Source organism: Carassius auratus, unplaced genomic scaffold (genome assembly GCF_003368295.1).
Source record: "Carassius auratus strain Wakin unplaced genomic scaffold, ASM336829v1 scaf_tig00216011, whole genome shotgun sequence".
Taxonomy (NCBI): domain Eukaryota; kingdom Metazoa; phylum Chordata; class Actinopteri; order Cypriniformes; family Cyprinidae; genus Carassius; species Carassius auratus.
In genome coordinates, this window is record NW_020528361.1 from 1 (window position 1) to 53,254 (window position 53,254).

The 53,254-nt window shown below is 36.4% G+C and overlaps 1 protein-coding gene across 11 annotated transcripts; it reads right to left on the minus strand.

The window, feature by feature from the left end:
* Window positions 1-7,851: 7,851 nt before the first annotated feature.
* Window positions 7,852-48,144, minus strand: LOC113096631 (diacylglycerol kinase iota-like). Of its 11 annotated transcripts, none has more exons than XM_026262014.1 (33): window positions 47,899-48,143; window positions 31,192-31,300; window positions 29,044-29,139; window positions 28,593-28,667; window positions 27,348-27,404; window positions 27,137-27,202; window positions 26,986-27,054; window positions 26,782-26,898; window positions 26,123-26,197; window positions 25,830-25,925; window positions 22,982-23,064; window positions 21,741-21,801; window positions 20,446-20,559; window positions 19,280-19,405; window positions 19,119-19,197; window positions 17,803-17,858; window positions 17,670-17,732; window positions 17,469-17,542; window positions 15,162-15,273; window positions 14,879-15,078; window positions 13,730-13,792; window positions 12,626-12,726; window positions 12,460-12,539; window positions 12,255-12,299; window positions 11,416-11,485; window positions 11,291-11,331; window positions 11,099-11,217; window positions 10,955-10,980; window positions 10,603-10,640; window positions 10,314-10,434; window positions 9,428-9,464; window positions 9,242-9,341; window positions 7,852-9,157 (listed from the first exon to the last, which is right to left on the minus strand). In XM_026262014.1, the coding sequence occupies exons 1-33, from the start codon at window positions 48,087-48,089 to the stop codon at window positions 9,041-9,043; spliced, it is 2,877 nt and encodes a 958-aa protein (XP_026117799.1). In that variant the 5' UTR covers window positions 48,090-48,143; the 3' UTR covers window positions 7,852-9,040. The 11 variants fall into 11 exon arrangements, with proteins under 11 accessions (XP_026117799.1, XP_026117793.1, XP_026117796.1 ...); XM_026262008.1 differs by having other exon boundaries at window positions 27,137-27,259; XM_026262011.1 differs by lacking the exon at window positions 47,899-48,143 and adding an exon at window positions 33,817-34,295 and having other exon boundaries at window positions 28,593-28,664.
* Between the last annotated feature and the right edge of the window lie 5,110 nt (window positions 48,145-53,254).

Below are 53,254 nucleotides of genomic sequence, written 5' to 3' on the forward strand. Positions count from 1 at the left end.
TTTGCGCATGCAGTCACGTTCAGCATGTTTCAGAAACGTAAAAATCTAGATTTATTATCAGTACTTATTTTGCATTAGTAAGACTTAAAATGTTAACAGTAGCAGACTAAAAATAAATCAATTAAAAAATCATAATTTTTGTACGAGAAATGACACCATATCTGTCCTCATTGTTCCATAGACCTGCAATGAATCAAGGATTTTGCGCAACTCAGACCCACCGGATGACTTCCACAGAAGAGTATCTTCCAGTCGCCTGGAGCGCCACATGGCTTTGGGAAGCGGTAGAGGATTCCAGTAAGTCTTCTCAAAGATCTTGGAAAGCCTTTCCCCAGACCATGACCAGAACAACCTCAAGTCGGCTGAAATGTCTTCTCTGCATCATGGCTTCTGACTACTCACCGCTAGTGGTCTCCTGTCATTAAGCCCCCTGCTCCAGTGAGTGTGTGTGTGTGTAGTTCAATGGCCAGCGTGGTTCCCCTGCGACTGGTCAGCTGGTTGAGGGAAGCTCACTGTAAGCCGAGTTTGTGCTGTGACAGGACGGTGTGCCTTCTCTAGACACACTGTCACTGCCATGACACAAACAGACAGATGGTTTGGGGAGCTGACAGGTGTCAACACTCCTGTCAACATTCTCTGCAGCAAGGCGAGAGCATTTTGCATTTACAATGTCCCCGACAGTGGAGAAAATTATCTTACTTGAGTTGCAACAGTGTTTTTTGGAGGACTTTATTACCTGCTCTGCTATCCTGCCTTCAGACAGTGATATTGCTGGGTGATGGGCGCCACAGATTGTGCAGTCATGTTGGAAGTGTTTCCATTTGAGTAGGCTACAACGTGTGAAACAATGCTTGCAGACAGTAATTTTTGTTGTTTAACCGTTTTTCTTCTTTGGCAGTATTACTCAACGGTCAAAACCGAAATGTCTCCAAGACCACAGATTTGAAAGATACCGGTGGCTTCCTCTTACTGTAGCCTCACTTCATCGCTGCTCGCCATGTTAAAGTTGGAATGATGGATCAGCGCCCCCTAACTTTAGAGCATAGTGATTGAATATTTACTCGCGGGAATAGTTTCCTCATCTCAGCTCATAGACAGGGCACATACAAACAGGTCAATTCGAGAGAATGAAACACAATAATTTCAGATTATTTCGATTTACAAAAACACTTTTTGCATCCCACACAATATCAGTTTATCAGGCATATGCTTGCGGTCTTTAGTTCCTTTCAAGGGAACTTCGAACTGCGTCCTCTAGGGGTTGCTATGGGCGAACACCCTCATTTTGACCAGTGTCTGAAGCATACATGAAAAACGCCAACGAGTTGACTGGCGACAGCCCCTGCATGAACTCCGGCGTGATTTTGGATAAATAGGTGCCAGGAGAACACTCCCCTCAACGTGGGAGCGTAGGTATACTGTTCCCATAGCGACCCCAGAGGACGAAGTTCAAAGTTCCCTTGAAAGGGAACGTCTCAGGTTAAGAATGTAACAATGGTGTTTCCTGAGTAGGGACCAAGGACACTGCGTCCTCTAGCACCCTGCCATGGCTTCGGACGCATGTTTCAGACGACGAATGTGAATGACGTGTTCTCTCCGGCACCTATTTATCCATAGTCACGCCAGTAGTGACGTCAGGAGCTGTCGCGGCCCAATCGTTGGTGTTTTTTCAATGTATGCTTCAGACATGGGTCACGACGAGGTGTTCCCTATAGTGACCCTAGAGGACGCAGTGTCTCGTTTCCTACTCAGGGAACCATGGTTACATTCGTAACCTGAGATGTTTTATAGCAACCGGAATATGTCAAACTATGGCAATTAATCATGTGCATGTAAACATGGTCACTGACAAACATTACACAAACCTAAACAAATCTAACAAGCATCAACCAAAGCAAGAAATCTCATTATCTACCTTAACATGGATTAAACAGACAATGCACTCACAGAACACGAGTTAGTGAATGTTACTTTTGTCAGTTGTTCCACTTGAGTTAACACTTGTGAATGGATAACCTCTGTTCAAAGGCAGTTCAAGACAGAGAGCCATAATAAAGAGAATGAATTCAAGGATCCAAGAAGGTGACGATTTAATCAAAAACTAAAAAAGAGGAAATACCCTTGCATACAATTTCACTGCTAGCCATCAGTATAATCATGATTTTATAGGATGACAAAATTTACAATACAAATTTTGGCTGCAGGGCAAAAGCAGATAATGCTTTGCATATGATTTTTAGGAATGTTTTCACTACTGGGAACAATGCAAGGCATTCAGTCCGTAATGAAAACATCAACTGTCACTGCAGTGACCATTTCACCTGGAAAGACCTGGAATTGATCAAATGAATTATGATTACACTTAGCTATTCGATTTGTCATATTTGTGACACATGTGGGTGACCAAGGTGCAACATGAATTTACAAGCCCGAACCAGTCTGTCAGCATGCCTGTAAATGTGTGTGTGGTGTGTGAGGAATCTCAAGAACATGCTAAAAGTTTATGAAATATTATAATGTAATATTTTTTTAGGTACCTACTTTTTAACTACAGGAGCAGCATCAAATGTTTTGATGAACATCACAATATGGTGATGACCTTGTCTAGACTAATAATATAATATAACAATAAAAGTTCTCACCTGTACATGTCAAGCCACCGTGAAAGATATACGAGCAACACACATCGCACCAAGCGTACGTCGCGTCCTCACAAAACGTGTGTCCTTCTCCTTTCTCCTCTTTCACGCGGGGGTCGAATATCGTCCTCACATCCGGGGGTTTGAAGCCCCTCTTTCTAGACCGCTGTGCGGCTGCCCCGTTCTCTGCCACCTTCAGTAGCGCGTCGCTTTGCGCGGGGTTTGGAAAGACTCGAGGCCTCTGGGGAGACGGAGCTCTCCTCACCGCCTTCACCATGGCATTTCGCATTCTGGATTTGGCTTTCGGCGAATTCTTCTCCATCAGCTCAGCTTCTTCTAACCAAAGAGTGGGTAATCGGTTCAGTTGAGGCAGGGCTAGCGGTGGACCCGACGGCGCAGAAGCGCGGTGGCGAGTACTTCCTATTGTGCTGCATCATGACTGCGCTTCCGAGTGCCGGAGGAAACACACAAACATCTGTAGATCCAAGAAGACTGTTCGTAGATATTTGTGATGAGACAGGTCTCAGGCTTCGAGAGAATTTCACCGAGGTGTCTGCGGATGTGTAGCGCTCAAGCAGGTAAGACAGGTGCACAGAGCGCGTCTCGTGTTTCACCTGAGCAGAGCTGTGCGCAAGATGCGGGAGCGCGCACGGTCTCTGGTTATTAGATCAAATCAATTTCCAGAAGCAGGGTTCTTACAGTTAACAAAAACTCTATATATAGATATATATAAACAATAATATAAACTATAATAAATAAACGTTAACTTTATATAAACATTCATATATATATATATATATATAAACTTTATTAAAAAAAAAGTTTCATTTGCCCTAAATTAATAATAAAAAGGACATACAAAAAAAGACAAACGCTAAATTACTCATATATATATATATATATACACACATATATATACACATATACACATATATATATATATATATATATATATATATTACACATATATATTATATATATATATATACATATATATATATATATATATATATATATACACACATATATATATATATATATATACACACATATATATATATATATATACACACATATATATATATATACACATATATATATATATATACACATATATATATACACACATATATATATACACACATATATATATATATATATTATATATATATATACATATATATATATATATATATATATACAAACAAATATAAAAATATTAGTACAAACTATAATAACTGACTAGAAGCCTTTGGTTTAGTGGTTAAACAACGATCAAATCTAAAATTATTCAGTCAAGTATAATCAACGAAATGTTTATTAGAAAAGTGGGTCCAAATACTTACTAGTAAAAAAAAAAAATGAGACAAATTTAAAAAATTTCAGTTTTTTTGAATATTCTAACATTGAGAAAAAAAAATACAAATTTCATTATTAAGAAATTTTATATTCTCTTAATCACTTAATGTTCAAGGATACCAAAATAAATATGTTAATTTCAAAACAAGTACAGTTTTAACATAAGGGCAAATAACAATAAGCATTTGGATGCTACATTAAATTACAAAAATAGTGGCGTTAAACATGTAAACATGCATAACGCTGGTTTTCAAAGCACGTTTTGAGGCATCATCCGTATGGTTAGACCTCTTTTTTATTCTCTTGAATGCTATGAGGATGTAATGTGAACAAAAACACGTCATCCTAGCTGGTTCCCTGAACAAAACCACTTTTTCAGGTTTATAAAGTGCCTGTGCTCTTGAGAAAGCTGTTGTAATGTAAGGAGAGAATCTCATCTGCTCATTCATCTGCACTCTCCTCTTTGGATTCATCATCAACTTCTCCCTGTGAAGGGAAACAAATGTTTCAATGTGTTATTAGGCCAAATGTCATTGTTGTGAATAAGTGTGTTGTCACTGTGACTCTTACATTGCCTACATCCATGTTTCTGTTTATCCACGTGGAGTATTTTTCCTGTAGGTACCGGGCACCTAAGCCAATCACGTAGGTCACTGGATGATAATGGATGCCAACAAGTTGACTGGTGGCTTCACAGACCAGAGCCACATTGATTTTCTTGTCTTTCTGTTCTGGAGGCACGTCTGGAGAGACACTTCCACAGAAAGCTTCTATCACTTTCATGAAGAAGCTGTATGAGAGCGAGGACTGCAGGGTTTGAAGTAAGACCTTGTCTGCCTTAATCTGCCGGAGAGGTTCAGAGACGTTTGTATTATTGTTTGTGAACTAGAAACTAGAAACGGTGTCTGCAGAGACACCTGGTGGTCATCACCAGCGCTCAATTCACTGACCTTTTCATTCAGTTCATCACCTTGATCTCGAAGGAGCTCAGCCAGCTTTCTCGCAAGATCTGCCGAGAGAACAGAAATGAGCCGTTCAGATAGACCCTAAACACATCTTAATGTAGGGACTCAGTGACAGCGAATACATCTGAATCTGAGCGTGAAATCAAATGGGAAGAATGAGCTGTTACCAGACTCCTCGTCTTCTGGACCGTCCGCTTCTAGTCCACAGGGAGTGAAGTGCACCGAATCTGAGATCTCTGTGAGCTCACCGACCATGTTCTCCATCTTCTCTGCTTTCCCTTTGCCTGAAACTGACGGAAGCAAATCAGAAAATCTCACTTCCTCAATAGGGAATGTTTTAAAAAACACTTTAAGATTAAGATTAATATTTCACACTTACTGACAAATGTTGCTGGCTCTTGTATACGTACATCATCCGTCTGTGGTTTAATACACTTTAAGAGAGACAACAGTCTCTTCTTGCTTTTATTTTTCTTTGGTTTGCCGTGTAACTTCTGGCAGCTGTGGTGAAGATGGGACGTCCTGCGGCAGACGGGTGTCTGTGGGTCGTCTCTTGCGGGTGTATGCCATCAGGAGTTTGAACTCCAGACTGTCCGCCGCAGGCGTCTGGACGTCACTGTAACTGTGCTGCTGATCCCTGCTCAGATATGCAAACACTTCATCAAAACATTTGGTTTGTGCAACTTAAACCGTATAAGTGCATTCAGTATGTCTTTCATTTACTAAACTGAATTAATAATTGTAATACACCAATACATGATACATCAAATAGATTTTTTTAGGCTACTTATGACTTCAGGATGTCTTCAGCTTATATGAATCACTGACTGTACATCATTTTACACAGTTTTTAAATTCCTATACATTTATTTGCGTGTAGAACTTTTTAATGAGAAAAATTACAATAAATATATTTTTGTAGTTGAAGAACATTAGAATATTATAAGGATATTCAGTGCATCAATTAAAAAACAAATAACATTTATATTAAATTATATATATATATATATATATAATATATATATTATATATATATTTTTTTTTTTTTACAATAAATATATTTTTGTAGTTTAATTTGTACTTTATTTAATAGTTGAAGAACATTAGAATATTATAAGGATATTCAGTGCATATATATATATATATATATATATATATATATATATATATATATATATATATATATAAATGTTATTTGTTTTTTAAATGATGCACTGAATATATATTTGAGATTATTTGGAAAAATATTCCATTAATTAATGTGGCGCATTTTTCCAAATAATCTCATGTATGTATGTATGTATGTATGTATGTGTATATATATATATATATATATATATATATATTATTAGATGCACAATGTAAACTTAAAAAAAAATTTCAATAAAGTTGAAGTACTAAAATGTATAATATTTGTAATATATAAGACAAAAGCACATTACCAAATTACTAATTCAACTAAAATGAAAATGTAAAATATAAAAATAACAACAAATTCTAAATATTAATAAATACTATAATGGTAAAGAAATAATACTAAGGCCTACCTTCAGTGTGAACTCAGATAAATTGGGACACTTATATTTGATGTACACATATATTTTCAATTATGCTTAATTGTAATCAACCACGAGTTTAATAGAGCTATATAAAGTTAATATATATACACATAATTCAAATTGAAGTGTTGTTTAAAGCAGTATTTCTTTAATTTGCCAAATTAAATGCCCTTACAATCGAAGTCTCGATCTTAAACGTATTATCAACATTTCTTAATTTTAGTTTACCATACGTCTTACGTAATTTTACAGTAAAGTGGTTTAATCCGTAATTCACGAAAGATGCACATTAGTTAATTCTACAGTATGTGCTCGATGTCACTTTGTAACACGAGAGAATGAGTCCGGGCATGTCCACCATCAGCCCTCATTAGTTTCTTTTTTCTCCAGTCTGCGACATTTCCATAAGTTTAAACATAAATAACACGCACGACTCGAGAGGTTTTGAAAGTTCTCTACGTATTTCTACAGAGGAACACGCCTATCCGAAGTCACGGAAGTGTCAAACAAACAGAAAGAAAACGATACGACAGTCCGAGACGGTCCGTATTACATTTATCTCTTGGTTAATAAATATAATGAAAGTTGAAACACTTACATGACTCTGTGTTGTGTCCGATGTGACCCGGACAGAGCAGACAGAAGTTTTAAGACTTGTGGGCGGGGCCAAACTGGCACGTCATTACCATAGACGAGACGCGGAGTTGTTGATTCAACAAAAACTACATTCACCACAATGAGTCATTGACTTTCGACTGATATCAAAAGATAACGCAGTTACGACTGCAGTGTCCTGATTTATATGAGCGGTTTCTGTTTGGTAATGTTAGTAGCACAGGTCATGGCCCGTCTATAACTTTATTTGACCCTCCAACATTAGCACTCACTATTCTAATTCTTATCTTAAAAATAAAAATCTAACTAGCTTTCTAACCTTTTTGTTTTCTTTTCTTTTATTATACAATTAATAAAAGAAGAGAAAAAAGACATCTAACACTAGCTTGCTCTATTCTTTTTATATTCTATATGTTTTCTTTTTATTTATTATATTATTTAAAAGCCCTTGTTATGTGTACTGTGTTAAGCTAACTGAGTCTTGTCGTAGCATTTGTGTATCATTGCCCTTTTGTTGTTTTTGATTGCTTCCATTTCCCTCATTTGGATAAAATGCGTCTGCTAAATGACTAAATATAAACGTTATCTATAAAAACTATACCTGCAAAGAAAATGTCCAAGTAAGGAAACACTGCGTGTTATTTAAAGTATTTTAACTTCTCTAGCTGTAACTTCAGGGTTTTCTATGACTGTCCAGTAAACACACAACACTGGTGCTTTCCATCTGACTGGCTTTAATGAGAAGCATTCCCAGTTTTGAGATCGTGCACATCATATCCGTCACATCTACTCACCCACTGACCTCATACACACCTGAAATAGATATTTAGAAATGTGAAAAAAACTAAAACATTCAAGTTGTCCCATTAAAAAAAAAAAAAAAAAAAAAAATACAACCACTGAACAATTTAATGTTTTTCATATAATTTAAAATGACAAAAAGAAATAATGCCATTTCGTTAACATAATCATCGAGGGGTAGAAACATCCAGAGAGGTAACGAAAATTTCCATGCACAATAATGCTTTAAAATGATCTCTCGTATGTAAATGGATCTCACGAAGGCTCAACCGTGATCCGCTTCTCATGCAGACACATCGCTGGGCATTTCCCCGTCATGAGTGACTGGACACGGACTGAGTATATGTTCAAAATACCAGGATTAACTCTCAGCAGCGTCCATTTTCTTTTTTTCTTTTTGTCATTCTTCTGTCAAATGCTACCTTATGATCAGCAACTTGGCATTTCAGAAACCAGTCAGCTGCCATCAATTGGAAAAACACATCCGGTTCCTTTGCTCGTCTTGAAACATTAATGTAATGTAATATTAAAATAGATAAATGCACAAATGTCATCCATTCATATTGCATTGAATATGGCTCAGACCTTCTCTCGTCGTTTTAAAGTATTTTCACAATCACGCCACTGGTACGGCACACAAACAAAACGTGAAAAGCCTGTAGTTTGGGTTTAAGAGCTCAGAAATGATTGTGTCTCTGAAGAAGATCCCGCTTTAATCGAACTCTTTTCGGTATCTTCTTCTTCTGTGTGTCTTCGGCACACAACGTGATGCATGAAAGCTTCAATCTCTGGCATCTTTCGTTTCTAAAACTAGCTTGTGATGCAACATAAAAACCCAATGCATCTTTGAATAAATAGTTGGAATAAATAAGAGCAATAAATAAATGCTGAAACCCCACAGCGACATTAGTGGAAAAACAACAGCTAGACACGATCCCGAGGACTCTCTTAGCCCGGGGCGCTCTCGATTCTCCTCCCTCTTTGTCATTCTTCTCTTACGCGCTCCCGTTCTGTCTCTGCGAGTGCGAGCGGACGCTCGGAGGAGTGCCGACAGCCACTTTCTGTGGGGAAAAACTTTCCTGACTCTGACTCATGAGCGTGTTCATACAGCCGTCTCCAGATCCTCGTGCGCCGCCGGCTCCTCCACCGGCTGCTTCTCCATGAGTAACGCCAACTCGGGGTTCCCAGCATCTAGGGCACAATCCTTGGGAGTTTTTCCCTGAAAAGGTCAATGTGACATGAATCTGACTACTGAATTACGGTCACCATATTTGAAACAAAGAGGAAACAAGCAGATTCTCACGAGGAAGTTAGTTTTGCTGAGGGAAGCCCCAGCCTCCAGCAAACGTCTGCACACCTCCACATGCTGCCGAGACGCGGCTTTGTGCAATGCAGTGTCGCCTCTGAAAAGGAAATGAAGACAAATGAAATGCCAGCTTACTGTACATGACTGACAGGCAAATAAGTGCATCAAATCGGCGCTACATACGTGTCTCTGTCAGTTAAATCCAACATCAGCTTTGACCCTGAAAGAAACCGAGTTTTGATATCAAAGTCAGTGTCAAGAAATTAAACTTGTACATTGTATATAGTTTTGTAAAATAGTATATTAGTATAATAATATTAGTATCAATATTTAGCAATAGTATTTTATTGAATAATTTATTTTTAGAAATTATATATATATATATATATATATATATATATATATATATATATATATATATATATAGACACATACCATTTTATAAAAATAATATGTAATAATATATAAGACATGTTTAAACGCACTTTATGCGTGTGTATTAGATAGACAGACAGACAGATTTTGGGTTATTTAAGACATTTAAAAATGTCACTTGGCATTTAAACTCTTAAAAATATTTTGTATGTATGCATATAATATAGTAATAAATTATTAAAATACATATTTTTTTAATTTCTGAAGTATTTGGTCATTTAAGGCATTAAAAATGTAATGCAACATTCAGAAGCATTTGAAAATGAAAAAAAAAACTACATATATGCATATAAAACTTATTATTATTAAAATGTATTTTATTTTATGCACCAAAAAGTATATGGAAATCTAAGAAATTTAAACATTTATATTGACATTTTAAAAAGTAAATACTCTATACAAAATATTTTTGCATACTGTATACACACACACACACACACACACACATATATATATATATAGAAACAGTTATTTACTCTAAACTGCTTTTGGTTTTGGTTAGACATGGGATTGTTCTGTAACTCACACACAAAAACTTCCCTTCTACGCCAGCTGAGCAATTGACAAAGAAACGTTGGACCTTTTTTTCGTACACAAATGAGTGTGTATGCCTGAGGGCTCGTCTCTCACTCACCGTGCTCTAGAATAAAACTCACGATCTCTGTGTGTCCGTGTTGGGCGGCCAGGTGCAGAGCGTTGCAGCCCATAGCGTCCCGCACCAACAGACTGACCCCGCTGGTGCAGGAGCCCGACACCTGTAAGACCCGGGACCCGAACCCCTTCATGAGTCAGGATGAGTGACGATGCATGGGTATTTAATCAGAAAACTAGTTATGCAAATGCTTGTGCTCTACCGTGTTGAGTCACCTCTCAAAACCTCTTCCACTTTCAATTCATAAAACAAGGAAATGTCAAAATCTTACCACCTCCACGTCTCCGCTATCAGCAGCTGACAGGAGAGCTGGAAAAAGGTTGAGAAATTTTTCAAAACGATGAGTAAAGGTCATGCATAGTATAGCAAGCATCCTAGGAAATGCATGACATGCATGTGGGATTTTTCTGGTTTCTGGTGATGACTTTTCATTGTGAGAAGTGATCACATGACTTCTGGCAGGATACATCAACTTTTAAAGAAAACCTGCTCCATTTCTTAACAGTTTCCTATTTGTGTTTGTACATACTGATCAAAAAAAAAAAAAGTAGTAGTCTGAATGCACTGTAAGACGCTTTGGATAAAATTGTCTGCTAAATGCATAAATGTAAGTATTAATGTACCTTGTTCGTCTGTTGTCAGGGATGCCCTGTAATTAAAAAACAAGAGCAAAAATAAAAAGTTTTATTATGCAATTACACAGCGCAAAGAGGTATAAAACTATCAGGAATGAACAAAAAAAAACACAAGGTATTGATGAATCTCACCCAGAACTGGGCTCCACCACCACATCTGGCATCCCAGGGACCTGGCTCACCGCTGGAGCCTCGTGGTCCAGGATGAAAACCTCCTCCTGGCATATTTCGGTCACGAAGTGCAGGTGCTCCTGTTTGTACACACATATTATACAGCTTCCTGATAACTTTTTCATTTTTAAGCAAATTGTTTAACAATCATACCTGAGCCTTGTCTATGCGATACAAGCGGTCAGCTGATGTAGCTGGAAACAGAATAAACATGCCACTGGTTAAACTATCCAGAAGCAGAGCAGGTCTCATCTTACAGTACACATGAAGAGGCTCACAGTCTAAGAAGCTCCAGTTTGGTGAAAGTCTGTGTGCTGAACTGGGCCGCGGCAGACCTGCGCTCTCATCCTGACAAAACACAGCAAAAACAAGTCAAGTTTTCATTGTGCATATGCATTTTATTTTCAGTTTGAATCACCTGGAGACACACAATACATGGGGTATAATTTATTTATATATCGCTATATTTAATAAATTATCTTGTATTTTGTTGGCCACAGCAGAAGACTACTTCATTAAACACTATGCTCTAATTTATTAAAAGTATTACATATTTACTACATTCTAATTTTAATGTGGTTAAATTTTAGTTGGTACTAAATTACCATATATAAATTCTGATTTGAATTTGAATTTTTTTATAATTACAAAATTTATATTTAAAATTCTGATTATTAATCTCTTTATTAACTTATTATTACACAATTAATAGACGAAAACTCTGGCATGAATATTTAAGATTTATTAGATCTATGATGTTATCATTACATTATTGATTTTAAATTCTGATATTAATATTTTAATGTATTTTTTTAAATTAAATTATCATTACAAAATTAAAATATCAAAATTCTGGTGTGAATATTTTAATAAAATATTTTTTTTTATTAAGTTATCATTACAGAATTAATAGACTTAAATTCTGGCATGAATAGTTTTGATTTTCATATTTATGATGTTATCATTACAGTATTAATTGATTTAAATTCGTATTTATTTTTATTATTTATTTATTTTATATTTTATTTTATTTAATATTTTTTTTTTTTTTTTTTTTTTTTTTTTATTTATTGAGACATAATTTTTTTTTTAATAATAAATATAATTAATCTCTTACCTGGTAGTGTACTCTGTGACCACTGGAGGGCGCCTGATGCAAATCCTGCCAACAAGAGACAAATGTGTGAGAAGTACACGAACTTATACCATGATTTAAAAACACGTTACATTTGAGGTTAAATGTTGATGTTTAAATGAAGTAACTGTATTGATTCAGTGCTCAATGAAATCAGTCTGACAGGAGCATCATGGGAAGTGCTCACCTCCTGCAGTCTGTCAATGAACAGGCGACAGGTTTCCAGGTCACAGTCTCCTCTCACCACCACGATGCCAACAGGAGTAGCTGACCAAGCACACACACACAGTCATATATTCTCCCCTCTGTATTATGCTATGTGAACTGAACTGTGGGAAACGTCAGGAACTTACAGATGTCACGCAGACGCTCCTTGTCCAGCTGCATGCTCTCGTACTCCTGCAGGACGATGCGGTTCACGCGCAGACGCAGACGCTCAGGCACGGCATGAGGGCTGCGATACACAGACGACAACAAATGAGAACTGACGCCACATCCATGAAATATCCAGTCAACAAAGGTGAGGTGGAACAGACATCTTCTCAGTTTAATCTTCTGCTTGCTGACAATGCTCACAGGAACTACATGGAAACGATTTATGATCACGCTGATTCATAATCAAAAACTAATGAAAACAGAATGGTAATCTCAGACGATGAGGAGCGCGTGAGGAAGAGTGAAAATGAGCTTCACAAAAAGACAGGTGAAGATCAGAAAGGAATATTAATGCAGAAAATGCTTTTTGTGGCCGTTTGGTCGGTTTAGACCAAATCTGTCATCTTTATTCTAGTCAACATGATTGTCCCTTAAACGAATCATGACATATTTAAATGAATCTAATATTCAGTAGCAATATTCAGTAATTCTGTACTGTAATTGCAATCATTTTATAAAGCATTTAAAACATTTAAGTAGCTTTAAGGTTAATGATTAGCATTATTTTTCCGCTTATGTGGTCCATATAGTCAACAATGCTGGCATAGACAATAAATAAATAAAAAGATAATTAATTAAGTAATACAAATAATTATTTTTGTTTTAATTAAAATAATATTTTTTTTTAATCATTATTTTAATTCAAAATATTTACAAATATATCTAAAAATATACAAATAAAAGTGTTAGTCAAAATAAAGATTATATATATATATATAAATATATAATTTTACAATTAAATGATTCCGTTTATTTAATTAAAATATATAAATATAAATTATATTGTATTTATCTTATATAAAATCTGATTATGAATACTTTATTGGTCTGATTTGTGTATCAGAAACGTGTATCAAGCCTATAAACGGGGGCAGATTTGATTTCATGTTGACTGAGCTGAGTGAAAAACACAAAACACTCACAAGTGAGAGGCCTGGACTCACACAGATACACACACGCTCTGTCACACACCTGTGTGTGTGTGTGTGTGCTGGAGGGATGCTGAGAGATACCGTACTTACACAGAGAAGGAGTCGGGGGGAGCAGAGAGGCGGCGCAGGTCGGCTGCGCACACTTTCTGAATGCTGCGTCAGCGCAGCCACACAGGAACACAGCCAAGCCATCAGCACAGAGACAGAGAGAGAGAGAGAGAGAGAGACGGAGGCCGAGATGACAGACAAACGCATGAAGGGCAACCGGTAATTTAGGAGGAGAAAGAGAGATGGAGAAAAAGAAAGAAAAAAGAAAAAAACCCACTGAGAGCAGCACAGAGAGCAGAACCAGCACGTGTGGATTAGTGCTGTTACTAGAAGCACACGAGCCACACACACACGGTTAGATGGTTAGTTACACACTCTCATCTGTGTGTGTGTGTGTGTGTTTGAGAGGGAAATACCCTCATTCTGAGATCAACTGTAAGTTATGTGCATTTTGTGTGTCTGGGTCTATTAACTCATTCAAAAAGCATTCAAAACATAATTTATACAAATGAAAACTTCACACTTCATGATAAAAATGTGTTTCATTTTCTAATTAAACTGTATTTAGCTACTTTTATGGGGCATAAAATGTAATATGTGTGGTATATGCATGTATGTATATATACAGTATATATATATATATATATATATATATATATATACACACACACACATGCATACATACATATTGTACAGTACAAGATTACATTAGTATTGGTATTTTTGATAATGTTAAAGATTTCCATTGCAAATAAATGCTGTAGAATTTTTTATTCTACTTTTACAAAAATATTAAACTGCACAACTGTTAAAATAATCTTACCAACTTCAAACTTTATATCTATTATTTCTTATTTAAACATATTGCATATTATTATTGATTTTTATATATATATATATATATTAGTGTTTTGTAGCCATTGGTGGAGTTGTATTTTTTTTTGTGACAAGAAAACAATAGAAAAATAAATATGACTGACGTATGACCCCTGTAGACCCTCACGGCTGTCAAGGTCAGCAAGTCTTTTTAATATCAGACAAATTGACCTTGTAATGACAGGAGGAAAGTTGGTTCAAGCTGTCAGATATCATAAAAATGATTTCTTTTTTTCAATGAAACCTTGTCTTAGAAGGCATGTCAACCCTCATCTTGGCTCGTGTATTTTGCAGCGGTGTATTTGAGGCACTCACTCGTTGAGCAGCGGCACAGACGTGCGTCTCTTGCTCTTCTGCACCATGTTGGCCTGGTTCCTCAGAGATATTCGGAGGGTGGAGGGTGCGAGGCGGCAGGGCTCTCCGTCCACCTGCACCGGCAGAGTCTTGAAGGTGGTGAGGACCACCTCTCTGCACTGATGCAGGCGCTCGCCGTGACCGCCCACCTGCAGCGCCGCCTTCAGGTGAAGACGGGAAATGCATGCAAGTCATGAGCCCTACATTTTTTTCTCAGTCTCCCAGAAAGAGCTCAAACACTCACCAGTGAGGCCATGGTGAAGCCGATCACCTCGATGCAGCCGTCATCATGTCTCTGAGGCTCGAAAGCTCGGTGGTCGCCCGTGTTGCCCCACGGCATGGTCCCTGCACAGTACCTGCAGACACCGGGGCAATGAGGAGAACAAGACGACATGTTTCATTAAAGCTTGACTACAGAAAACACAAAACCCGCAGACAGTCAGGAAATACGCCATTTGTGTCCTCATAACTTACTACTGAACTTTTTGACATTATTTGAAAGATTCAACTGTGATTAACGTACAGTGCAAATCAGCATTGACTAAAAGCTTACATTGATTTTTAGTTTGCATGACCCTATTCATCACTATAATATTTTAAAGGGTTATATAATCTGAGAAAAACATCTCTGACTTTAAAAATGACTTCAACTTCTTTTTTAACAAATTGCTAAATAAATATATATATTATATATAATTTTGTCTTATTATTATTATATTTTTGTATATTAGTGTTTTTAATATTAATACATTAATATTAATAATTTAGACATTATACATTTAATATTAATACATTAATAGGCTTTTTTAAATATGAATATATATATTTGTAAAAAACATTTAATATTAATAAATTTTTAAATTATACAAATATGTAAAAAAAAAACATGAAATTAAAAAATAAATATTTTCAAGATATTTGGATGTGTCTTCTAAAAATATTTCGTATCTTACAAAAAATATATTATTACAAATATATTTTAACATATTTAGACATTTTTAAAAATTATGTATTTTTAAAAATACTTAAATACATTCTCTGTAATAAAAAAAAAAAAGATATATATATATATATTTAGTTTTTATAGTTTGCATGGTACCATTATATTTCAATGTTTCAGTAAAGTAAAAATAACAACTAATAAATAAATTTATGTTTTTTTTTTCCAGTTAGCATGACCTTATTGATAACGATTATATTTGAAAGGGTAAAAAAAAAAAAGTAATTCTGTAAAAAAAAAAAAGTTATTTCGTATAGTTGTACAGGATGACCCGGTTCTTCACTATTATTAAGAGGTATATATATATATATATATATATATATATATATATATACATACATATACATACATATACATACATATATATATATATATAATTATTTTATCTTTATTATTTTGCAAAAATGCTCTATAAACTCTATAAACTCTATTATTCTATGACATTTCCCCTCATGGATAGTTTAAAACATAATTTGATCTTTCTGAAATCATATTTGAGGAAGTGACATCATGTAGGTCAGAAGTTTCTCTTACAGTCTTCATCAGTGCTTCATTATAGTCGCACTTATTATAATTGACCTTTTCAAGCTTAGCATTTCAACACTGTTATGACAAAAACATTACAGTAAGCATTTGTACAGAACTGTTTTTTCTTGGCACGGAGTACAACACTAATGTGTTTGTTAAAGTCCATTATTAGCTGTTTTGTGCTGACCTTTAACCCAGACACTTTTCCAATGTACCAAGCTTGACAGAAAAACATGTTTTGAAAGACAACTGACATATTTTTGTCACAGAATGTCTATGCAATTGCAAGTTGAAATGTATTGTCTGCGTAATGCATTTAAAGCTAAACTATATCTAAAATGATCATTTTGCTATCCTCATTAACATATTTAACATCCATCCACTTCAAGCAATATAATTACATTTTTAAATAGCAAATAATCAAACATTTAAATTAGTGTTAAATTGAGTTTTAAAACTAGACACATTCACATTTAAATTAAATTGCAATATTAGTTTACTAAATGACTAATCCAGGTTACATTATTAAATTCAATTTGCAGCAAATGTTACATATTGAAATTCAGAAAGTGTAAGTATTTTACTTTAAAATGATTAACTTCTTTTTTAACAAATTGCTTAATAAATAAATATAATAATAAGACAAAATGACATACATATATATATATATATATATATATATATATATATATATATATATATATATATATATATATATATATATTTGTATAGTAGTGTTTTTAATATTAATACATTAATATTAATAATTTATACATTATACATTTAATATTAATACATTAATAGGCTTTTTCAAATATTAATATATATTTGTAAAAAAACATTTAATATTAATAAAAAAAATAATAAAAATTTATTAAATTATACAAATATGTAAAAAAAAAAAAAAAAATATATATATATATATATAAATATATATATATATATATATATATATATATATATATAATTTATGATTAAAAAAGGATGCATGTTCCTGAGTTTTCCCCTTATTTTTGCACAAACCTGGGAATATTCAAGAAGACGATGCACTGAAACTTCAGTTCCTGAATCTTGGGAGTGAGATCTGTACCGTCACACTGTCAATATAAAGAAGGAAATTAATTTTAGTTTAATTGAAAAAGAACATCAGGTGAACGATGGCTAAGTTAGCATAAGAGTAAAGGAACAGCTGGAGTGGGCACTTCATGAGAGCTTCATACTCACCACCACCCTGACGTGCTTGGACAGATCCCTGGAGCTCCGCTGGAGGAAGTCAGAGAACGCCGCCTGAGGGGACACACACACACACTCAAACACACACTTACTCAGTCTGTCAGATAGATGGGACTCTGCTTACCCCTGCATAGAACATCTTGTTACGGAAGCGACTGTTGAATTTCTCGGGATTGGCTTCTGTGAAGGAGCACAACCACAAATGATTAAGACTCGGAGAAAGAACAGATACTTAAAGAGCTCAGCCAACAGGACCATTTCATTTAAGTCAAGAATTCATTTTGAAAAGACTTTTCTTGCTCTTTTAAACTAAGAGCTTTCAGTGTTCCACATATACTCTAAGTTTCATGGTTATGTCATCATATTAACATAACCCCGCCCACATTTAGACATCAACAGCTATTCAGTATTCAGCAGCTTGCCTTGGATGAACAATAATATGAACTACACCACAAATTACAAGACAATTTACATACAAAAGGTTTGGTAATATGTTCATGCATTCCCTTGGAAAACAAAATATCTATTTAAAAAAATGCCATTTCAAACATATTGAAATGGCTGCATTTAAATAATAATCTGAAATCATAATTAACATATTAAATGCATCTATTCATTTAAATAGTAGTATTATATTTAAATGAAAAAAATGAAAATATATTTAACATAATCAAATGATTATAACATTAAAATTGAAATTAAATCTTAATATTATTTTAATAAAAGGCAAATCCATGTTACATTTGTTAATTCGTTAGAATTTATCTAATGAAGTTTTGCAGCAAATGTTTTTTAATTTCAATTTAAGTTTTAATTTCAAATACAGATTCTTTCATTCAAAGGGTGGAAAAAGGTCAACAAAATTAAAATATTAAGCTAATTTTTAAAACACACACACACACACATATTTTTTCTTACAGAAAATAAATGAAGACAAAAAAATCTTAAGATATATTTAAAATATTGATATATATATATATATATATATATATATATCAAGATGCATCTTATAAAAAATATTAACATTTTTAAAATATTAAGAATTTTGGGAAATATTAAGAAATAAAAAAGATTTATATGTGTTTTATAAAACATATATAGATATTCAAAAATACTTTTTTTAAACATTAAGACATTAAGAAATGTTAAATAATATTAAGATGTATTTTATATAAATTTAAACAAATTTTATAAATAAAAAAAATATTTTTTAAACCTTTAGACGTTTTATAAAATATATTAAGATATATCTATATTAAAATATATATATTAAGACATTTTTAAAAAATATGAAGTGTTTTACTTTTTTTTGTACTTCTATGTAAAACCGTTTTACTTTGTATTTTTTAAGAATTTATTTAAACCTTGACTAACAGGTAATAAAATACATTTATTCAAATAAAATGAAATGCCTCGTAGATAGGACAGAGCGTCACAAACCTCTGGACTCGTGGAACTCCAGTGTGACGTGGGCATCGAAGCCGAGGCTGAAGTAGTTATTGAACACGTTTAGAGGAAGCTGAGAACATACACACAGATCTATGAGCAGCGTATAAACACAACCCAATCACTGTGTCTGTCTGCATGAACACAGACATCACCTTCTGCGTTCCCTCCTCCGGCTGAACGGCCGATCGCTCCACCGTCAGATTCCAGCGGTCCAGCTGCACCACCGTCCCGTCCTCCACGTGACACAAGACCTTCGACACCGGCTCGTCTGTGTAGCCCTGAAACAGCAAGAGATCATGTTGAGTTGAGAGGTCTTTGCCAACACCACGGCTATTTACTCCTGGCATAAACACAGATCTGTCAATATGAATCATTAAAACACGCTTCATTGCTGATAACAGACTTTAGATTGAAGCACAGAAAAACCTGAGAGACACTCCAGACCCCAAGGCCAGGGTTTCTCAGACACACAGTCAGAGTATAAGTCCAAAATAACGAGCGCCGTTCATCAGAGAAGCTCCATCATATCGGACTAATGTAAAACAACCGATTTACAGCTTTTAAATGAATTTTAATTCGATTGCATTTTTAAATATAACTTATTGCAGCAAATACAGCCTGTTTATTTTCACGGGTGGAAAATTGTTAATAAAACATAAAATTGTATTTTTCCACTTTAAAAAAATATTAAGATATATATTTTTTAAATATTAAACCTTTAAATTAAATTAAATTTAATCACTTAAAAAATATATATATATATATTTTATATAATTTTTCAAACATACTTAAATGTATATTTAGACACTTAATACAACATTTAAGACATTTAAAAAAAAAAAAATTAAAAAAATTAAAAGACATTTTCATTGATGTTAAGACATTCAAAACAAATTATTTATTTTTTAAAATAGATGTATCTTTTTTTTTCGGACGTACTTTACAAATATATAAATGCATTTGTAGATATTAGGACTTAAAACAATATTTAGACGTTTAAAAAATATATATATATAAAAATGATACATGGACAGCTTTAAAACAAATTAGGCATACATTTAAAAAATATATTTAAAAAACATAAATGACATAAAAATATAGACATTTCTAAACATATTTAGATATATATATTTTTAAATTATTTAGACATATTTTTAGTATTTTAAGAATACTAAAACATTAACATGTAAGTGTCTCACTTACAGCAGCTTCTCAGCCAATCAGAGCAGAGCAGCCTGATCATATCAAACTAATGCTGACATCTGGGGTATAAAAATAGTAAATTGAATTAAAGATGATTAAAGATGAGTTGACTCACCCCTCCCCAGTTCAGTGTCCTGGCAAGGTCATTTCCTGTACCAAGAGGAAGCACAGCTACAGGAGGTTGTGGGTTCATTTGTAGTTCATCTAAAGCGGAGAGGATCCAGCCCACCTACACAACAGAGGACAAACCACTCAAACTCAGGGTCAGAAACGCCAGAGCGCTCAGGAAATCAAGTCACAGATCAAGAAATTAGACACAGCAAACCACCATTAGCTAATAACAGTGTTTGTTCACTGCTTGTTCGCCAGAGGGGGTACCTCCAAAATGTCTAATCTCCATGTGGGATGGACATACTGTACAGTGGGTATAGAAAAGAACCACCCCCTTTAAAATAATCAGTTTTTGTTTCATCCAGCTGTATTTACTCAGTGCAACTTAAACATCCAGGTGAAAGATAAAACACCAACATTTCAGACAAAAATTAAAAACAGAATCACTGAGTTAGGAAAAGGATCACCCTCTTGTGTCAGTGTTTTGTTGAAGCACATTTTGCTTTAATTACAGCCTTTAGTCTGTTGGGATTTGTCTCTGCACATCTAGACTTTGTTAAATTTCCACCCTCTTCTTTGCAGAGCCGCTTGAGTTCAGTTCAGTTTGATGGCAAGCATTTGTGTCTGAACTCTGACTAGGTCATGCAAGGACACGCAGCTTTTCCTCCTTCAACCACTGTGTGCTCAGTTTTGCTGTGTGCTTTGGGTCATTGTCATGTTGGAAGATGAAGCTTCTTCCCATTGACAGCTTTCTGGCAGAGGATGGCCAGATTTGACCACTCTTTGTCACAAATTCCTGCAGCTTGCTGTAGACCTCTTGGTCACCTCTCTGACCGGTTTCCTCCAGCTCTTTCATCCAGTTAAGATTGACGTCCTGATACAGGGAGGCTCTGTGTCATACCAATACCTTCCACTTCTTAATAATAGACTTCACTGTGCTTCTAGGCTTTTATAAAGCCTTTGCATTTTGTATTTTCCATCTCCTGACTTTTGTAAGTGTTTTGCCACCCATGGCTGATTGTTTGCTTCAGTTGCACTACCAAGGACTGAAAAACCATCAAAATGAACACAGCTGGCAGTCAAATGGCTTTCTGTGCCATTGAGAAGGTGATAACTGTTGGTGTTATATCTTTCACTTGGATGTTATGAAGCTGAGTAAAGTGATTACAGCTGGATAAAACAAAAACTGTGGCCGTTTGCATTTCAGACTGCAAAGCAACAAACTGTGATTATTCTAAAGAAAGTGATTCTTTTCTACATCCTCTGAATCTGATCATCCCAGCATACACTGCATCTTACCGTTCCATCTCCTCCACAGGCAAGGATGCGAAGATTTGGCACTTTCCTGTATAATTCCAGCCTGACGGACGGAGGGAAACAATAGTCATGTGTGTTACTGATTATTATTAGCATGCTAATTAACAGAATACTCCATTTTGCATAACAAATCCAGACATGAGAGCAGTTCAAAGACAATGAACAGTGTTTGGACACATCAGGCACATTTAAAAGTATGAATTTCACTGCATTAGACAAAAATATCAAAACAAGTATCATGAACTAACTAACAATGTTTCACGTTAAGCCATTTTGTAATGACAAAGAAAATCATTATCATTAAATTAATGCATTAGGCATCATGAACTAACGATAGACAATAACTTTACAGCATTTATTAATTCATTAATGTTAATTTTAATTTATACGGCAGTACATTTAACGCTTCAAGTTGTGTAAACAAATATCAGTTCACGTATTATAAAAGAAGAGGAATTAACAACACTATATTTAATAATTAACCTAGATTGATAAATGCAATACATTTATAATTAGTAAATTCGTTAAATTAGTACCTAATGCATTAATTAACACTAACAAACTGAACTTAAATGTACAGTAAACCTTAGTAGTGCTCATTGTAACTTAGTGTTAGTTAATGCATTAAATATATTTAACAAATTGAACCCTACTGTAAAGTGTCGCCCATTTTGACTTCATTTTGAATGTGCATTCATCATGTAAACCCAATTACAAATATTGATTTGTGAAATGTTTCTTTGAAATAAATGGCACTTAGTTTGATATTTTCATTTTCCCTTCTAATGCAATGAGATTTTAAAGTGTGGATTAAATGTTTTGGGGGCCACTGGATGTGTGTTGGTTTTCTGATTTAATAGAGTGAGTTTAATCACAGCTCTGTCAGACAGCTCAGAAGAAAAGCCCTCCAGCCGCCCAGCTGTGTCTGCCCTCCCTTCTTCACTCTCTCTCTCTCTCTCTCTCTCTCTCTGTCAGCAGCAGAGCCCTTCAGAGCCCATGGCCTGTGCTTTGCTGCCTCACGGCTCAATTACTGAGACGAACTGAGGCGGTGGGCAGCTGGGAGAGATGCTACCAGAACACTGAACTCCCTCACTGCTGAGATCTGACGGCTACATAATTAATGTGGTCAGGACAAAGAAATGGTGGGTTAAAGTGCATAAAGGGAGGAAGAGAGAGATGATCTGAGATGTAATGAAAGAGAGCGCGGAAATCGAGAGACTCACGCTTCTCTGGGCCCTCCCTGAGACAAATCAAACACCTGCCGAGGGTTCAGGATCCACATGAACATCTGCAGCAGCTTCGTCCCCTAAGGAGAACAGACAGATAGATCTCTCTTCCCATGCAATAAAGTAAAAGGACATGAAATACTGATTTGTTTATATAATGCATCCATTCATATGACGACGCTTTAGTGGCACGTTAAAAAAATAAATAAATAGAAGATTACAAGATTAAAGTCATAATATTAAGAGAATAAAGTCTAAATGTTTCGAGAATAAAGTCGGAATACTACGAGAATAAAGTTGAAATATTTCGAGAATAAAGTCAAAATTTTACGAGATTAAAGTCTAAATATTTTGAGAATAAAGTCGAAATTTTACGAGATTAAAGTCGAAATATTTTGAGAGTAAAGGCAAAATATTACGAGATTAAAGTTGAAATATAACGAATACATTTTCACATATTTGGAATTTTCACAAAGAAAACTGTTTAATTTAATGAATTTTTTCACATAAATACAGCGATCTGATCATTAAAGAGCTTGAAAAATACATTATTGTAAGACACATAATTTGTTTTTGTTTTTTTCACAAAGCTTATTGCTATTGGGTGGTTGGCGCACTAAAAATAATGAATGCAATGGAAGATATTAAATATTATTTCCAAACATTTTCCCCTCGAGTATGACACATGGTATGATTCCTGCTTATAATCCCACATTTATTTGTAGCATATTAAAAAAGCGTTAAATAAGAGAACTACAGTGCCCCCCCCGAAGGAATGTCGATTGGGTGTGTGAGCTGATGTTAAGATAAAAAGTTGTTCCTGTTTAGTCGGTTAATAAATATCATACTCTTGATAATAAGTTGTTTAAAACGGACTCTTCCTCATCCCGGTAAAATGATGCAACCGCTCGGATCCAACAATATTCAAATCAATCCTGCAACTTCGTCTCGATCCGGGACATTTACATCTGCAATAAAGGCCTACTCTCAAAATAATATAACTTTAATTTAAACTCTAAACATTTGGACTTTATTCTCGAAACATTCCCACTTTTATTCTCGAAGCATTCCAACTTTTATTCTCGAAACATTCCAACTTTTATTCTCGAAACATTCCGACTTTTATTCTCGAAACATTTTGACTTTTATTCTCGAAGCATTCCGACTTTTATTCTCGAAACATTTCGACTTTTATTCTCGAAACATTCCGACTTTTATTCTCGAAACATTCCAACTTTTTTGCTCGAAACATTCCGACTTTATTCTCTAAGTATTTCGACTTTATTCTCGAAATATAATGACTTTAATCTTGTAATCTTCGGGGTTTTTTGTTTAGCTTTTTTATGTGGAACTAAAACACCGTCGTATATTTATGTTTTAATTAGTGCTGTCAATCGATTAAAAAAAATTAACTAATTAATCGCACAATTTTTTAAAATTAATCGCGATTAATCGCGATTAATCGCAATTAAAAGACTGAAACTTTTTGGATATGTAAATGTAAAATGTAAATAATTAATGTAAACTCAAGACAAAGAAACTATTTAAATTCAAAATATGATTGTTTATTGGAATTTTTGTTTAACTTGTAACACAGATTTTCTCATGTAAACAACATACCTGCAATAAACCATCAATATCCTCCAAATTAACTGTTGGCTTGAAAGCCATATTTATTACAGAAATAAAAACACAGGCATGTAAGTACCATTTGAATTTCAAAACAATCAATGCCAATAAAAAACAAAAATGATTTCCATGTTGAATTCTAAGTGGACTGCAAAAAAATTCCAAAGTATAGTCATTGCCAGTGCTTTAAGTGGGCCAGTAAGCACAGGTACTCAGTACCGCCACTTCCAAATATAGCTCTTGAGCGTACCGCCACCTCTCCGTGCGCCCAGAACGTGCTTGTAGCGTACCGGTACGCTCATTTGGACATCTGTTTTAATAGAGGTTTTAATCTTTTACCTGCACTGCCGATTTTCAGAGCGCCCTTCACAATGCAAGCTTCCTAATTCATCCCACCCAGAGCAGAAACTACATTACCCATTCACCCTTAAGTTATACAAGTGAATAGCGCATGTGTCGCTTTTCCCACTGTTAAGTGTCAACAACTCAACGTGGCCGGAGAAGGTGTGTGAAACTAGTTGTGAGTTATACTAAAGCAAAATCTTGAGTATTTATTGTCTGATAAACATTAAAAACTGTCTGCGGAGGTTGAGTCGTCCTGCAGCCCCCGCTGGCTGCTCATTGGCTGCAGCATCTTTTTTCTAAGTTCTAAAAAAATACTGTAGACGGCAAGGCACAAATTTAGATATTCATTTATCTAATTAATCTATAGCATATGCACAAAGACAATATGATCTTTTTGTCCCCTTTTTGTTTTAAAGCTTGATGAAGAGAGAGAGCGCAAGTTGCTGCAGCTGCGAGGAGGACAGTGATGCACGCGCACAGGAGTGATTGACAGTTCGCGGCACTGTGTACAAAAAATACTCCGCTACTTCTTGTGGCAGACTGAAGAGTAATCCGGCAGAGTTTTATACTGAAACTTTGCGTCTAAATGTCATTCCTTGGTCTTATCCATATTTCTTTGCACGATGAACACACATAGGCCACAACTGGAAAGAAAAAAACTGCAACCGCGTTAATTGCGTTATTTTTTTTTAACGCGTTAAATATTTCAAATTAATCGAATGCGTTAACGCGCTAATTTTGACAGCACTAGTTTTAATCATGCTAATTAGTTTAATGTAGAGCTGTTTGGTCATTATGTTCCTTTCAGAGGTTCTTGTACTATAATGACTGTACATTATTCCTCCATTAGTCTCTTTATTCAGAGGATCACCTGGTTTCCTCCACTCTTGGGGTTGACGAACACCAGCACTGGCTTCATCAGCGGAGAGGGCATCGGCTTCAGCATGAACGGTCGCCATTTTGATTCCTGCAAAAATCACTTCATTATACTTTGGTAAGTGCACATTTGCAGACACACACACACACACACACACACACCACTGCAGTAAGCTGTAGGGACAGATGATCACAAGATCGCGAGCTGGAGTTAATGGAAAAAGGACCTCAGAAAATACTATGGCATCATTTAAAAGTAGGAACAGGACAGGAATCAGATCTACTCACATCTGTCCCCTTTTTGCTGGCTCTTCTTTTGAACGACGTCCGTTTTTTCCTTCGAGTGGAGTTTTTAAATGAGCTCTGGGACACAGGAGAGATACGCCGACTAAGCCAAAACATAGCCAAACTATCAACACTATCAAAGTAAAGAAAATTTTAGCTTTTAAAAATAAATTTGCTTATGTGGTAAGAAAAATACATTTGTTTACCATTTGAATTCAAAGTCCCCCCAGCATTAGCTTACTTAATTGTAATTTATATATATATATATGTATATATATATATATATACACATACATACACACACACACACACACACAAGTCTTTATATCTTAAGTCATTCTGGTTCTGATGCAAACGGTTCAATTTCAGTTAATGTTTAGATATTTGTACTGGATAAGGCAAAAACAGTGTAAGAAATCATTTTTGCAATGTATGAAACAATGACAGAAGCTCCATATAAAATATGTAGACAAGTTTTATGAAACACACTGTTACTAATATCAAATCTTGCAGCTTAAAAGAGTATTTAAAATGAATCTGATCAGCGTAACTGAATGCAGAAGACAAGATCATACAGGCCAGCTTTATATTATTATAACATAACTTCTTCTCTTTAGTGCTGATGAAAAATGTCCCCCCCAAACCGTCTGAGGTGTGCATACCTGTGGTTTCCTGACTTTGATGATCCAGGAAGGGGGGATGATGACCCCGGCGTGAGCTCCTAGAGAGCAGGGCTCCTCGATCTGATGTAGCATGAAGCACGTGACCTTGTTATGGAACTGATAGACAGAAATAAAAACAGAGATCGAGATGGAAGAGTTCTGCATTACACAAACCAGCAAGATTGTGTGAGACGTGCCACTCACTGCCTGCTTGCACCAGGAGCAGCTGATGGCCACAATCTCCTTGCTGTGGAAGAACTTCTGCGGGAAACTCTGCAATTAAAGTGAAAGTTGGCATGAACGTACAAGACTTTTGCATATGACTCCTACAATAAACTCTGAAGGCGTGACGTACTTTTCCGCACTGACGACACTTCCCTTCCTGTCGCCTGCGATGGACCCAGTGATGTCTCAAAACGTTCTGCTGTCGCAAACAGACACAACGGGTCACATGTAAACGTGCCAACAAGGGTTCATTCTGCCATAGCACATGGAGTACAATAAGTACATCACAAACTTCAGTGTGAAATATGATTGAAAGTCGTGTGGGGATGAGGTGGACTCACATCTCTAAGGCATCGCGAGCCACCCTCTCTGAAAGTGGGTTTGCAGCGGAAGTTGATCTGTGAGGAGACAGTTCAAGTAGAAATATAACAAAATGAGAAGCTATTATTGTTGTAGCTCATATTATACAATTAATGTAATACAATTTAAATGTGAAATGCACATCAACACAATATTATTATTATTATTACTTCGAATTAGTTAATTGTTTTAAAAATGAAAAAAGGAAAACCAGACTTTTAAATAATTCTAAATAATTTAGAATATATTGAGTTCATGAATCTATCCAAAAACAGACATAACTACATTATTATTAAAATATAAAGCATTTTGATGTATACTGTTAGCTTGATATTTCATGTTGTCTCTTCATGCAGTTTCACTGATAAACAAATAAACAGAACTATTACATGATATTGTATTATAGCACATATTGCAACGTGACACATTTACACTATATTGTTTTTTTTAATAATATAATATTATTATATTAGATTTAAAATAGAATTAAAAAAAGTAATCTCTGAACTATTAAAAAAATAAAATAATTTATAATATCTTTACATCAAACAATTACGTAAAAACTGATATTACCATATAGTTAATAAAATATGAACCATTTTTTATAAAAAATTTCAGCATGACAATAAATACTGGGATATATAACGCAAACTTTATATTCTTTCATGCAACTGCACTGAGAAAAATATAAAAATTGTATTATATAATATATTATATTAATAGCATGTATTCATGTTAGATAAATGTTATATAATGTGATATAATTATGATATATAAATATATGCATTGTGAAATTATATATATATATATATATATATATATATATATATATATATGCGTGTGTGTGATATAAATTTTTTTTAAACCATAATAAAAAATAATCTCTATTTACCTTATATACATACACTATTAAAACTGTTAAAGACATTACAACAAAGTAAAAACATTCATAAAATGTCCAGCAAGACACTATATATATTGCAATATATACCGTTACCTAGATATTCTTTCACATCTATTCACCCAATTGTGCTGATAACTATATTTGAATACCGCAACAGCAGGAACCCAAAACTCCTGATCCTAAAAACCATAACTGCAATACCTAGATTATACCATCTCCTGCCATTTCATCATCCTCCTGATGTCTGTTTGAAGAGACAAACGTCAATGCTCATCTGTTGATGACGTGCATGAATTAAACCGATATTTCTGCCTCCGCTCACCTTGTCCAGCTCCTCGATACACGCCGTGTGGACCACGATCTTACAGGCGGCACACTTCCTCCGGGGAGCCGACTTCTTAAAGAGAACCCAACAGCACAAAACACAGAGCAAGAGCACACATCTACAATCAGTCTAACTGTAACAGGAATATGCTCTCATCTTCAGCAGTAAAAAAGGAAGGATTTTGCCAACTGCTTGAAGTGGCAATAATAAATTGCCACGGTTTTGAAAACATCAGAGTGTGGCGCAGTGCTTTAACAAAAGCCTGAAAAAATCCTTTTACCTGCTGTAGATTCTCAGACTAATAGCTGGCTCTTCCTTTCAATACACACCAGCCTCACATTATCTCATGAAAGAAAAGCTCTAATGGCACTCTTCTCTGCCTTCAGCTCGCCGTGCAAACACAGCAATCATCTGACTTCCCCGCTCTGTTTAATCACATGATACTCACTGCAATCTTGACCACGCACGTCTCTTCACCCAGGTAGCAGAGATCACCGGAGCAATTTGTCTCCAGCCACAGGTGATCACCGTTCACTGCATTCTCCTGCGCATCAAGATACAAAATCAAAACTTTAATGGCTTTTAATACATGGTTATGTCTCATTTGGACTCTAATGGTTACTTTTCTGAGTGTCAATGACGTATGCAGCAGACAAATGTGAGAACTTGAGGGCAAAATCTACAAATGAGACCATGTCCAAGTCCACTCATAAATGCTCACAAAATTAGTATATATGCTCATTTAAAAGTCAATTTTACTCTGTCAGGAAAACAATTCAAAAGTATTGATCAAATGCTCTCAAGAATTTAAAAAATCCACTTGTGCTAACTGATTAGCATGTAGCAAATCATTATTAAACTAAACTGAATCAACACTAAATTGACTATTTTTTTATAATGACACTATTTTCTAGAAAAATGCTTTATAGTCTGAGCAAATTTTCACTTGGAAATTGCTAGAAAATTTCACAGTTCATTAAAAAGAAACGGAGAGTAAAATTGAATTAAACAAAGTTTTAAAGTAGAAAGAGAAATGTTCTTGTGAAATTTACTCCAACAGTGTTTGTTACTTACAACTTTAAAAAAAAAAAATTTTTTTTAACATTGTAATTCTGAGTTCACTTCATAACTAATTAACTATTTAACATTTACTCTTTACTGAACTAAATTGAACTCCACAGAACTGAATAATAAGTCTAAAGGTTTATATGGTAAAGATCTATTCAAAGCAGCTTGTAAACTAAAATATACATAAACTAGTACTAAACCAAGAAAATAACAGTATTATTAATATTTCAAAATCCTTCAATAATGCAACTGTATTCATTTCCTTCTTGAAAAATGTTGCAATATTAACAATGTTACTTTCTTGTTTTATTACTGTGAAGCTGCTTTGAATCGATCTGTACTTTATAAACTGACTTAACCAATGTATAGGAGCATGTAATGCACATTTAAATAACACAAGCACTTATTTCATATGGCAACAACACTGTTGTGTGAGGCTACAATTAGCACTGACTCACACACACACACACACACACACACACACACACAAACACTTAGCAGCTCTAGGAAGGCACATTAATGTTTGATGGCTGCGCTGGTCACATTGGGAACTAGCGGGGAAGGAAAGGCCAGCTAAGACGCACAGGAAGTGCCCCGCTGGGCTCCGCCCCCTCAGCGGTCTCCATCTGTACACACAGCACCTGGATTAACGAGTCTCTCTTTTGTCATGCCAACTGTCTTTGCGTGACCCACCCACGACTAACCGCGCCAGCAGTCCGAATGTGCTGACATGTGCAAAACTAATGCACAACCTTATCCTCAACACTAACATTAGTGATCAAGTCTGGGAACTTCTCATATTATACACAAAACTCTATATTTCATTAAATAAAAAATCTGAAACATTGTAAACTATTGCCACCTGTGGTAAACTCATTACAAGTATACACTGCATTGCTATACTGTTGCTAAACAAAATAAAATGATATCAAAAATAAATATTACATGAAAAACAGCTAACTGAAATAAATACGCTTATGCTGAAGCACTAAAATTACTGAAAAAAAAACATAAATAATATATTAAAGCCAAATAAAGGCATTTAAAAATAATAATAATGAAATAAAAGCTCAAAAACTGAAATAAAATAACAATAAAAGCTCACTTGAAACTTATTTAAGTTATGCTGAAAAATGCAAGAAAGAACATCTAAATGCAACTAACTGAAATAAAATCAGATTCAAGTGTACACTATACTAAAATCACAAAAATGTAACTCAAATAAAACTAAATTAGATTTTTTTTTATGTCACATACACATTTATATAAATTAAATTAAAGCTAAATAGAAACGTTTAAAGAGAAACAATAAATCTTATAAAAATGATAAGCACAATAAAGCTACATAAAATTAAAACTGCAAGTCAAGTTAAAATATGAATCATATGTAACACTATATAAATAGACTATAATAGTATATAAATAATACTGAAACAACACTGGTTCTGGATGGCTATTAGGTGGTTGTTAGGGTGTTTTAGGGGGTTCAAATAAAAACCGGAGTGAAAGACAGATGAGGAACACTTACGCTCCAGTCCACTGTGCTGCGAAGCTCCTTGGCCGGTCCATTGCTCAGGGCAGGGAAGGGATTGTGGGCCGGACCCAAATGCTGGAGGCCTGACCGGGAGATGGCTTTCCTGCAAAGCAGAATGACCACAAATAGCTTCAGACAAGAGTAAACGCATTCAAGAGAAAATAATGAGACCTTACTGAACTGAAGGTTTGACATCTGGGCTGAAGCTCCTTGCTGTTGCACATAAAAGGACTAGTCATCGTGGAGCTAAAGCGGGGACACACTGAAAACACACACACACACAACAGGAGATGGCCGTCTACCTTGTGCCAGTATCAAAATGATCCAGACCAATCTGTTAACCAGTCTGCTTGGCCAGGAAGTTCCCATAATTCCCTGCATGCAAGAGAGCTTCTGCCTCATATGGTATGAAATAAGCAAAGATTGTTCTTAGACACAATGTGTGTGTGTGTGTGTGTGTGTGTGCTTGTGTCCCAGCAAGGGACTTGCACTTGATCACTTCTTCTGTCTGTCATTCTTCCATAGAATTAGCCATCATCCCACGACAGAATCACAATTAGATCTACTCAAACTTATGTTCACAAGAGTAAAAAAAAAACTGGCTTAAATAGCAAAATATGTTTCAGGAGATGTATAGCATACTATTACCAAAACATTTATCAAGTACATAAAATTTAAATTTAAATTTATGCATTTAGCAGATGCCTTTATCCAAAGCGACTTACAGTGCATTCAGGCTAACAATTTTTACCTATCATGTGTTCCCAGGGAATCAAACCCCCAACATTGCGCTTGATAATGCAATGCTCTACCAATTGAGCTACAGGAACACTAACACTTGCATTTGTTACTGATATATCAAAGTGAATGTGTAGCATGCATGTTTCATATCTCCAGCTGTGTTATTTGCAAGTTGTGCATATTACAGTGTGTAACTAAACTCGCTGAATCTCCAAGCTCCTTCCTCAAAAACTGCTGCCACCTGATCTTCCTCCAAAGAGCTCAGTATTTAACATAGTAAACACACAGCGCCATATGGTCGTCCCTTTTGAAGCAAAGATTGAAAGTGACCCAATGCTGGCTGTATAATTTCACACACTCACGACACAAGCAGTGGAGGAAGGGGGTGAAAAGAAGAACAAATGAGGATATGGTGGGCCGTATACCTGACACCCTGCTGAAAGTTTCAAATCCTCGTCTAAAATTATCGCAAGAGTCCAGTTACGAGCTCTTTTGTGAGGGAGCCAGGGTCACGAGATCACCTTTACCCTCCGAGCTAAAAATAGAGCCGGATGACATGTGCGTTGGAAATATGCCACTGTGATGAAATGAGGGGAAGGCCAAGAACATGACAAATACATAAACCAGGTTCTCTTTAACATATCAAATTGCTTCTAGACACCATTTGCCAAAATGGAGATGAAACAAGACATCTAACATGTCTTCTCTAGGGTTTCAGAACAGATCTCAACAATAACCTTCTCTTTAAACAAAGTTGATACTTAAATAAAACATAAATGTGAGTCTCCTAAGCAATGGAAGAGTGATTTGTGAGCAACAAAAAGTGAAATTTGATTAAATATGCATCGGAAAAAAAGCCATTATTGACAAAATGCTGTGAAGGAAACATGCAACACGAGGAGCTGAGTAAGAAAGCTTTCGTTAGAAAACATCCTGAATCCTAAATCATTAGTGTCACATGTCTACGCTAAAATGATCAAATCCACAGACTGATATAGAGACATCAGAAGAGGTTGAGACCTCCATGTCTTCTTTCCAATTGCAGTCAGGTAAATGAGTAACGCATTTCTGTTTAATATTATTCCAAGGCATTAAGCAAATCAATCAACGGTGTCCACTGTTTAAGGACACCATAAATTAGCGTGTGTAATCAGTCCTGGGTAAACACAGTGTCATTTCACAGAGGGCAGAACATTTCACTAGAAAGTAATCAACTGAGTGCACACCGTGCAGGGAGAATGGAACACAATTTGAGATAAAGGATACGCCACACGCCATCCAGAGCCGGTGGAAACAGACAGGAAGAGCAATCAGCGAGACTGCTATAATGGAATTAGTTCTACTAAATCCAGCTTTGACAGAGGTCTGGCTTCATTGAGAGATTGCAGAAGGATGATGTGCATGTGTGTGACATGTATCATCGGCCAGTATTAATTTGCAGTGCGAGTTCCTGTTTATCCAAGTAGCAGACATGAAAGAATGAACAGAGGGTTTGCGAATGCAGGGGATGTGTGTTCAATCTCCCTCCCACAACACCCTGCGGTAATATCATCCCTCCAGTGTAGTCAAGGCAACAGTTCAACACACGCCACCGTTGGTGTATTTAAGTCTTAAATCTTGTTGTCAGCATCATAACCTCTGTCCCCACTCCCATTGTCTCAGCCAATTACGTTTTGTAGTTGTGTGTGGGATGAAAACTCCGTCCACGCTTTAAGTCAGGTGTCAACCCACATACACCGCTAAGATATCATCTCCCAAACCGCCCACTCTCGATTTTAGTAAGAAAAGTAGTAAAAGAGTGAAGTTCTGCTGCTTAAGAGACGTGCAGCTTCACCTGGTCAAACTATTTTGCAAAGAGACCACAAAACTGTCACTAACCTGTAGCCAAAAAGCCTGTGGTACCAAGTCACCTTCCGCTTCCGCCCTTTCCCGCAAACTCGCTTCTCCTCTACGGTCTTCTGGGCCTTGATCATCCCTCCATTTCTCCTTCTCAGCCTGTATCCTCTTTTCCTAAACTCCGGGGTGCTTCCCACCTCTTCCCAAGCAACATCCAAAGCTAAGCAAGCAGACGGCTCACTTCCACCGCTGCAAGGTAGGCTGACATCACTGTTACACATGGCTGCCTGCTAGAGCCAAAGCATGCCCAACACACCCATGTGGCACTGAGATAATCCGCCGTTTGATAGATGAGACCTGATGGAGGATACCTGAGAACCCGGAGGCATGTATAGGTGTCAGATCCTGTCCTGTCACCAGAGACAAGAATCTCTCACAATCATCATTGCCGTCGTTACCTCCAGAGAACCAAACCACAAGGTCAGCCTCACGTCTAGCACTTCAAGCTATTTTAAGGTCCATTATGTAACTCAAGTTGACCTTCTGCAAGACCATCTATGGGCGACCTGTTACAAAGGGACACTTTATCCAGAGTAGTTGACTGGCTCTCTGCTCTGCCCAGACTGATTGAGTCGCAATATAGTGACTCTACAGGATGTGAGTTAATTCGATGGTGATGCAATGCTTCTTGTGAATAGTCTGATTATGTAAAATCAAATATTCATGGATCTGTGTTCTTCAGTTCGTGCCTGGCAGGTGACATACTCCAGCAAGTTCTTTCTTGATTTGACTAGTGATTATGAAAGAGTGAAAATGAGGCTGAAAGGGAATGCTCCTTCTATGTCTTGACACAAGTGAGGTCAACCAAGTAATGTGAAGACAATGAATGATCTGGGCATGATCTGTTGGAATATGCTGGCAAGAGGAGTTTTTGATCTTGTCACTCTCAGTTTTTACTTTATTTCTTTTTTTCTCTATCTCAGTTCGCTCAATCCCTCCTTGTAGCTCTCTAACTGGGTCAGTGTGCTTGCTGTGATTCTTCCTGCCCGTGGGCCACTGGTGAACATGCATTTGAAGGACAGCTTCTCAGAGCCGTACCATTACCGACTTCCTCAAGGCTACTGGCGCTCCACAGCACAATCCTTCTTCCTCTCCTCTTTCTCATCAGAGTATAAAGTCCTTGACATGGACCTTTTTCTCATGCACCCCCCTCTCACTCCAGAGATTAAGATCTAAGGCTCAGCACTTGGGGGGTGAAAAAACACTAGCGAGAGACAGATGTGCTCAAGGTAAAAAGCAACAAAATCAATGCGTACGCGGAGCACCCGCGAGACCCCGAGCCTAAGAGGAATCTCACGCAGATCGGTGATTAGAACTAATTCAATCTTTGTGCTTTTATCTGAAGCCGGCAGCGAGCTGATAACAATGTGAAGAACAGAACAACACCAGAGTATGTCAAGAATCAATACAGAGCGTTCTAGATAAGAACATCACATCACAAAACACATTAACAGTACTTCATTTTTAGCACACGTCTTGTTATCTGTTATTCGAATTATGGTACGCCGGTGTCTCTCGAGTCTTCTTATGTGACAAATTTAGGAGTCGGACATACATTACATACAGTATCCCCAGAGGGATTCCTAATGTTTTTGTGGCTAACTTGTTTCTTGGTGGGTTCAAGCAACCCTCTGGTTAAAGCACACAGGAGTCCCACCAAGTGGAAAATAGTAACCAGAAGGTTGGAGATTGCTCCCAACAAAAAACAAATTATCGCCATTGTGCTCTTGAGGGTTTTGTGCTTGAAACAGTCTGGTGCTAGTCACTTTGAACAAAAGCATCTATTAATTCAGAGTATCCAAGACTTTTTTGACCCAAGACCCTGCAAGCTACTTTGAATGCTTTGGGTGTTTACCCTGTCCCAAAGCATGGATGCTGTTTCTAAACCATAGCTAATGTTTCCTGTATAAATGTGTATTAGTGAGTATTAGATGAGTATTATGAGTATTAGTCACTCAGTTTATACGTGTCGGGGCTGAATTCCCTCAGGTTCCCTTTTTGTATGTGTGTGTCCGTGAGGTTGTTGTTGTTGTGACTATGTGTTCATGTGTGTGCCGGATGGAGACACATTTCTCTCATTTGCCCCTGAGCTCTGTCACTGCAGCCTGACACACACCCACTGACAATGGCAGGAAAGCTACGCACAAACACACACATACGCAAACTCAGCACATACATCACACTTGTGACCGGATCATGGGGAAGAAATGGAAGTAAAACGTAGGTGGACACATCCGTGGGCAGATCCAGTTATATATGGGGGTTTCTTCAACTATGGATACATTTGGCCTGGTGGACCAAAAGTGAGAAAATAAACTCTTGTCATAAGTGTAATTTTTCAAAATTTTGATTTATACTAGGGCTGCACGATTACTCGTATGCGACTGTCATGCTGGTCTCTTTAGTAAAGATGGTTCTGTGATTAGTACTAAATATCCATCACCTCCTTTCAAATGGAGCGGCACTCAATATACAGTGCTGTAGTTCGCTGACAAGCTACAAAATATCGAGTTCATAATCGCAGATGAATTACATTCAGTTATGAATGCGATATTGTGTAGCTTGTCAACGAACTAAGGCTCTGTTTAGTAAGTGCCGCTCCATTTGAAAACAGGTGATGGATATTTAGTACTAAATCACAGAACCATCTTTACTAAAGAGACACACAGGGAAAATTGCATGTGATTAATCATGCAGCCCTAATTTATACATCATCACTGTAAAAAATGAATCATGGGTCTTGTAATTTTCATCAAAAAAATTAAGGTGATAATTAAAAATAATGTGTGGATTTCATTAAAGAAACTGTGATTCAGTGTTGTATAGAAAATAATGAGGACTTTTTACTAATAAAACCAAGAGATGCGTTTTCCTCATTTTGTTTTAGGAGACTTAAGCAGTTTTGGTGCTTGAATTGGGGAACTGATTAAACTAAAATAATTAAGGAAAGAAGGCTGTCTATTTAATTTAAGTGAATTAGCTCAATTTTGCAGTTTTATTTTAGAGGTGATTGTTAGTTCCCAGCATGCTTTGCATATAAATTTTGAAATTAAATGCTACTTTATGTTTTTGAGTGAAGGGAGGCATCTATTAATGTTTAATGTTCAGTTACATTTGTAAGAGTTTCTGTAACATCGAAGTTTCCATTGCACAGTGCAATCGTTACCACTGTGCAGAAGAGTAGAGCTTGTAGTTATGGATACTACTCTTGTAGTACTTTGGATACTACTCTTGTAGTTCTACTCAAGGTACTGTAACCTTGCTTAATGAGCAGTAGCCTTGCTAATGCTAGTGCAGTACTTTCCAGTAGATCTCAAGTATTTTCCTGTTTGAGCTGATTGGCTGTATACAGTCTTGTAAATGTATAAAATAACAAAATACAAACAGATCTTTAAAAAATCACAGACTTTTGAGAATAAACTTAAAATAAATGAGCACATTTCCCTAATTATATTACATTTATTGTGCCATAAACTAAATAATTTAGGAATTTTTACTTAATTTATTTGGGTAAATTTCACTAAAAAGAACAACCTTAAAATCTACTCAAATATAATACGTGTAATATTGTTACCATAATATTTTTAAGCAGATAGCATGTAATATTTTTTACAGTCTGAAAGCTGAAAAAAATATGCTTTCTGAGGGTGCAAAAAAAATCTAAATACTGAGAAAAATCACCTTTAAAATTGTCCAAATGAAGCAATGCATATTACTTATCACAAATTAAGCTTTGATATATTTACGAAAGTACATTTTAGATAAAGGAAATGTATCTATATGGAACGTGATCTTTTCTTAATATCCTAATGATTTGATAACATTCCATGATGGCTCTTGACTGACACTGCAATCATAATACAGTCGGATGGCACTGGAATCTGCCTACTTAATATGACATTTTCACACATACAGAACAAACTTGCTGCTGTTCTTCTCGGGATGTCACCCTCGCTCTTGAAAACCCAGATAACATCCGTGGTGGAGCTGATGATGGATGAGCTCAGCAAGCCTGATTGACTGACAGATAAATGATCATCGCATCTTTAGCGTTTTGCGATCATTTCAGCTTAATGATGATTCTGATAACAGCGTAAAAAATGCATGATACATATCCAGACTAACTTCACTGGCAGCAGGTGTGCAGCTGTGCCAGTGCCACTCATGGAATGAGTAGCTTTCTAGTATTTTAAATATTTAAATGCTTTCGTTGGGCAATGCATTCATTGTGTAGTACCATATTAATTTATAGCGTTTCAATAATTGCACTGAAAACCAACTTGCATTTAGGATAATGTGGACTTATAAGTGTGCAACAGAACTCCCCTCCTGCTGGTTCAGAGGTCAGACAGGAAGCCTGGGCTTTTCCCCGCTTCAACTCCCCAAACAACAGGGCTCAGATATTAATAGCCATCACCACCCAGCCTCGCTCTGGGACGCACACTTTCCCTCCACAGTCCAGTGATGACTGTCATTCTTCACATGTCGTTCTGTCCGTCCTGTCTCTGCTCTGTCTCTGTTTCTCTCTCACACATGAGTGACAGCAGTGTTGTGTGTCCTTTCCTCATGGCGATGTGACAATCTGTTCCTCAACCCTTCTCTCATTCCCTCTTTCCTTCCTCTACTAAAGGCTATTAATATATAGGACATGTTTTTAAAGAACAATCCTCTTTAGTCTCTCTTTCTCTTTCTCCACATTATCTCAGGTCTTCAGCCTCTCACCTTCCTCTTTAACTCTCACTTCATCTTTCTCTCTTCTTCCATACCCTTCTTACTTTCCTTCTCGCCAGGGTCTAACTTCAGTGTCTCCTGGCAGACCAGCTGTTTTGGGCAACATGCACCTCGTCCTTCACCACATGACGGAGTAAAGACACTCTTCCCCCTGCATCCCTCTATCCTACATTCATCTCCTTTTGTCTGATTATGTTATGCAATTTTGCTTCTCAAGTATTTTTAAGAATGTTTGGATATTTCTACCAGAAAATAACCCTGATTAAGAGAGTGATTTTGTGCAGTGCAGCGGGTGCAGGATCCGTGGGCGGTCTGGCTTTGGCGAGTGCCGTTCACGCGGATCCAAGTGCTCCTGGGTAATCGCGTATTACTCTATTCATTTCAGTCTTTGCGTTCTGACACTTTCTCCTGTTAAAGATCCTCATGCATGGCAACACGACACATTTTACATTCCTCCAGCTCACTGAAAGACTCAAGATGGCAAAAATTTCTTAAAAATAACTGAAAGCAATTCAGTCACTCAATTGACTGAATATATAAACATGAAGAAAATATTAAGTGGTGCTTAACTTGGTGACGCTATACTATGTGCTCTGAGTGTTCTGGTACTAAGATGCTATGTTCCTGCTATAATATTCTAGAATGCTCCTCAGGCATTATTAGGGTTTTCTGGGTGTTTCCTTACTGGGTCAGTCATACCAGCTCACCCACAAGTCTCTAGATATTGGCTTAGTTCCCTCCTTCAATGTAAATCGATGTGCCCTTTTTGCACGATTATCATCTGCCATGCTTTTTTACAAGTATGATCCGTTATAAAAGATACAGAACACTCATTAAACGGCCCAACATGAGATATCGTTCATGTCTGGAGCACAAACAGTGTACCAAATGTCTAATTCTTATGGTTAGTAGTAGTTAGTTCAAATCAAATGTGAACGATAGCATTAGCGATGCTCGTCTTAAACACAAACAGCTTCTGCTGATAAATGGTTTCATTATCTTTTAAAGCATAGCTTCTTACATAAAAGGAAATCCTTGCGGGTAAACAGTAAGGATGGCAGCTCTTTATTAACGCTGTAAATAACAGTGATTTCTCCTCTGATGCTCGCATTCAATGCAGGCAAAATAATACTGCGTTATGTGCACAGTTTGCTCTTGCATGTAAAGTTTGTTATTTCAATTACTTTGCAGTGCAACAGAAACAGCTGTGACACATTTCCCGGTGTTTTAAGGGAGAGGTCCAGACCCCATGCAGTTTCTGTGTCCTTCCCTTGACTGTCTGTGACCTGACAAACACACACACACACACACACACAGAGTCTGTCGTTTGGTTAACAACAATCACAGGAAACCAAGTCAGGTCGGCCCCTCAGAGTTTAGTAACAACAACAACATCACATATAGTATGGCTAAAATATAGCAAAAATATTTTAACAATATTTAATGCACTATCTTTGCTTTTCTGTTGCTCAAATTGTACTTAGTTCTGTCAATACCAGGCCATGGGTTCGATTCCTCGGGAATCCACAAGCATATGAATGCAATACAAGTCACTTTGGATGAAAGCATCATCCAAATGCATAAATGTAAATGTATCTTCTTTTTAATAATGAATTTGTTCCGAAATCACCATTATTACAACTGAAAGCCACTGGAGCTAATTCGATTCAAAATGTTTAATGCAAGATCTAAAATACTGTGTGCATATATATATATATATAAACTAGTTCAAAATGTGTTCTTCTTCAAATGAACACATTTCATTATTTACATTTAAATGCAAAAAATATGGAATATGGGATATAATATGGAAATGAATCAAACATTCAAACTCCATTTTAAGTTTCCAAGACACTGTTGCAAAAAAAAGCACAGAAATATTAATCATAATCGTCATTGTAAATATAATAGATCACCCAGTCCTAATGCATAAAGCATATATATTTTCTGCAGGAGGAGGTGTTTGAATGCACTGCACTGCATGCAATGTTCTCTCAAGTTATAGATATACACTAACGTGACAATCGGCGTCGTGCGCGCTCAGGGGCTCCGCGAGTGGGAGCGTGTGGGATCGGACTGTATAATTACATATAACTGTGACGGTGATGCTTTTGTGTGAGTGTGTGTGTGAGTGTGTGTGTGAGATTGAGAGCATCATTGGGAGAGTATGTGGGAGTGATGGATCCCACTCCTGGCTGTATATAAACCTCCTCTCTCCCTTTCTTCTCTCTGTTCTCCTTCTCTGGCTGCTGAAACCTTCATAATTAACCTCTGTGTTTGGTGCAGGGTGCGGGGGAGGCATCGGAAGCACGCATCTCTCCCCTATCTGACCCAGCCATCTGCTGAAAATAGCCCTGCCATCAAAAGCAAAGCTCTGAGATGGACTTGGGCGGACCGCACACCTACACGAGTTATTAGAAACTGCTCAGGGCCGGAATATGAGTCCCAAGAGCCTACTTTATACTAACATCTCCAAAAGACATGGTTTAATTACTGTAATTTTCACATGGCAATTCCTACAGGTGTCTTGAGCTCAGACTTTTGACTTTCAGACCAAAGTCTGATCTACTTCGCAGATTAGTAAATCTAGGAAGTGAATGTAGATTAACAGGTAAAATGACCAACCGAAGCTTGCTTTGTTTATATGAAGTTTAGTGGTAGTAATTCTAAAATTAACACTTCATATTATATAAATATAACAAAAATATTGAAATATTGAGGTCCAGGTTGCTTAATTAAAAGCTTATCTGAAAGCAAACATGCTATAATAAATAATAATTATACATAATATAATAATATATTGACTGTCATTCAATTATTAATTATTATTATTACATAATAATAATTATAATAATAATAAATAATAAATATAACAACTTTCTTTACATTTTTTTATTATAATTATTTATTTAATTTTTTACATGACACCCTAAAATCCTAAAGTGCAAAAATCTAACAAAGAAAAAAAAAAACATGTCAGAAAAAGTGTAATTCGTATTTCAAAATTTAATTTAAATATAAAAAAACTTTTCAGAAAGGGTTTGTATTGTGCAAAATGTCTAACAGCTAATGTAAAAAAAAAACTGCTGTATTAAAAAAATCTAGACAATCTAGAAAAAGGCATTTGTCATAGTCATTTGTGGACAATTAATCAACTCTCCTGATTCATCTCTATTCTACGACTGACTTCCAAAACCACAGGTTTTGAATTGAAAATTAACCCTTGACATCCTTAACCACATGAAATGTAAATATACATCTGTTACCACTGTCAAAAACATATTCAGGGCATGAATGAAAATAAATAGAATTTATAGAATTTAGAATTAAAATAAAAAAAACTGGTATGTGGACTGAGTTTAAATTTAAAAGAATGGGCGGGTTGAATTTAAATTTAGAGAGCATTTTTATTATGCAAAAGTGTTTATCAGCTATTCTGCACAATGATGCTAAACCTACAACTAGTGTTAAAAATATAAAAACAAGAAAAAAATTCAATGTAACCTTGAAAAACTCAATGGATGAGTCAGTTGTTGGCGGACTAATGTCTGTAACCACAAGTTTTTGAACTGAAAATTAACCCTCAACATCCTAAACCACATGAAATGTAAATAGCCTCTGAACACAGAGTAATGCTGACAGATGGCTCTCCTGGTAATGATCAGGTAAATGTTGTGTTGTGTGTTGAAAACAGCAGTCTGAATGCAACACTAATGTGTGTCAGGACCCTGAATCCTCCATTAGTGTGGTAAAAGTGGGACGGATCTGCTCTGTTCTGCCTCTAGGAGGGCTTCAGGGACGTGAGGGACCTCCAGGTTTGTCTTTTCCACCTGAGTTAATGGCTGCCTAATTGAATTAATCATTTGCTAAATGAGGGCTGGGCTGCTGTAACCCTGTGCTATCAGTGTATAAAGGGCTGAACCCATCCACACACACACACACACACACACACACAACCTCCCAGACCACAGCTGGAGAGAGATAGAGGCGAGCTATAATTAGTGAGTGCATTACACAGAGAAAGAGACCAGGAGACAGAAAGGGATAATGTGTGCACAGAGCGAATGCAAATGAGCTGCACATGTTTACAACCTTATCCAGCCTGAGAAATAGATGATAATCTTCAACTTTAGTAAAAGAGGTGATAGGTGAGAGATATGGTGAGATCGACTTTAAAATATGAGATAAAGTTGCAATTGTAAGAGGGATATAGAGATATATATATATATATATATATATATATATATATATATATATATATATATATATATATATATATATATATATATATATATCCTTAAAGTTTTTATTTTTTACATAAGTCTCTTATGTTTACCAAGGCTGCATATATTTAATCAAAATACAGTAAAAACAGTAATAATGTGAAATAATTTAACAATTTTAAGTAACCAATTTCTACTGTAATATTTATTAAACTGTAATTTATTGCTGTGATCAAAGCTGTATTTTCAGCATCATTCCTCCAGTCTTCAGTGTCATATGATCCTTCAGAAATCATTCTGATATGCTGACTTGCTCCTCAAAAAACATTTATTATTATTATCAGTCTTAAAATAGTTGTGCTGCTTCATATTTTTGTGGAAATCATAAGACATTTTTTCAGGATTGTTTGATTAATAGAAAGTTCAAAAGGATTTCTCCTTCTAAAAGCATCATAGATGTATTCAGTTTGACTTTAATGTCTCCTTGCTGAATAAAAGTATTAATTTATTTATATAAAAAAAGTAGTATATAGTTACCCATTTTGTTTTTTGATGCTTTATTTAATTATTCATATTGTGAAGTAAGATGTTGGTCATACCACCTACTTTATACCAAAAAGACTAAACCAGCAAGAACCCATGCACCTGAAGTAACTAACAGAAGCAAACACAAGGGGATGAAATCTTCTAATATGCCATTACTATGAATGAATTAAAAACAGTTCAGCAGGTAGGATTACACACCAATTTTACTGCTCCAGCAATCCGTTGAATTACTCAGCATCAGGATTCAGATCATTAATAAAACTCACATCATCGGCCAAAAAAGCCTCCCAGTAATCCCAGTTCAGCCTGTATATATGCAGGAGCCTGTGTACGGAAACACCATGTCCTCTGCATTTAACACATTCACCATGTTTACATTCATTATGTAGAGTTCTGGAGTTTCCCGTAAAATCAACACAAATGGGCAAAACCAGATTCGATTTCTGGTCTTAGAATATATGTATATAAATATTGATTTCTCTGCTATTTTTGTGCATTCAGTCCAAGAATGATTTAACAAAAACACTACAGCTCGAACGGCGACAGAAACTACAGACCTGCATCTACGTTCAAGAGCACATTCAGGACAGAAAAGACACAGGAAATTAACACAAACCATATTTACATTCTTAACAGATATCCTTTATGATATTGCACACATTTCATTTGAATCAATGCAATAAAATGTTACATTGCACATCTAATTCAATGCATTTTTGGCATGCACATGTTTTTTATTTGGATCTAAATTCAATAACATGTCTAAATCTAATTTAAAAAACTGCATCTAAATGTAACATTATTTGTTGCATCTATATGTAATAACATTAAATTTTTATGCAACATCATAAATGCAATAACATTATTTGTTGCATCTTAATTCGATATATATATTTTTTATCTTCTGGTGTAAAAATATTAACAATATAACCAATAACATCTTGTTAGGTTAGAACATTTGTCCTATATACGCTCAAAAGTTTATCACATAAGTTAAATGAGTTGTGAGTGCATTAAAAGAGACACAATGGATAAGTGATGCAACAAACCAAAACAAAACCTGTCCATATGGCAAAATCATGCCTATGACAGTTGAAACCACATTTCATTCTCTCGTTTGATGCTCCACCAAAACACATTGACGGCAGCTGCCGTAGCATGTTTTATAAAAGACCAGCGAGCCTGTTTGAGCCATCAGTGTCAGAGAGAGTTAGAGCGGGCGAACTGCACAAGTGGTGAGACAGTGTTAACTTCCCGCTGAAGCGGGGGAAGACGAATGAAGAGAGAGAGGAGGAGATGAAGTCTCTCACACCTCTAGTGTGCTGGTTGTCTACAGGTGCTTCTCTGCCAGAACTACAGGTGCACGACTGAGTCAAGTAGAGGAACTACAGGAGACAGCAGAGATGGAGCACTTGAAGGAAAATGAAATGGAAGAAAGCATACAACATTCTCAAACTAAGACTTGTAAACATGTACAGTGTTTATTTGTGGGCATGTCATGTCATTTAAGTCATCATGTGGCTCTTAAATCAGTGGAAATGCAGTTCGGGCCTACAACAAGACAAAAGCCTGGACTATATTTTTGCTTCGACCCTCAGATCAGCCAGAAGCTTCACCGAACAGAACAGCAGAGGAAAAGCCTCTTACACTCATATACCTACTAAGGAAAGGCTTCAAAAGCTCAATCCTCAGACTGATATACAAACCCCACCGCAGACAAGGAAAACAAAAAGACTGGCTTTATCAGCGTTAAACCGCCCAGTTTGCGCTCACCCATCTTCAGGAGAGATTATGACCATTTATGTAAAATCCTTATTCGCGTCAGCCATCAGGATCTATAGAGCGCTCCTGGGTTTCGCAGGTAATGAGACAAGACTAGGCCTGTTTAACGCACCTATGTGATTAAACACATCAGCTGGACTTACAACAGGACAACTGCGGGTCCAGTAAAAAAGGTATGTGCACATTTAGTCAGTGATGGAATGACTACAGCCCACGCACAGTATTTACACACAAATTCTCTTGCGCATCAACATTTAAAGTAGGTGTGGCGGCCATTTCACACTCTGATTCATGCCAGCTAGAAATGAAAATTATAAATATATATATGTAACACACAGCATGCTAAACTGACTGTGAAGGGTACGTCCTAATTGGGCAAAGCGTCTACAGTCTTTAGCCAAATGCACAAAGCAAAGAGCCAAACAGGAGGAGGGCTGGCACAACTTGACAGATGACTAAATGCACCAGGGAACTTATTAAAGTTTCACTGATAAAACACAACACTTGTATGTGATCAAATATTAAACCCATTGCCGTCTATTCTGCAGCATCACTAGGTGGCACAACGCATCACTTCCTGGTAATATGCTTCCTCGTTGTGCTGACTGAATGCTCTGGATTCAAAATGCATGAACAAACTGACTCTATTTACACATTCCTAGTCTTGCATGTTTCTATGAAAAAAAATTGTTCTAATCATTCATCAAAATGTGATTTGTTAGGCTCCTAAAACATCATTTCTGTTCAGCCCCGCCCCCTCCATCCACCTGCCATATAAACCAGTAGTGCAAATCCACTCGAAACGCATTATTTTCCTACATTTCATTACATTTCAGATCATCACATTAATTGTTGCCAATCTATTTAGAATGGTAAATTAATAGAGTTGCCATCCACCATTTGCAGAAGCTCTGCAAACATGGCAACAAGTTTTTTCTTCCATGCCGACTCTGATTCTGAGCAGCCCACGATAAATATGCATGTTTAACTTTTCAGCAGCCTGGCGAAGTGAAAATGTGTCAAGCATGTATAAATCTCCAGTCGAGGCTGTGATCGGGACACTTAAAAATGCATGAGGTCTTTTTTATGTTCCACTGTCTGCTGCTGCTAGAGCATCCTGGAGAGAGAGAGAGAGAGGACACAAGAGCCTCTTCATAAGCCCGACATGATTCACTAGATAACAAAAAACTGATATAAGTGCTAGGCCTATATTTCAGGAGAGTATGTAAAAGAACAATGTGGCTCTGTTCCAAATTCTAGTGAGCTGCCTACATAGTGTATCTGAGTATAATGGAAATCCTGTGCATTTCTTTCGAGGAATGTATCTTAACATCTATATAGAGCGCTCAGAATCAGTCATTTATAAGTTGTCATTACAGTTAACAGCATGCCTATGTAGAAAGTAACCCCAAGGCAGCTCAATTGATTTTGGAACAGTGTTCCTGTTTTTGTCTTTGGCAAATTCAGAGCTTCCATTTTTAGGCACTTTGCTTAAAAAAGCAAAGCAAGACAAGTTGATCTAAGATGCTTTGCATTTTAGGTGTTTGTTTGTTTGTTTTACTGATGGTGTGGTTAAGTTTCATGGGACTTATTGACGTCTTATCTGGATTGGAGATGGATATAGATCGCTCCTATGAAAGAGAGGACACCTTTGATCATTTCTTCAGAGACTGGCCTTAATTGTGAGCAGAGGACTGATCTGCTCAGAGGAGGATTGACCTTAAGACTCTGAAGGAGCAGTAAGGGTGGTAGTGACCCTCCTCCACGGACAGGAGGTCAAATTAGGGGTCTCTGAGAAGAGATGAAAGTGAGTCAAGTGACCACATGAAACCACTGTTTCAGCATGAATCTAGTGTTGTCAATATGGCTCGATCCTTACATTTGTCTGGAATGAATGACATGATCAATGCACCCAAAAAGCAAGATTGAGGTTTTAGGTTTCAGTTTTAAGATAGATGAAACATGAGGAGCACCAATGCTCACGCAACTTATCAATGCAAGTAAGATGGCTTTAATTTATACAGATGCACCAGAGATTATTCTGACATTGAAAACCATTCTCTAGTGCCGAAATGACCTTTAACCCTCTGGAGTCTAAGGGTATTTTGGGGGCCTGTAGAAGTTTTGTCATGCCCTGACATTTGTGCTTTTTTTTTCAGTTTCTTATAAATATCTAAATGGGTAAAGTCTAATCTCACTGTAATCAGCACAAACTGGGCTATAATAACATAGGAAATGCATGCATGTACATGATTGTGTTTTTGAGAAAAAAAGTAAAAATTATGTCAAAGCATGTCGTTTTTGACCTTTACATGTGGAAATAAGTCTCTCTACCACAGATGAGTCAAATTCATTACGATTCAGCTATGCATCAGTCTATTCGTGTTATATTCAAATGCCAGTTAAGCAATTCAATACAAGTGCCTGTCTTATAGAGCAAGAGTTTCATGTGAAAGAGGAAAATAGAGTTGAATCAATAGCAGGCAAATACAAAGATATCATGCATATGAAACGTTTTTTATTTTTTAATGAAGCAGTTCATTTACCAACACTAGCCCTAATGCCATTGCTGTTCTCATGATAATAAACGAAATCTCCTTTCACATGGACATCCTAGCAAGAAGTCTATTATTATTATTATTATTATTGAGAGTATTATTAACAAATGGGGTTTAAATGGGGGTAACGCACACAAACAATCCATCTGACATGTCCCACTGCTCCATATGGTGGAGAAATACACGTTTGAATGATACAGGTTTGAATTAAACCGCATATTTACCGGTACGAGATCTGTTTCCTGAACGCCAGACCTTTGAGTTTCTCCTCCAGCGAGTCTTCCATGTTGGCGAAGCTGCTCATCGACGCGTCTCTCCCGCAGCCGCGTGTCTGCTCGTCCGCTGGTTCTCCACCGGCGGCTCCTCTGCTGTTGCGCTCCGCTTGAGACGCGCGTATGTCGGCCTGGGGGTCCATCACGCTCCGCTCGGCACTGAGTGGACCCCCTTCTCTCTCCTCCGGTGCTTAAAAGTCCTTCCAAGGTGTCCTCCGGTGTCCCTCATGAGATGAATAATATCTATCTATCTATCTATCTATCTATCTATCTATCTATCTATCTATCTATCTATCTATCTATCTATCGATTGATTCACTATTCACTCACGCGACTCTATCCAGCGGAACTACAACAACAGCTGCATCCATCCGCGAGAACATTCCGGGCTTTGCCTCCTCATCCTCCACGCGCAGCAGCATCGGGCAACAAAAGTAGGACAGAGGGTCTCCGACCGAACGGGCTCTCGTGCAAATGCGTGGTGATCTCTGACGTGTCCACCGTGTCTGTGATGGAAGAGTCTCTCCGCGGAGAGAGCGCGAGCGCGAGCGCGACGCACGAGAAGCCGTGTTTACGCGAGCTTTTAAACCGGACCTGATTGTGATTACAAACCCTTTGCTATGCCAGGAAACTCCTGAGACACAGCGAAAAAATAAAATTAATTAATTAACAAAAATTAAATAATAAACATAGATCATTTTGGTTTATGGCGCTTGTATTGGTCATTAGTATATGATATTATCACTCAAGAATGTAGGATTTATTAATATTATCAAGTTGGCCACGCCCCCTAATTTTTGTTACGACAGAAAAGCTGCTATTATCATATTATTGGTTCTATTGTCCCCGAGTGTTAACTAATATGTTTATTCTAATTTATATAAAAAAAAGGTTTAATCTTTAATCTGGTCAGTTCATAAATGCAAAAAAAAAATGTATATATATATATATATATATATATATATATATATATATATATATATTTATATAATAATTACACGTTACAATTTTTTACTAAAAATTAGAAAAAAAAAATTCACATTGAATCTTTTATCAAACTAGAACAAATGCATTTACCAAAATATCCTAGAAATATTGTGATAATTGAAAATCACCTTCATATGTCCACAACAGCACATTTATCCAAGGGTTAAGATAATTTTTCCAAGGAGTCATGAAGAGCCTAGAGACTACATGCATTTTTCTTCTAACACAATTTGGCTAATGTGATTTAAGTTATGAAGTGCATGATCTGAACTCTCTGATGTGGAGAAACACCTCTCTTCTGCATACAACCTTGAGAGGCAGGAAAATTATAATGCAGATCCAGTCGTAATGAAAAAATGAATAGTCAAGCCACTAGAGTACTCATATAATGACATAAAACAACACTCAACATCCTAGTAAGACAACAAACATAAATCCGGCTAATTTAATATTTTAATACAGAGAAAGCTAACATGCATAAAAGAGAAAAATGATGGCTCAGACGCATGATTTTACAATGCTTTTACTAAGGAAAAATATTTATTTGCTTGGCAGAAAACAGGCCAAAAACAAGGCAGAGTGATTTCAGGAAGATCATTTTTAAAGAGCCTGAAATTGCATTGTGATGCAGGGAAAGTGTAATGTAATTAAGACGCTATGCCAAATACATAAGAAATGCACATCATTACTGACACAGACGTTGCATCTGAATGCATAGGGTCAGGACAAAACCATCTCTTTGTTTCCAGGATAAAAGGATGGCAGGCATACTAAAAAATAATAATAACAGATCCATTCTACGGGACGCAGTTCAAGTGAGTCCACAACACGCCTGAATGCAGATCCCTCAGGACTCCGGTCGTCACAACCGTTCATATCAGAGCAGGAGAACGCTAGACTTGTCAGCGAGCGTCTTTTACTCCCCAGAAGAGCACAGATGGGGGTTGGATGGTGGCCAGATGAGGACAAAAAGGGCCATCTGTCCCTTAATAAAGAGGGCAACATCATTGAGGGACTCCGGACAAGGAGTGCATCCGTCCTTTTCATGTCAAGTCCATACTTGTCTCTATTTTAACACCCTCAATGACAAACGCCTCCATCGATATCAATCCCGCTAATTCATATCTCTCCCAACACACTTGCAATAAAGGATACAGCAAATATTTTACATATTCAGACAAATGCTTTTGTTTACAGTTTAAAGATGGCAAATTTCCAGAGCTTTAGCCTATAATTTTTAATACAGTCTGAATCTTTGCACTGTTTTTTATGAATCTTTGGAAAAGGCATTCTGATCGACATGCTACATGATGCCATTACCATCGTCATGTGAATATGAAACCAGATGCAGATTTTATATATATTACAACACATATTCTCAGTAGCACGGGGGCAAATAGGCAATGAAAAGAAAAGAAAGAATGAATATTAAAACAATCTGAAAGCATATAAAAAATTAAATAGTGTACAAAATTTGATATACTGCTGGAATGGAATAAAATACATTTGAGTTTTCTGTGTTTGTTAAAAAAAAAAAAAAAAAAAAAAAAGGAGATCTAAGTAAAATAGCACTATAATATGAAGCCTATCGCCCCCGTCGCTGCAGGGATCTCAGGACGTCTCGTTGACGGTCCTTTCCAACTCTGTGACTCTAGCCGTCTCGTTTGACCACTTATCTGACCTGTGAAAACACAACTGACCGTTCAACATCCATGTGTCACTGAATCAGCCAATGGAATGCAGCCGCAGAAGGAAGGTCGTTACCTGTGTGAGTGCAGGTCTATGACAATGGACTTCTGCGCTCGTGTTTCATTGGTGATTAGTATAAGTGGGCGGGGCTCTGCTTTTGGTAGCTCCGCCTGTTCCTGTTTGTGCTGCTGTTCTAAACGCCAAGCCACCATTACATCAGCCTGATGATCCCATTCAGGATAATCCCCACCCAGACCAATGGGATGAGGCTCGTCCAGACCCCCGTGCTCCGGAATGGACAACAGGTTACGGGACCTCACTGCGGAAATGAGCAAACATCACACTGAAGTCTTTTCTTATTGCTTTATTATTACTAGTTGCAAATTGTGAAGTGTCTCAGATCACATTTCTTGGGATACACAGGGTCCACTAGATAACTTTATTTCAAATATAAATGTTATTGGATTATATAATATATATATATATATAATATATATAATATATAATATATAATATATATTAGGGGTGTAACGATACGCGTATTCGTATTGAACCGTTCGGTACGACGCTTTCGGTTCGGTACGCGGTACGCATTATGTATACCGAACGGTTCGTTGGAGTAATTAATTATATTTGAAAAAAAAAAAAAAAAGAGAGAGAAAGAAATATAATGATATGCGTTCAACAAGGTAGCCCAATAACCCAAACAACGTAACAGGCAACGCCCCTGACACTCCCGAAGAAGAAAAAACACATCTTATATGTTTATGTTAGGCTACTCAGCAGGCGCTCGCTCACTCAGTACGCGCTGAAGGCTCGTTGCAAAATAGCCAATGCGTTTAACAGACTAGAAATGAGAAGATCCTCCAATAACCAACAGGTCTGGTGTTTGGGTGCACTTTGGATTCCCTTTAAGCTATAATGGTGATGGCAAGAGAGTGGTGGATAAAAAAACAACGGTATGTCGCATCTGCAACATGACAGGGTACACCAGCGGGATTACAAAAAAAAAAAAAAAAAAAACCAGCGGGAATATCTGGGATATATGCGTCAGTACTATCTGGGAAAAGACGAAAAAAAGGAGAAACATGCACGCAGCAAACTATCCCTGCAGCATTTAGACACTATAGCTTACAGGGAATCCAACCCAAACACCAGACCTGTTGGTTATTTTAGGATCTTATATTTCTGGTCTGTTAAATGCATTAGACATTTTGCAACGAGCCTTCAGCGCGTGCTGAGTGAGCGAGCGCCTTAGGGGCCGTTCACATATCGTGCCTAAAAACGCATGGAAAACGCTAAGCGCGTCTCTTTCTCCTGAGGCGTCTGTCTTTGCTAAGCAACAATGACGTGCTCTCTCCATGAGACGCGGAAATTTCAGCGAAGGATAAATGGATTTGCAGCTCTAAAAATCGCTTGCAGTAGCTCTGCTACTGAATTTATTTCAAAATTGCAATCCATATACAACTATGATCAGCTGTTCCTTCATCTTGGCTGAGCTCTCAACGTTGTTACGGGAAAGGATGAAGCTGATTGGTTGGTTCTTGTCACATGACCCGCGGTGCGCTTGCGGCATTCTGAAAAGTTGAGATGTTTTTACATTTTGCTGTATCTAAAACGTATCGAACCGAACCGAACCGAACCGTGACATCAGTGTATCGTATCGAACCGAACCGTGAATTTTGTGAACCGTTACACCCCTAATATATATATATTATATATATTATTAATATGTTCAATAACATTTATATTTGAAATAAGTTATCTAAGTGGTCGCTGGTGACATTTTCATCAATATGCAAAAAAAAACATTGTATGGGTCCAAATTGTCAATTTTTCTTTTATGCCAAAAATCAATTAGGATATTAAAGTAAAGATAACGTTCCATGAAAAACTTCCTACTGTAAAATAAATATTAAAAACTAATTTTTGATTATTTTATTTAGCTTTTAGATGATGCATAAATCTCAATTTTGAGAAATTGACACCTAAGACTACTTTTGTGGTCCAGGTTACATACATATATATATATATATATATATATATATTATATATATATAGCAATATTTACAAGCAGTGCTGACAGCATCTGTTCCTTGTCTTTTTTTTTTTTTTTTTTGTGATTTATTTTTGTGTTTGCATTTTGAAAATCAAAAAAGAAAATGACAAAAAGTTTTTTTTTACATTATTATTTATTCCATTTATTTCTAATTATTTTTCAAAATAATTTAAATAGTTTTTATAATAAATTATATCCTAAGAGGCCAACAGCGAGCTTTTTTTAATTCATGTTTTATTGCTGTGAAAGCAGATGTCTCGGCTGAGCATTTGTGACTGTATCACCTGAGATGGATATTAATATCAGGTGTCAACAAGGCCTTCTGTACCGCTAAAATCCAAAGAGAGTACAGTATGCTTTTATTAGTACAGTAGTTTGATAAAGCGGTGCATTAGCTGAATGACGCGCGTGGGAGAAACATGTTGTGGGCAGATCAGAGATCGGTAATGGATTAAGTGATGGCTCTGCTTTTTAAAGGCATATAATTACTGGCCCACTCCAGCACTGATAATGACTCTCAGCAGCTCAAGAGTGGGGCACAGAACCACTAATATGGATCCAAATCTAGCCATT

Bases quoted from the DNA above. Each gene is read 5' to 3' on its own strand.
- LOC113096631 (XM_026262005.1), bottom strand. From the start codon at position 34,055: ATGTGTAACAGTGATGTCAGCCTACCTTGCAGCGGTGGAAGTGAGCCG. The intron at 23,065-25,829 runs GTGATCCTCTGA...TGTTCTCCTTAG, and splicing joins CCAAGAGTGGAGGAAACCAG to GGGACGAAGCTGCTGCAGAT. The intron at 13,793-14,878 runs GTGAGTGCCTCA...GCGCTGACGCAG, and splicing joins TCTGTGCCGCTGCTCAACGA to CATTCAGAAAGTGTGCGCAG.